The sequence below is a fragment of the Ornithodoros turicata genome, chromosome 5 (genome assembly GCF_037126465.1).
Source record: "Ornithodoros turicata isolate Travis chromosome 5, ASM3712646v1, whole genome shotgun sequence".
Classification (NCBI taxonomy): Eukaryota; Metazoa; Arthropoda; class Arachnida; order Ixodida; family Argasidae; genus Ornithodoros; species Ornithodoros turicata.
Genome location: NC_088205.1, coordinates 39,961,430 through 40,033,518, shown reverse-complemented (window position 1 = coordinate 40,033,518; position 72,089 = coordinate 39,961,430). Strand labels below are relative to the sequence as shown.

Below are 72,089 nucleotides of genomic sequence, written 5' to 3'. Positions count from 1 at the left end.
TGTCTTGTTACGGCCAAAGTCTCAATACGGCCGAAGGTGTTCTCATTACGGCCAAAAAGAAAAAGAAGCATCCACCATAGTAGCTCTGTATATGCTTGTTTTATGCTTCCCAAAATGTGTCCGAGGCGGTGTGCCCCCACGGCTTGTGTCACACACAATGGTTCATGCACACAATATTGCGACAGTGTTTCATGCATCCCTCGTGAAAAATGTTTTTATTGTCATATGTGTCACACGATATTTGTATGTGTTACGCCATTTTCTCTCAGTATTCAAGCAACATCCTACTCGTTGGTTCTGTGAGCAAACTGTGTGCGTGTGTTCTGAAAAGTACTCCACAAGGGAGCCCACTGGGAGCTCCAGGAGTCACATGACCTATGACCATGATCTTCTCCCCCACTAGCTGCCTTCTACAATTTACGTCCACCTGAAATTTACAAAAAAGTACATAAGCCACTGAACAAAATGACATATGCTCTTGTTTGATGATGACTATAAGACATATGCTGTCAAGCAGACTTTTTTTTCATATATTCGAAACATATTCAAGAATTATGGACAACAATGACAATTACGTCATAATAATGCAGCTGCATAGCCAGGAAAATATTTCAGGAGGTGTTTTATGAGGCTTGACATGGGGTGGAGGAGTCCCCCTCGTCAGTGCTTTATCCAGACCCCCCCTAACTTTTTTGCCTGTGCACCCCCTACAGGGGGTGCCCTTGCGATTTCAGCTTCAGATACGTCTGTAATGATATGTTAAGCTGTAATGACGTAACTATTCCAACAATTTTTTCCAACACCCTTCTCGTGCTTGGGATTCTGGATAAACCACTGCCCCTTGTTCATTTTCGTGGGGCACTACATTAGAGCTTATGCCACTGCACTGATGTCACAATGTTAAAAGTGTGTGTCACTCTGGGCATTCGGAATTCCTCTAAGCTACAATATGTAAATTCAGAATATCCGAAGGGTATACATCAGATGTTACCTGCAGGCTTCATGCTGAAACGCGTGTACGCAAAACACTTCCGCCGTGGTGGGCGACGCCGTTAGTGTAATCATACACGCAAGACAATTGCGGGCACATGGAGTAGTGGCAGCAACCTGAAAACGATACATTTTCTTGTTATATATGAGTAATCAAAAATATACATTCCCACATGTTTCGTTTTGTCGTTTGTAGGAAGCGCTAGTAAGGGAACAGCACTTGGTTGGTCACATGCAAGCCACAATGCGAGAGGTGCCGATATTTCGATTACGCGATCAAAAATTAAAAGTCTAGAACCATGCACATTTCCCCATGCAACTACTTCCCCAGCATCGTGAGACATGACACCCATGACATGACACCATGTATTCACGTATAGTGTAATGTGAAATGATATGCAGGAATGAAAAAGATGCCAACATACCTGTAATCCAGTGTCCCATAAGTTTGATTCGATTTTCTGGCAGCTACCATGAAGAGCAAATGCACGATTCACAAGTTTCGTTTCGCCATTTTCATTGTTGATTTCGCAAGCGTCAAGCAATCCCACGTGACCTCCTTTGGATCAGTGAAAAGTGAAAATTACTCGCGTCATGAACATATATGTTCATCTCAGCGCAAATCACGTTTTGCATGCTATAGAAGGAGGGGGGATCAATACTCTTCCTTTCGTGTTTTGATATCTTGTTGTTTTGCTACTCTCACTTCGGAGTTCGGATGGTGTCTAGCAACGTTGGGTACCTCGTTTCTTGTGTGTGTGAGCGAGTGGTTGCTGTCTACGATGTGTTCATATATCGCTTTGCAGTGCTGTAATGTGCAAATTAGCGGACTTTATAGCGGCTCTCTATTTTCCGTCGTTGTCTTTCGAGCAGCGCCTGTTGTTCCGGTAAAAATCGAGTTGAATGAATCGCCACAGCCCCAACGTATATCGCGCAGTGTTGACCAAGACCAAGTCAAGCAGGAATTCTGGTGAGTAATGCTTTCGTAGATTGTCTGTCTTAGTAGTGTGCTGTCCACACATAGTTGGATTCTCATAAGAGTAATTTAAATTAATCAAAACAGCTGAAGTGCCTGTAATAGATGTAACTCGGTATCCGTTCGTAGGTTTGCGCCGTTTCTAGTTGGTTGCGCGTTTAGGAACAACAAATTTATTCGAAGACGATAAGATACCGATAATGCATCACCGTACAGCAGCATTTACTCGTATCATTGTGAGCCATATTTAATTTGTTAAAATTTGTCGTCGTATTTCTTCAAAAATAAAAGCGCAAGTCGGCGTACTTGAATTGATCTCCAAGAACTGGTTACGTCGAACGTCTGCAAATGTTGTACTTACGTGCCTTCGCGCACCATACTAGGCACAAAGCATATCTGATTAGAATAAATACTTCAAGAGGAAGTCATTCAAATACATTGTTATTTATAGCTGGTTTTCCATTCCAGGCATGGTATGTGGCTGCACGAAGGTGCTCCCCAAATGCCACAGTCGAGGCCTCTGTTGGAGTCAGCGCGCAGACGAAATAGTGTTCTCACATATATTTCTTGTAAACTGCTCTAACTTTGCCCATCATCCAAATGAATTTGATTTCATTAGAAGGAGACAATGTAGTAATTTTAGACAAACACCCAGAATGGCTTAATTTAGAACTCGTGAAAATAGATGATTATCATCTATAACGGTCTCTCAAATTCAAAATAGTATGCAGATACACATAAATACCCTAAATACTGAAATTGAATCCGTTTTCTTTTACTTTTAGAGAATCAGCATTCAGAGGGTATAGTGTTCCTACACAAAACTATTGTCACATGTTAACATTGTCGTTAAGGCATTTTTCATCCTAGTAATCTAGTGTTGACATTAGAACATTCTCACTTTTTTGTGTGCGAAATCTTGCAACAATATGTAATCTGGATGTCTGAAAGCAACAACAATATAGCGGACGGAAAAAGTGATTTCATGGTCGACATCCAATCTCATTCATGACAATCATTTCAATATGGTGAGCATGTCAAAGGATGTGTAATCACAAAAGGCCTTTGCATCTCAATTGTCTCGCGACGTAAACCCCCAGTTATTATTATTAAAGGGCCTCAGGCCAAGTGTTCCAGGTTATGAATACATTTACGAAGAGTGCTATTTTAGCAATATACAAGCTTTAGTCATGTGACTGATACGTCGACGACAAGAGGACACGAAGATTGCGAAGGTCACACTGACATAGAATTTTGTCGATAACCGACGACATGAATAAGAAGAAGCTTGATTAAGAAGATATGATTAAACAGAAGCAAACTTGAAGAGGCAACTGCATTGGAATGATGTGCGTTCGTGAAGACGTTATCCGCTCCTTGCAGTAGAGTTTCTCCAGCAGCTGGAGCGCCCTCTACGGGCCACGTGTTAACATTTGAGTAGTAACTTCGGGGCGGGTCTCCTGCTTTCCTTCAGTTAGATTTGTCTCGCTAAATCGTGTCCACTAGAGCGAAGCTTATTACAATCGCTCAGTACAGCGCACCTTTATTTAGTGGGTCTAGGTTAGACAAAGTTACACTGCGCGTTCGTATTTTTTTGTGATGAAACATGTATGAGACGCCACGAGCTTGCTAGGCATGACTCTATAGCCAGGTAAACCTCGCCGAAATTAAAAAGGAGCCGAATACTCCAAATTTCTTCCGTGGGTTTGACATTTTTACGGTTGCTGGTTTTTACGGTTTTCTTTCTCTCCTTCTGTTTCTTTTTTGCGGTGGATTTTAGTTTTCCTGGTTTCTGACGGATGGGTTGGTGTTCTCTTTTGATACATTCCTTGTGGAATACGAGGGAGAGGTGAAATTGCGGTACTACACGATCATTCTTATAGGAAAAACAGGTAATAGATAATAGTGAGCTTTAGCATACCGTACGCTGTCGCTTTTGCGTATACGTAAGGGATAGCGTCTTGGTTTTGCGCAATGCGCTAAGCCCTGCTTATGTCTTGCGCGTGCGAACCATCAACGCTGTCCCTTACGTGCGCAAAGGCGACAAGGTACGTTATACTGAAATTCACTATTAAGTGTGCAACAAAATACGTAGAAATCCACCCCTCTCATTACAGGGCTTTCTAAACGGCAACCTAAAGACACCTTACGTAATTATTAAGCTAATTACGTATATTCTACGTCACGTCTACGTATATGTATTAAGCTAAAGGTGCAGTCATGTCTACTGTTCAATGAAATAATGTCTAAAAATTGCTGTGTAGTTCTGCGTTTTCGAAATTTCATTTTCGTTTCAAACGTTTCTGCAAGGTATACTATTAAAGTTCTGCAGTGAACTCTCAGAGACATAATTTCGTTGATGCCAGAGAGCTACCAGGCAAAGGAAACGCCAGCTCAGTATCCATGGCAATTGTAATATAAACTTATTATCACCTGTACTGTTTGTGAATACTTTATGCAAACTCAGTGACCAACGTAGCTGTGACCCACCTGTCCACGTGTTTTAACTCTACGTATCTACCCCCACCACCCAACCATAACAATACCATAACCGTTCGACCACAACATAACAATTGGGGAAACCGACAACTACTGAGATTACGTGCGTGCGGAAATAGAATTTTGCAAAAGTCAGTGATTTTGGCATGATTCCAAGCCAGCATACGTTGCGACAGTGCCCCGCGAAATCTTCAGCACTATAGCCGAATTATGTGCATTCACAGATCCTTGACCCTTTGACAGCGCTACTTTGTCCAAAAATTTGTCCAGGAAGTTCATGGGCCAGAAACCGTGTCATAACAACAATCAGCAACTTTAGCTATTCCTATATTTCTAAGGCCAAGTAGAGCAGAAATAGCCGCAACGCAGTCAAATCGTGTAGTCAAAGCAAGCGAGGATATGCACCCTTACTACCCAACATTTTGCACTGCGCCGGTAGGGGACATACGACGCTGGCTCCACCTGCGTGGTGCAAGGAGCGGATACCTCCGACGAAGGTGTTTCAAAGCAACACAGTCGGGATACCGCGTTGGACTTGCGATTGCGCGTTTCGGGGGGGGGGGGGGGGGGGGGGCTTGGATGCGTCGTGCGTTTGGTGCCCGGCATTGCGCATCGGGGATTCGGGCGCATCGCTGAAACCGTGAGTGTTGCTTTGAAAGCGCTTCCTTCATCGTCGGAGGTACAACGTCTTCACGAACGCACATCATTTCAATGCAGTTGCAAATGTTGGAAATGTTCGGCAAAATGCGTAAATGTGAGTCGGAATTGTATTTAATGTGTGTACATGTAATGATTCTGAATGCACAAGAAAGTGAGGGCTGTATCATCTTTCATACCAATGAAAATTGTCCTCCCTATATAGTTCACGTTCCTCGGCATTCGTCCTAGCTCAGGTCACATTGATGGCAAGCTTCGAAGTTAAAGATTCTTTAATTAAAAGTTGTGCTAATGATGTCCCTCTGACAACTATTGTTTGTTTAAGTAGTGCTTTCCTGGATGGTGCGGTGTGTCCCCCCTGTTGTGCTCTTCAATCGAAAAGACTCGTATTTAATAGCATTGAAATTATTTGAGCATGGAATAATGAATTATTTAGATGTATGATTTTTATGTTGATTTACAACATGAAGATGTAGGTCACATAGAAGAAGCTCAGACTTGTTATGGTAGAAATTTTAATTTTAATTATTATTGTATGAACTAAGAATCCCTTCCTTAATTAAAAGCTGTGTTCCTGAAGGTTATTTAATAAATATTATCTGCTCTGTGGAAGTGATTGTCTGCCCGCTCGAGTTATCAAATCTATCCATTTGATATTAAATTGGTTTAACTTCAGATATTACAATATCATAAAATTTGTAGTGTGTGTGTGTAGAATGTGAATGTTGCCTGCAGAAATTGTTCGTTTCAACTTTACACCTCTCAATGCTGATTGCTAGTACTTTAGATTAATAAAATATTTTCACTTGTACAAATGTGTATGTCTGTTGCTTGCATGTCTGGGCGCGAGAAAGAAAGTACGCTATGTTAAGGGGAAGCATGGGGAGATGAAACATTTTTCCATAGAGTGGACCTCCTCACTGAGGATGTATTGTATGTGGAACTGGGCCGGAGAGGGAATAAGATGGGCGGGCAATAAGATTTTGGTTGGTGGTTATGTACTTTGCATGTTCATGCATGCTCGAATGTGAGAAGGAAACCCCTCTCTACGCGACGCGCGGCCGCGAAACGCGAGGGGCGGTCTTGGTGCGCGCTCCTCCTTGGGACGGAAATTATCCTGCTCCAAATATCCTCCGATATCAGACGAGGAGGGTAGCGATGGTCAAATCTATCCTTGGTAGCCATAATCCTTGGGTCAGTACTACTGTTCCTCGTCGACATTCTCGGTCAGGTTTCATTGTAGGTCGTGGTTTTGACACTAGAGATGTGCGCCGAGGGCAAATTGTCTATTTTGCTTTCTAACCAAGGCGAGACCGTAGCCAGAGCGCATGCGCAGATTGACGGATTCTTTCCTCTCCGCAGACGCAACTACAGAAGTTATAGCGTCCTCGATAAACTACACCGGTGCGGCTTGCCATCCTCGATAAACTGCACTGGTGCGCACTGAACGTCCTCGATTAAAGGAATGCACCTGTTCAGTGCAGCACTGAGTTGCCCCGAACCCACACCGAGAAAACCGGGAGACTCTTTTCGGCTGTAGTTCGAGTCACACGGGCTCCGCCTTTCGGCGAACGTCATATGTCACGTGAGAAGGTCGCTTCTGCCCGCGCGCTGGTCGCTGGGGGTTCTTCTAGCTGCGGATGGGGAATGTGGACATGTGCTCGTATAGTATTATAAGGTAAATGTGTTTTACGCGTAGTACTGTATAGCCTTGCTGGATGGACACGAGATGAGTTTGTGTAAAACCGATAGAGGTTCGCTACACTGAGTGCATTCAGTTGGTTCTTCCTCTCGAGCGAAACTGGGAAGTGTCTGAAGTTTCACCGCTTCGCCCGGGTCAGAGCCGTAATACACTGCACTGGCATTGCCCCGGCCAAATTAGGGAAGCCGATCGGGGACAGCGCTGGGTATCTAGCACTCAAAATAATTCATATGGCAAGGAAAACTTTTGTTCGTTTGTTAAACCAAGCAGATCATTCCAGATTGCAAGTAAAAGAGTAACTCGTTCTCTAGTCCTTTCTTCGCAGGCAAGATGGGAGGGGGGATATATATTTATTAGACCACAGAAAAAAAGGGGGAGGAAATGTAATGTGGGGATTAGTGTTTGCCGAACTGCAACACAAGTGCCTGCTGCGCTGAACTTCGGAAAATTTTGCTAAAAATCGTTACAAAAAGTTACAAATCACAAGAGGACTGTTCTGACCTCCCTGAACTTTCGCTTTCTGTCACGTCACCTTAAGACCCGGGCAACTGCAGTATAATACAATTTAGACTAAGTGCGACAGGTGTGAGCAAGCAGTTGTGCCTGTGATATGTGATTCAAATGTGTGCTCAAATCGCTGGAAACATAAAATAAAATAAAATAGCAAAAGAATAGACTGAGAGGAACATACATATGATCAATGTATTTCATTTAATGAAATATAATATCTATTAATATCTATATCTCGAAATTCGGAAGCAGGTACAACAACAACAATAATGATAGAGAAGTTATTATCACATGGGATGTTTAACCCTGGTAGCCAAAGGACCCTCCCCTACTTCACAGAGCTTCATATGAGAGGAAACACGTACAAAAGTTCCACATAGCTATGATAATCTATACTATTTTGTGAAGTAAAATAAATGTGAAAATCGCCGTGCATTGAATACATAATGCTGAATTCGAGAAGCGGTAATGGGTAATACGCGTCGGACAGCGGTACACAGGCAACGGCGTAAATAATATTTCATGACGTGTTGGAAGTGCTGACTGTTTCAACGGAACATTTAACGGAATGTTTATCTTGTTCTCAGTCTGACGGGCTGCGTACATATAACCGCTCTTAAGGCTATGGTCTCACTCCCCTCTTAAAGGAGCAGTCTAAGACCGAGAAAAAAAAATTAGTTTTTGATCGTGATGGAATGTCCGATCACTAAATAACGTTTTCAGGCAAGAAATATGAGCGTAGCAGAAAAATATCGCGCGCAGCAGTCGATTGATTCTCACGAGTGCGGAGAGCTCTCTCCTACTCCCGTGGAAGACACGTGAGAAATGACGGGCACCTCCGTCACGACGTGACGTTGTACGTTGCGTCCACTCCTAGGGCTCGCAAGTGACCTCGGCTGCGATCAGACACCGACAATTGTCAAGGTGACGGCGGGCTCCTTTCGCGCGCGTTGTTCCGCCGAGGGACGCATGCGCATCAGAAACGGCTGCCTTTCTTTCTTCTTTTCTTTTTTTACAGAACTGGGCGTCGGAAACATTGGTCATCTGATCAGTCTGCCGCCAGTGAACTTTCTTCTATTCTTTTCGGTTGCACGGCGAAGACACGCAGTGCAACTAAATCGGGAACTCGCGTGTGGATTGAGGTCAGCACTCCTCCAAAAGGGAATAGGGACGTGCAGGTGCAGTGCGAGTGGAAGTTGCGATCGTTGAACTAGTTCAATAAGTTGAAAACAGTAAGAACGCACTTTGTTTGTCTTGTTTTCCAGGAGCGAATACGAGGTGAGCCGCGTCATGTTGCATCGCTTCGCGAACAGCACAAACCGCAACCCTGCGTATCGCCTCATGTGAGGCGCTGGCGCTTTTCGTTCGTTGGAGACATATATAATAAACAAAAACAATGACTATACGACACACGATCGCGTTACCATTATGAGCATAATGTTTTATTGTTCGTTTGCACCTCTGTTTTATGCCTCAAACCAACAGAACATAATGAACCGCTGTCAACAAGGAGCATGGCGTGTCCGAAGCAGACGAATTTTCCGTAGCGAATGAGAGCACGTTTAACGTTTGACGTCACAGTCAATGGGGAGTGGCTTATGACTGGAGCGCGCGAGCCTCTCGCCACGGAAGCGATTTTATAAATCGAATTGCGCTGTAACAAAACATTGTTCAGCCGAAACATTTTACGAGAATTATTTTTACACACTGCTTGACAAATTAAAAACGGTTTTCAGCCATTCAAATTTCCTTTCCATGCTCCTATAAAAAGAGGCAACTTTGTACCAGACCTGTAGCTCTCATTTTCGTCTGTTGGTGGTGAAACTGGTGCCATTCGGAAGCTATGATTCTTGACTCGGGGGGACCGTCTTCCGATTTTCGGCCAGGCATGCGGTTGCGGCGCCATAAGGCCTGGAACATGCCAATATCTCCGATTATGGGTGGTCTTTGTACGAAACTGGCGCAAAAGGGAGAGCAGATAGCGGCGCACAATTTGTTGCGTTGTGTTGTTCTGTGATACATGGAGGGTGAACCGTCTCGCTCTTATTGATATATGACGCCGATAATCCGGAAGCGCCTTCAGAAAAACATGAAAAAATGCCTTTCTTTGGCTTCCTGTTTCGAGGTGTTCTAATGTCACCACACCAGCCTAGAAGTGGCAGTGGATGGGCAATTATGCGCAAAACAATTGCTGAAAATTTCAGCATGATTGGAAGAGCACAGCGCAGGTTATTACGTTCCAAAACGTTCCGACCAAACCGAAACTATGCAGGATTTTCGGTGGCCACATCGTGGCGGAGCATGTAACTACCGTATGATCAGCTCTAGTATTCTGCGAAAGGTGGCGCTTGCGTCACTTGTGTTCGTTACGTCACGTTGGTTGCGTATTGCTCTGGCTGTGACGCCGCTGTGCTGCGGGACGCATTCATTCACGCCGTGTTGAGAGGTGCTGACTGTCGTGTTCTGATTTGAACTGTTGACACTGCGGTAGGCTGCGCGTTCATAGTATCGTTGCTGCTGCCGCTTCGCACAAACTGAAAACGCGCGGCAATGACACGGCCGTGCAAGAATCCTCGGAAACCGCGGAGTTGCGGTCGGAAATCAGTCCGCAAGCTGCGTCGGCGGCTGGCGGGAGAGAAACGGTAAGTTGTAACCAAGTGATTGTAACTTTGTACTGGTGCAGTGCGCTTGCTCTTATTTATTTGTTATTCCCCGTAGGCAATCCAAACTGTGGCCTTTGCCCCCCTTGTATGGTCTTAGGCATCAGTGGTCTTAGTCTAGTGTCATTGCCTTGACTCTGGGGGCAGGACTGAGAAGCACCTGTATTACGACTCTCCCCCGATTTCTTTTTTTGATAGTCTGAGGTACAGCACAGGAGTAAAAGGGTGAGGATGGACAGCGTTCTCTAGGTTTGGAACTGTCTTCTGCTGTGTATCTCACTTCGATATTTCATTTCTGCCCATGAGAGCATTGCAAAGTTTTTGTACATTTTGACTTTTTCAGATTACCACAGTGGTGCCAACTTTCACTTGCGGCTATCCAAGAGCGTACGATGTGATGTGGTTCAGGTCGACTCGGATGTTATCATAAACAATATATGCATTTACCAATTTCTAATGGCTGTGTTCCATCTCCTCTTTTTCTATGTTTGCTACAGTTGCCTCACTGCCTCATCCCGTTGTTTTACCCTCGCCAAGCGAATGGCCGCTTCCGCAGTACGATGAACTCAGCATGGGCATGTTCATAGCAATATCACAATGCCCGTACTAACATACCTGAAATTTGACCCGTACATTCCTCTAGTCTCACCATATGTTCTCGTCTTCTTTTTTCTTTTTCTTTTTTTACCTTCTCCAACGTCCTGCGGTCTCGTGAGAAGTTATCGTATAGTTTCGGATATATAGAAGGTGTTATAGGTTATAGGTGTTACAGGTTATAGAAACAACACCCGGTGGAGCCAGCGTCGTATGTCCCCTACCGGCGCTGCGCAAAATCTTGGGTAGCAAAAGGGTGCGTATCCTCGCTTGCTTTGACTACACGATTTGACTGCGTTGCGGCAGTTCCTGCTCTACTTGGCCTCAGAAATACTGTAGCTAAAGTTGTTGGTTGTTGTTATGACACTGTTTCTGACCCATGAACTGCCTGGATATTTTTTTGGACAGAGTAGCGCTGTCAAAGGGTCAAGGATCTGTGAATGCACATCATTCGGCTGAAGATTTCCCGGGGTATTGTCGTAACGTGTGCTGGCTTGGACTCATGCCAAAATCCCTGACTTTTGTGGAATTCTATTTCCGCACGCATGTAATCTCAGAAGTTGTCTATTTGCCCAATTGTTATGTTGCGGTTGAACGGTTACGGTATTATTACGGTTTTTGTTAGATATGTAGAGGTAAAACACGCGGAGAGGTAGGTCACGGCTACGTTGGTCCCTGAGTTTGCATAAACTATTCACAAACGGTACACGTTACAATGAATTTCAATTAAAATTACCGCGGAGACTGAGCTGGCGTTTCCTTGGCCTGGTGGCTCTCTGGTATCAACGACGCACACACACAAATAGAGATACGATTATGCCTATGAGAGCGCATTGCACAACTTAAATAGTATATTCTGCAGAAACGTTCGAAATGAAAATGAAATTTCGAAAATGCAGAACTACGCAGCAATTTTTAGACATTCTTTCGTTGTTGCCGTTTAGAAAGCCCTGTAATGGAAGGGGTGGATTTCCGCGTAATTTGCTGCACACTTAATAGTGTGTTCCAGTATAACCGTGGCATAACGTACGCTTGCCCTTGTGCACGTAAGGGAAAGCGTTGGTGATTCGCACGCGCAAGACACAAGCAGTGCATTGCGCAGAACCAAGAGGCTATTCCTTACGTATACGCAAAAGCGACAGCGTACGGTGTGCTAAAACTCACTATTATCTATTACGGGCCTTTCCTATCAGGATGATCGTGTAGTACCGCAATTTCACCTCTCCCTCGAATTCCACAAGGAATGTATCAAAAGAGAAACGTGAAGAAGTAAAACCCACCGCAAAAAAAAAAAGAAGTATCAGAAGAAAAAGAAACCCGTAAAAACCAGCAACCGTAAAAATGTCAAACCCACGGAAGAAAGTGGGAGTATTCGGCTCCTTTTTCATTTCGGCGAGATTTGCCTGGCTAGAGTCATGCATAGCAAGCTCGTCGCGTCTTATACACGTTTCATTACAAAGAATTACAAACGTGCAGTGTAACTTGTCTAACCTAGAGCCACTAAATAAAGGTGCGCTGTACTGAGCGATTGTAATAAGCTTCGCTTGAGTGGACACCATTTAGCGAGACAAGTCAAACCGAAGGAAAGCAGGAGACCCGCCCGAAGTTACTACTCAAATGTTAACACGTGGCTGGTAGAGGGCGCTCCAACTGCTGGAGAAACTCTACTGCAAGGAGCGGATGCGCTACTGCCAAGCTGCCTCGTAAGATATTTTTTTGTGACCAACACGTAACCATGATGAGTAGAGCCCACACAACGTTTAGGCAATAAAATATTGTTTTATGCAGGAATAATAAGCACGAAAAATGTCGATACCAGCTCTGAACTTTATTCTAGGCAGAATAAGAGCGTACAGAAATTAGAAAATATCACTTTGGTCATGCCGGATTGTGACACGGATACTGCCTTGTCGAAGTGAAATGGCGTGGAATACGAGTTACTTCTTTTGTCTTGCCCACTAAAGTAGCGGTAGCAGCATCGGACACGTTACCAAAATTTGTAGGGGGAATTATTTTTCCGCTATTGGTTAGAAATTTAGCGCGAGCGCTCCTCCGCTACTGAAAAAGTAGCGAAAAGAGCTGCTCTGTTAGTAGCGCCGCTACGTCGACAAGGAAACGTGTCCAGCCACACAAGCAAACACACAAAAGAAAAACCGTCCCCGAATCACGCACGTAGTGTAACGCGTATGACTGAATTCAGGTACCGTCTGCACCATGATAAACATTCGTTATGTAGGCAAGGGGATTTTGTCGGTCAAATCCTTTTTTTATGGCAAAAAGAAAAACAAAAGAAAGAGAGAGAACAAGAAACAGCAAATCGTGATAAAATTTACCTTTTTTTTGGGGGGGGGGATTCATAAAATTAGATTAGGCATATGGCTGTCCCAAGCAGCACAATGTCCTGAAAGTTGAGTGCAATAGGGGTGGACGAGTAGATGGAAGGCCTTGAACAGACGCGGGAAACTAAGGAACACTGATAAGACACATACCGAGGGGCGCGCGCCTGGAGTTTAGCGGAACGACGCCAGCGCCAATTTCTCCCCTGTCGACGGAAGGCGAAACTACCGTCCCGTGTATGCCGGAGTGTGCTGCTGGGCGATTCCACGCGTAATGATCCAGCTGACCTGCTCGGCCCCCACAAAACGATCCTGAATTTTTACGAAAATTTTTTTAGCAGTCGCTAATAGTGCAAAACGACACACCACGAAACATTTCTTCCCAAATCTCAATGTGGCGGGTGCTAGACACGAGCAAAGTTCGCAGCGCTGTCGAAAACCGTGCCTGGTGTGAACGGCAGGTGCGGCTCACAGAAAGCACCTAGAACTGTGTGGTTTTCTTTTGCGGATAGAGGAAACTATGCTCTACACAGCATCCAAATCCCGGTTGTCGTGCTGTAATCGGTGCAGGTATACAAAGGCCGGAAGTTTCGCAATTTTCCTCCTACTTCGCGATTTTTTTATGGACAATCAAACCATTAAATTTTAATGAATATTTTTTCCTGACAAGGCACCAAGGAATACTTCAACAGGAAAAATCGCCAGACACGTAACTTTCATAGTCATTGCAGGAAAAAAGAGGAAGTATGCGATTTTTCCAAAATTCGCTACAATCGAGCGTAAAACACGCAATGAAGAGGTCGGAAGATACGCCTGAAACCAACGCAGTTTTATAGAACGAGCCTTCCTCTACAACATATTAAAAAATCTCGAGGGTGTTTTTTCGTATACAGGAGAAAATATTTTTTTTTTATAGTAGGGGGTATTACGACCACAAAAAGAAAAGAAAAAGGCAAAAAAAAAAAAAAGCTGTCACCAAACTTCATCCACACGGGCGACTTCCTGTCTTTCGTTCTGACAGTGAAAACCCCGGAGCGGCATAGCTTTTGCAGCGAGGACAGGTCCTGAGCTTCCTATCATCAACTCGTCCACTCCAGTCCAATAAATGTATCCCAGTGCAGTGAATATGTCTCGAAACCCTATGGAACGTAATTTCAGTGGGGCTTTAAAACAACAGTGTTGGCACGAGACTGTCCTTTTAACCACTGAAGTCAGTAACACACCTTTGGCTTCCACTTGAGCATCATTTATTCAGTTGTTAGAACATTGCTACAGAATAAAGCAAATGTTGATATTCAGATAATATAAGCCACAAGTTTATTCGGTCTCACTGAGCTCATTGAGGAGACATGTAAAGTAAAAATACTCTAGCTTTGGGATTAATTCTGAAAGAAACGAGTCATCTCGAGTGACTACCACAGTCTGTGTCTCCTTCGGACTGTACACAAACAAAACACCCCTGGACAGGTTGAGAACGTATAGCTGGACTTGGATTTGAGTGTAGTAGCAATGTTTATTCCTTAGTGATACCTGTCCATCACACAGCTCTAGATATTCTACCAAACATCGTGCACCATCTTCAAAAATAACGCTCCTGTGAAGTATGCTTCCACGTTCTCCACCTTGCCGAATCCACAAAATAGACGCAACATTGCCATAGCTAGGAAAGCACGGCGGCACAACGCAGAAGTAGCCGTTCACTTGCTTTCGCTGGAAACAGCTGCGCCTATGGCCTGGCTGGCGCGAGACGGTAATTACTCCGCCACCGCGAGTGGCGCTGTACGCAGTGAACTCGCACGCCACCTGGCCGAGGCGTTTCACCCTAATGCTGCTTGGGGTGGGACTACTTCTGGGTTATGTATTCTTGTCTTTCGCATTGCACGACCTCGAAAACCTTCGGTATAACGTTCCTTCCATCTGCCGACGTTCTTGACTCTTGCAAGTGAACATGTACGCGTCCTTACATATGTGGCTTCCCAGCTAATAGTTCTTCTTATGAAGCCACAAAAACGTGGTAGTTAGTAGTTACTCAGTTAAATAACTTAGTAAAATAAAAATAAAAACATGGTATTTCTGTAAACATGTCAACTGTTTTACATGGCATATCGTATCACCAAAAATGCAACAATGCAATTCACCTTCCTGAAGTTGTACAGGTTGATGCATAACTTTCCCATCAAGACAAGAAGAAAAGAAAAAAAAAGGGTGCCGCGGAAAATGTGTGATCAACGGCATTTAGACACGACGGAGCTACGGCAGACGAGAACAATACGGAAAGGACGGAAAGGCACCACACCGCCCTTTTCCGTATTGTCCTTGTCTGCCGTAGCTCCGTCGCGTCTGAAATGTCATACCAACCCCACACTGCGTTGTTAGTCAACGACATTTGTTTGTGTGATATACACTAACACAACTACGTGGGGGCTTGAGTGTCTGCCCCACTGCCCCTCGGAACTTTATCATGCTGGGGCAAGGTCCCCTCCAAGCAGTCTATCCAGCTGACACTCAGGACGAACGTTTCGCGGGATATCCTAATGGTCGCGTGCTCAATGTGTAGACAACCTCTCGCTCGCCTAGATGCTCAAAACACACGACTGCTCTGGAGCATCTTTGCTTGGCGACTGCTGCTCCTCCTTCGAGGATGTACAAGATATTGGATATGTTCGGGTGCCTCTTCTGAGTCACGCGGCGAACTGGCTTTTCCTCCTCGGGCTAAAGCGCGCGAGTACAACGTTATGAGTACTTGGGTGTCATAATTAAAAGCTATCTAAAATTGGCTAGCAAACCTGTTCTAAAGCTATACTCGATGACCTTGGGTGTGGAAAGAGAATTTTCGATTTTGGGAGTGAACATGCAAAGGAAATAGCAGTAGAGTGTCATATGCGTCGCATGTTTCTCTCAGGGAAGTCACAGTGACAGTACGTCAATCAGCTACGAAACTTGCTTTTATTTCGTTGCATTTCTCCACATCGTGCTCATAGCATTTGCCATTACCTTCACGTTATTGTCATAATATCAGTATAGGCTCAGTATATAGTAAAGGGGATAAGCCCATGAACGGAGAACCTTTTTCATGACAGTAACTGATCGCAGTTGTCTCGCGACGTAAAGCCTCGAATTATGATTATTATGACAGTAGCTATCGTCGTTGCCTTCGCAAACAGCGAAGGATGGTTGTAGGAAACAATATCCCCGAAAAAAAAAAAAGTCCGTACACCGAAACTTCCACACCGAAATGTCCCGTTCCCGCCCCAAAAATGTCCCCGACTGACCGCGTTATTCAGGCTACCAGCGGTATTCCTGCGGCTAATTTCAGAGTTAGCTAATTCCTAAAGGGCGAATGTCACGAGGAACTCCTCGTATAGTGGCTCAAGTATAATTATTGCGGGACAGGGAAGAAAACATCTCCGTGCATTCGTTCTAACGAAACAAAATACAAGATTACAACAACACACGCACACGAAGACATGATGATGGCGTGGGGCTGATGCCGGCCAGCAGGCTGACAAGATCACAGACGTTTTTACCAGATGTACGTTTTCTTGTATTTGCGTTCACGGTTTTCTGCTTTTCATAACCGATTGTGCACCCCGATGCTTTGGAGAATTGTCTTTGCGTGACAGTAAAATCCCGAGACAAGGGACGACGAGAGGCAAGGGATGATAAATCGGCGTTCGATGAAACGGCGTTGGGTAAAATGTCCCAGTCGAAATGATGAAATGAAAAGCCCGTCACATTTCCCTGTCCCGTTTCCCTAATGTATCAATTTCGCGTGTGACGTTGTCCCGGTCTACGTTCCTCAGTACGCTGTATTCCAAAGAGAAAAATAATATAACTACTAAAATGCTACTGTATTCTCGTACTGTAGTGTCGACTGTATTTGCTTGGCTGGTTGGTTATGTGTATCAAGCGTAAAACTAAACTAATACTTAAGGTTTCCACAGAGTAACATATTGGCTTTGGATCGAAACAACTGTTGTGTACAGAACTAAAAATCGTAGCATCCTATTTTTGTCCCTAGTAAGCAATGCGTGCGTGTACAATGAACGCTTGCGGCATTTCGTACAACAGCTGTCTCGTTGCAATCTTTTCGCTACGCGACGGACAAGCAGCACTGCTGTCAAATGTCATAGAACTGTATTCGTTATTATTATAGTACTTATCACAATGAAACTGCAATTATCACAATAGGCTCGAATCATAACAATTGCGACCTTCGCTGCGCATGACGAATCAACTTCTGTCTCTCAGTGCCACTGACAACTTCTATGACAGGGAAGCCTGTTAGGGGCGGAAAGCAGGCTGTTACAAAACAATTGTCAGTGCTAGGAAAGAAGAAGAAATGTCCTCGAAAAAAAATTTGTCCCCGGAAGAAATGCCCCTGGAAAAATTCTCTCCCGAAGAAATGTTCCCTGGAAGAAACGTCCCCGGAAAAAATGTCCTCTGAGGAAAATTCACTTTTGGTACGCGTGGACTGGTTGACTTCGGACGTTGATTTTTTACAGGACGGTGTGAATGTTTGGATTTTTGAGCATCGAAGCGAGTAATCGTATATCCTATTCCATTTCCTAATCAAATATGGAATTCAGTGTTCGAATTCCAAATCTAATTGATGCTTCTACTGAACTGAATATATTTGGAGAGACCCGGCACATGGAGAACAAAAAAAAAAAAAAAAAAGAGTAAGAGCTATACTTACGCATACATATACGTACCGTACATGTTTGTATTCCAATATATGATGTATATGTATCCGATTACGGTTATTCAACGAGTAGCTTAATTTATTCGTATTCAATTCCATTTTAAAATGACTATTCACACATAGCATTTCTTTGCCTAGGTAGTCGCTGTGGGTCAGTTTTGGTGAATTTACTTCCTTGTGTCTTGCAACAATGCGGCCTGTACAGTCATGTGGCTCCCGAGATGTGATACCGCTAGACATATTGAAATATATTTTTGTCTGTCAATTTTGTTGCTTCCCCCCCCCCGCATTTTATTTCCCTCTTTACACATCACCGTGCACGTCGATCTGCGCACTTCTAAAAAAGAACTTGACATGCTCCCGGTCATTCCGAATGACGTCTTCTCTCCTGATTTGTTGAAACTGGACGTCGTACTACTTTCTGTGACACTTCACATTTGTGCTAATTAGCAGAGAAAAGGTTTTTCCGATGTTAGCGCTGCGAAGCAACTATTGCTGTACGCGGTGTACAGGCGTGGACAGAGGATTCAGGAGGGAGGGTGACAGGGGGCTAGTATGCGTCCTGGGTTGACTTCAGGGCTAAGTGAGCCGACATTCGTCAGGAATGTCCGACGGAAAACCCAAGGAAAACCTCAGAGAGCACGCCTGGTGACATGATTCGAACCCGTGTCACGTTGTATCAACGAACGTGAAATTGATTGCAGTGTATTCCCTACGAGAAATCGCAAGTGAAAGTAGGTGGAGCTTTCAAAGTAAAAACCCTTAGTAAGTGGTTAGGAATTTTAGTATTTATTTTGAGCCGAAGGACTTCAAGACCTGCAATATCGCAACCGGAGATTTCGCAAAAATTCCACGCGTACCAAAAGTGGATGTTTCTCGAGGGCACATTTTTTCCGGGGGACATTTCTTCCGAGAACATTTTTTCCGGGAACATTTTTTCCGGTTCCCCCAGAGCACGCGCGTCTTTGTCTCGTTTCGTTTTCTTTCCAACTAGTTTCTTTGTTTTCTACATGTGGGGGAACTGAACGAAGAACCGGAGCATGGAAGGAGGGGGCACCACGGTAAATGTTTATTATGTAGGCAAGGGGAAGGAGTGCTGTCGCATCCATTTGCTACGAGAAATTTTTGTCGCACGATAACTATCTTGCAATGCAAATGCAATTTCTTGGATTGAACTCTGAAATCTGTAGACGGATCCTCCGTTTACTCGCAAATACAACGATCGTCTCACGGCAAACTGTGGGCAATCAGCGCCGCGTAATGCGATGGAGACGACTGAAATAAACTAGTGAATGACCACATTTCGTGGTGAAAGATCACACCTCTCGTCATCTCACAAAGCGATAACACGAATCGCAGCCAAATAGAAAAAAAAAGTTATCTTCACCTACTAGTCACGGCCGCTACTATGCGGAATACGGACAGGTTACATAGCGTATAATTGTCGACTTCCCTATTTTACTTCGGTTATGCCATTCCTTTGATTACCGGCCTCGGTGGCTCAGTTGGTAGCGTGTTCGCCTTCTGATCCCGAGATCGCGGGTTCGAACCCGGCCGAGGACGCCTACAACTTGGTGGCAGGGTACAAGTTGCTTAGACACGCCGTCTTCCGCGAGGGACGTTAAATACGAGGTGCCGTGTGATGAGCTTTCATCGCACGTTAAAGAACCCTCAGGTGGGCAAAAGCAATCCACAGACCGACCGCTGTGGCGTCGCTCATGATCTCAGTTGTCTCGCGACGTAAACGCCCAATTATTATTATTATTATTATTATTATTATTATTATTATTATTATCATTCCTTTGATTCTTATCATTTTGTGTGCGTACTGTGAGTTGAACTTCTAGTTCAACAGAAGTGGTAATTTCATACTTCATTTCAAGAAATCCTGTTTCTGTAAGCTGTATTGAGATAAAACTGCTGCCGATCGGCACGTGAACAGACTCTTCACAGCTGACTGCAATTATTTAGTATTTGCGTCCATTTTTTTTTACGGTTGTTTGACCATTTTGCATTTGATATATATATTGTTATATATCTCAAATATATTATATTTTGCACAGTCTTCGTCACACGCTACGCGCGCGGCAGCTACCCCCGTGCTACTCAAACCACGAAAGCACGAAAATCAACTCGCCGTCTTGCACGACAGTTTCAGAAGACTTTTACGAGACAATCCTCCCTTCTACACACGTATAAACACCGGGTACAATGGCATACAGAAGAGACTCAAGGTCAAAGGGTCTAGTCGGGAGAATCGGGACAGCTGTCCCACGCGCGATTCTCCCTAACGGGGTCATCCACGGAAACCGCGACGGTGGCGCCCAGCCGTAGGAAGTCCGTAAGTAAATTCAAGATGGCTACCGTGAGACCGTAGCCTTAATACCTTTTTTGAAGTTAGAACTCCCAAAAAAAATCGCATAATTTGCCCTACTTGCAAGTTGCAAACAGTTCTGCCGCCGGGCACCTACCAATCTGACCTCCCCGTCTTTGGTCTTCCCGCCCCATCCCTTGCTCTCTCTTTCCCTCCTCACGTGACATATGATGCACGCCATGAGGCGGAGCCTGTGTGACACGAACTACAGCCGAAAAGAGTCTCCCGAGAAAATCGGCAGAGCGCCAGAGTGCAATCCCAAGAAGCATCGCGATTGCCGGAAGCACGGAGGAAGGCGGAAGCGGCAAGTAGCCAGGTGTAGCCGGGCAAGTAGCAGCAGACAGTCATCGTCAGCATGGCATTCGATCGATGCCGCTCGCCAGGTGCCTCTCGCTACGGGTCGCGCAGCCTACGAGCCACAACGAGCACATATCTCTAGGTAGCGCATGCTAGTATCCATCAGATCCACCAGTGCAGTTCAGTTTCATGTTCGATAATGCCTCCGCCCAGGGCACCGCCAGTGTAGAGCGCCACGCACCACTGTGGTTTCGGGGCAATTCCGGAGCAAGTTTATCGAGGACGCTATAGTATCCATCAGATCCACCAGTGCAGTGCAGTTTCATGTTCGATAATGCCTCCTCCCAGGGCACCGCCAGTGTAGGGCGCCACGCACCAGTGTGGTTTCGGGGCAATTCCGGAGCAAGTTTATCGAGGACGCTATTTGACGCACCCATCCCTCTGCATCGGCGGAGAGGCTTATGCACTCGGCGGCGGCGCGGCGGCGGCCTAGAGGTATGCGCCGTCACGCCGATCTGCTTCTATCGGCGTGACCCTTCTCCGCCCCCGTCCCGCTTCTGTAAGTGTTATGTAAAAGTGCAGCGTGAACACGATGCCGTCGTCTTATAGTCTTTCAAGCACTAAGTTTTGAAGCTTTTAAGTACAAATTATTGACAGCATGCTCTGAATGGACGACTGTTTGAAAAAGCAGAGTTATATTTCGGATTTAATCAATACAAAGAACGTGTACAGGCTCTTGTACGGCCGCTTGCCACGGCTAAACCTCCTCTAATTACTTGGAACCTCCATCGTACATCTCATCGAGATTGATCATCACAGGACAATTTAGCCCAACGGATGTATAGAGCTGATTTGTTCGGGACCTGAGTACGTGTTGTTTTATACATGTGTGCTTTTCAGTTTTCCTTTGCTGTACTTATTGCTTACTTTTATTTGTATGTATCCCCGTCACAGTAATGTCGTAAGGCGTTGTTGCGTAACAGCAGAAATAAATAAATATAGAAAAAACTATAATTCTGGATTTCTACATAATGATTTCGTTTGTTTCTCGAAAAAGAGTTGACTTGAATCCCATTTGTTTCATCAAATTCATATCACTGGCGTGAGGTGCCTCAGATGACCCATTAGAAACATAGCGGTGATGCACAGTACCCCTGACTACAAAGTGCTTCGCATGCTTCAGATACACTTTCAACGTTTCGAATATGAGCGGCTTCAACCGGTTTCAATGACTTCAACCTTCAACACACAAACCCAACAAACTACAAAGCAGGCAAAAAATTCCCAGTATTTCAACAACGCGAAAAAGATCGTCCGTGCAACATTCGTGTGAAAGAGCAGGCCTATTAATAAACAGTACAACAAAAATAGATGAAATTGAAATAATGGCTTCATTTTTCCCGCGGAGGCAACTAGTATGCAAGGCGTCCAACACAGCAGCCAATGAGAAGTAGGAGCTACATTTTTGCGCGGAAGCACCTGGAAGAGTGAGTGACGCGGCTAGCTCTTGCAGTATCGGCGGCGGCGCCGCGCCGATCCCTCTGCATCGGCGCGGCGACGCACACCTCCACTTGATACTTGGCTACAGTGCCCTAGAAGATTGTAGTGGAAAATGCGACGCTCCCTCTGTGAGGCTCTTGAGGCGGATGCCGCTGTGGGGCGCTGGCGTAGTTACCCCGAGCAGAAACTGGCGCCGGCGTATTGGGTTATCGCACTTCCTATGATTGTTATTTGTGTGTGCGTGTCTCTCTGTGAATTATTCCTTGTTACCTCTTTCAAAAACTTTTACTACACGACACAGTTCTACCGGCATATGCCACATAAAACAGGAAGCACACGCAATGAGGGAGACAGGTTTATGCTTTCAGTTATGGAATGATCGCAGGCTATGACGATGTAAAGTTGGCTGATAAGTACAAGACACAAGATTATAACGACCACAGAGTATGAATATATAAAAAAACAATGAAACTGCAATTAAATGCAACATTGGATGCACATAATGTAAAGAACAAAATTAATTACTGGCAGGTAAAAATGACAAGTTTTGTGCAGCGACTGAGCTTCGAATATTTTGCACAGTCGCGTTTCTGTGCTTTGGCTCTATTCAGCGACTTAACAAAAAAATGAAGCCTAGTGGTGACATAAAATACCATAACTTCAGCATTCAGTTGCTTGCTATGTTCAGTGCAACCAATGGCATCCTGTCGAGTTCTATGAAGAAGTGCAATGACGTCCATAATGCTTTCATGGTGAAGTTCCTGCGTACTGAAGCAGCTGATGGTAAACACGTTTTCCAAATTTTCCACGAACCTAAGCATAAAGCCTGATGGATACAACAGGCCCCCCTTATCTTTCAGCTGAGTCAGCTGAGCTGCCTGCAGGTTCTGTACATCATTCTTGTCACTAAGCAACAACTTTCTACACATGTCACACTTTGATTTAGACAGGAATTTTCTGGCAACATAGCCAGAGCTCTATATAAAAAATTAGTCTCTGGTCGCTTCTTGAGGATACATATGCGACATGGTCTGTTGACTTTTCAATTACAAGTTCGGCGCTGCTGAGGTCACCATCTCCAATGAACTTGTCTATCAGAGTCTGCTTTGCGCATTTGTATTCCTCTATGCCGTTTGTACTGAGCAGAGCATCTAACACACCAGGCTCCGCATTTCCATTTGCAACAGATTTTGCCATACTATAAAAGCTAAGGCAAGAAACAGTTATCAAAAACTGTTGTGGTGTTGGATGTGACAGCCTGAGGATTGCCTCACGATGCCAAAAACGTTGTCAAGCGGACCTTGACTTCGTGATGTCACGATGAACTTATACCCGACGTGCCTTGTTAAGTAGTCCATCAGGGATATCGTGCTAGCAATGGTGACCCTTAAGCCCACAGCTGTTTTAAGCTCGACAGAAAGCTATCCGGGTAGCCAGTCTTGCAATGGGGCGCGAAACAATGTGTCTCTAACTTCTTTTTCTTCTTCTCCATCGAGGACTAGCACACTCAAATACCAGCAAAATTTACAGGAAGCTTCACTATTTTGATGCGTCACACATCGCCTTCTTTCGGAGTCACCAAAGCATCACGCAAACCACGCAAAAATAGTAAAAACGCTGCAGCGGACATAGGCGCTTCACAGTTTCTCCTCGGGAATTCGACAGCAGCGCCAGGAGATCCAGCAGCGGCCGTCCGCTCGTCCTTCCTCAGCTATCGGGCTGAAACCGGTTCCGCTCTTTCCACTATACTCTTCTAGGGCACTGTAACTTGGCCTTCGGGAGAGGAAAATCAGTTGCACTGCGCATGCGCTAGAAGGGATGTCACGTGTCTCTCTTTGCTGCCGCCGTGCCGTCTGCTCGCTTCGCGTGCGCATGCGCTAGCACACAGCGGTTTGTTTGCTTGAGCAACGCCTCCTCTATAAATTTATAGAGGAGGCGTTGGCTTGAGGATGAGATTTGTGTTTGTGGTAGCGGTGAAGCAACTTTGCCAAATATTCCGTTCCAGTTCCTCGCTGGATGTCCCGCTCGTCCGTCGATGTTCAACAGGTGAGGAAACGTTTCAGCAACGCCTGCGAGTTTCATGCTCGCGGTTCAAAAGGTGAGGGCGTCTGCACAAAATTGTAAAATGGGCCGCTCTGTTACTACAGGTGCAACAAGTGCCAGTCCACTTTTTCTCAGCTGCACCCTCTCAGTTCAGGCAGCAGCAGTACCAGGTGTATGTACTTAACTTCCAAGACACACGAGTGCAATTCTGAAGCTGGTAAGTACGTCTCATGCTACACACCATTCGCGTTCAGCGCTCTTATTTTGCATGTGTTGTAGCAAGTAATTCAGTGGCATAAACCGGCAGACTGGTGCGTAATGTACACCCATAGTGCCAAGTTGCACGAATTCTGGTGACGTGTTCGTAAAATCTGTGTAATCGGACTGTCTAATTGTCACCTGGTCGCGGAATATGAGTACGAAATATCGTGGTTTCGGCAGTTATCAGTAATCTTTCGTTGTGCTTAATGGTTCCTATTACTTTGTATTTGTGTTTCTACTGAGAATTATCATACTGTATTCTTAACTGGAGCAACAAAATTACCAAACACATGAGGATTGTGTTGAAACTGAGGACATTGCTTATTTTTACTGATTTCAGATTTTCAGGCATGGAGAGAAGAAATGCAGGATGCAGCCAAGAGTCATTTTACTAAAGGCACAGGGGTAAAAAGATTGAAAGATGGAGGTTTAAAGTGTTGTTATATTTGTAACTGATCGGGTGCTTTTACAGAGAAGAACGTCAAAGGAAAAAGGTCCATAAAATCATAAGGTTCCGTCAGGCATGGGGCAACCTGCATTGATGATTCGTCTGCATTGTTCCAGACTGGCAAGGTTCCAGGACACAACGGGACATTCCTCAAGGGCCCCCTACCATCTCGCTCATGATCAGAGCTGACAATTAAGGCATAATGGTTTCAAATTTCCAAAGATTCTCTAAGAAGTGGCATGCATTTCAGAATTTGTATGAGTACAACACAACAGCGTGTACAGCCCGAGACAAAAGTTCATGGCACTACGCCTTTCTTCATCGGAGCGGCCCCCTGCAAGCTACCAGCAAAAGATCGAATAAGAAACGGGTCTATCTCTCAATATGTGCGTCCGCTCTTGTTTGATGCTAGGGTGTCACTCCAATGGAGAAATGTGACACCATGGTGGTCCGTAAAGATTTGTACCAACCTGCACATCGTACAACCCCGACAACTAACAAACACTGCTCGGTAAGGTCAGTGTTCCAATTTGAGATTTTGCTGCCTATTTCTTCCCAAAAGGCTGCTCTTGCTTGTGAACTCCGGTGTACCAAGACAAGTTCAGAACAAAGAATTTATAGTTAGACTTTGAAGGCAGTAGTCAACATAAATAAGTTTTACCTCTGAGATGATTGCCCATTCAAGGCAACAACAAACTCTTAGGTTCACCACATCATCTAAACTTCCTCGGCCTGTTACAGCTTGTTTCTGTCCACAAGGAGTGGTGACATGAACTATCATTCATCGAGCATTTGTCAGGAGGTTGTTAGAGGAATCAGTCAGACAGATGTGCTTCAGATGTTTTTTTTTTTCAGTTTTCAGGTTTTTATTGTTATTCCATGACAGTATACACTGATACTGATAGTGGGCAAGCCCTGTTGAACAGTCCAAGACACAGTCAGTGCAAATGTCTACACAATTTGAGGGGAACAGAAATACCAAGAACACATGACAAGTATTAGAAACAAAGAGAAATGCAAATCATCAAAAAGTAATTGCATGTCACCCTACGTATCAGCAGAAAAGTCCTGTTTGATGGTGTTTTTGAAGGATGCCAGATTATTGTTGGGACGAATGCGTACACCAGTGTTTCTCAAACTGTGGGTCATGAGCTGTTGAAAGATTCATTGTTTCATGCCCAACCAGAGGGTAAAGCTCAATTCATGTTCAAAGCATTAATGGACTGTCATGTGTTGTCAAATGACAGTGTTGCATTCATGAGTAAATGATGTAGATGTGAAGGTCCTTAAACATGAATTCAACAGAAATCCTCTGGCTGGGTGTATTTCCTGCTGCTTGGCACACTCTTGGAATCTGGTTGAAAACTGCCCTGCTACTATGGCTTTCTTCACACCATCTGTGCATCAATATTCGAACAGATTGGGACAAAAGTTTATGGAGGACCAGGGTGTTGCATTTCTTCATGGGAGTGACACTCTAGCAGCAAACAGGAGTGGCCACACACACTGAGAGGTGGACAGAACAGCCAGTCACCTGTTTCTTATTCGATATCTTCCTGCTAGCCAGCAGGGGGCCGCTCCGATGAGGTGCAAGGCAACAGGCTCATTGATATAGTGTCCAGCTGGAATTTGTGGTATTTTGGAACGATGTATTGCTAACGAGACCAGTAAAAATATCTAAAACTGGACCTGGACTGCGTGTTTGGCTCACTGAGGTTACCGAAGAGCTACGTTTCCTTGAGGTGTGAAACAAAGCTTGATAAAATGAATCAACCAAGTTGTGTGATCTAACTGGCCAATACTGAGTAGATTTACAATATAGATTTGCAATATCTTCAGGACTTTTGCTCTCTTGTAACAAATGCTAAATAAATGCAATCAAGCATACATTGGAACTCATTTGCTGAGGCAAGACACATGAACATACAAACATATGTGATTGTGCTAGTTATTTTCACGCACATAGTATGATCTTCTGAATTCCCAGTAGCTGTTCGAACACATAGCTGCACCCGTTTTAACTCCTTGCATCTTTGTTGAGACAAAGCGGAGTTGTTTGGCATTTTTGTTCCGCGGTATCACAGCAGGTTTAGGACTGCATAGCCAAGATCGTACCTTTATTAGTGCATCTGGGAGGTCCCCATAGAACCCCCCATAATATTTTTTGGCTACCGCACGGATAGCCAACACTAGCATGAGACAAAGTAGAAGCCAACTTGAATATACAAGGCGTAATGATGTGCATGAAGAATTTTAAAATGATTGAGCATTGTATGCGAATTACATTATCAAAATGTTGATGAGAGTCATGTACCCCGGCCACCATATTTTTGACGATAACGAAAGACGGCAATTGAGCTGGTGTGATGCCAATATATTTTTCCTTTAATCTAATGAAATAATTATGCATTATATATAGTCATGAAGAGTTTGCTGATGGATGTTGGAAGGGTGTACATTTCCTTAGATAAATCATTCACAAGAATACACACAGCGGCTTTGAGCTCACCAAGGTTTTATGCAATGCCAACTGATGTTAGTATTTTCATGGTAAAAAGCATCTGTTGCAGCTGAAGAAAACAATACCATCAGTCAGGGACAGTTGTCTCGTTATATTGCAAGAGAGTACTCAGTACTGGAGAGATATAAACACACGGAATAAAACAAACTGCCTAGTGCAGTGAGTGGAAAGTTTATTCCACTTCTTATTGGCAGAATATTAACACAATTTTTTCTACAAGATTTCTCAGGTCAGAGCACTTTATAGGATATACAAATTGCCAATTATGTGTGTTATGTGTATGTATATCACCACACTTAAATGTATTTACCTGCTGTAATATACCCCACACCAAGCTAAAAATGGGGCATATTGTCTTCAGTTGAAAAGTCAATGCAGGAGAGCATGCATGGCTGTAAAGTGTTTCACCTGAACCATTACCCAAAATGTATGAAGTGGCAGTACACAACTATCACATAGAATGACCCATCTGTGGTGCTATGTGTAGAATCTATGCGCACTTTTCTTTTGTTTAGTTTTAGTTTTGTTGAAAAGTTGTTTAGATGACTCCTATCACACAGCGGCGGCTAGCGTAGTCACCGGTAACTGGTCAATGCGGCAAGTCGCCGCTATGTGACATGAATCACCTAAACCCCGCGCACTGCGCTAGCCGATAGGGCATCGGCTAGCGTAGTGGGCGGGGTTTAGGTGATTCATGTCACATAGCGGCGACTTGCCGCATTGACCAGTCCGGTGACTTTTTGCGTTCAAGGATAAATAGTATCTTAATTGTATTTCAAATACTTTTCAAGTATTTTGTACTCTATCTTAATTACTTTCATTTTCATGTATTTATATTCTATCTTAATTACATTCTAACGTTAGTATTTATTGTCTTATCTTAAATACATGTTTGAGTATCTTGTAAATGTCTGGAGTTAAGTTATAAGTTACCAAAAAAAAAAGGAACTTAGTTACAGTAATCAGTTGCCTCGAACTCTGGTTGAAAGTGTGTATTTGCATGAAAGTCTAGCCTCTATGATGATTGGAATCAGTACTGCATGAAGGGCACCTTAAAGCTGCAACTAGCCCAATATATGAAAACACTCCTGAATTATGCATTCATATGCAGTTAAAAGCCACTCCATATTGGATAGGACAGTAATAAGATGGGCAAAAGCATATAAAGAAAAAAGTATTGCATGAAAATTTTGCCTAACGTACAAACTCGTATTAGTGGGACATACAAACACACCAGCCACATGTCTCTTTGGTGTGTTCCAGCATGTTTACTTTACTTAGAGACAATAAATAATTTTTCAACCACGAATGTCTACTCTTTATTCTCTCTACTTAAGTTTGCGACAAGATATGTTTGAATGCAGCCCAAATGAAAACAATGTGATCCGTCTGATCAAAGAAGTTTCTCAGTGCTACAGCAGTATCGGACTGTACCACCTTGCCAAGGAATATACAGAGAAGGTGACAGCCAGGCCTCATATGCGAATTAAAGAAATTGTCAAGGTTGATCATATTCAACAACCAGTAATGCACTCTGCCCACTTACCTGGTTGACTGCTTAAAACTTGCTGTTGCATCCTTACATTACATCCTGCCCCATTGTGCCTTGGGGTAGTGGGCCGCACCTTACGTGGCGAATTTCCCCATTCATTATCATTAACTTATTTGTTGTTGTTGCTGTTGCAACTGGACTTGTGATACTTAATGTTTGAGCTTTCACCACAAGACCTTGCTACATAGCCTTTTTATGATTTATTCACTCTACCTCTAGTCATTTTGAACTGTCCTTACCGCCATTTACTTCCCCAGTGCACATATTTCTAGTCGATATGTTTTTACCGTCATATAGCCTTTATGTCACATAATATCATTCTAGTCCTTTGGAAGTGCTATAGTGCAGTTCGGCATTTTGTGTCATAACTATTCATATCTAAACTTCCTCTGCAAAGCATAATGTTTTTACCCAAGCATATTAGGTCGTTACATAAACAAACGTGCAAAACATTGCTGAATGCAGAGAGTCAATTCTGAGAATACTGCTCCCTGGCATTCCACACCCCCGAGCAGAAAGGAAATGGGAGAAACACGAGAAGCAACACGCTGCTCACGCTGACAGACGACAAAGGAAACGTAACACAACAAATACAACACCACACAAAACCAGCAAATCACATAATCGAAGTTCAAAGTACAAAATTGGAACGACACGCGCACACACGAGTACAAAATAGACAGGAAATAACATGTATGTGACGCGATTTCACACAAAAAAACGTAAGGAATCCAATCACGAGGGATTTCTGCAGCGATCCGTGGCAAAATTTTAGCGAAGCAGCAAGGGAGGCGCTCGCAAACAGCAAAACTTGTCACAGCTTACACTGCATTCCAATGGGCTGCAAGGGCTCTTTTGAGCACCGCAATATGGCGGCCGGTTGGCGTACCCTTTCTCGCGATACCCTCACCCATCCGCTATCCAGCCTTTATACATAGTCGACTGCCTAGCGGTCTAACCGGAAGTGCCGCCATGTTAACTCTCGTTCCAAATCTCGCCAAGTCTGCTATTCAGTCGGCTACCGCCTAGTGCGCATCGATGCAGTCTAGTTCAGTGCCGTGTATGCCAAAGGGAGTCTGGCCATTAGGAGGAGCCTAAAAAAAGAGGCTCGACCTGTCGATCAAATTGAGCGTTTTTCATTGGCTGCTGTTTTCTACGCGGGCCGCCATGACATCAAAATTTTCCCGAAAATGGCGGCGTAGCTTGGAACGGCGAAGCGAGGATTTCATGACAATTTTTTTTCACAAATCACGTCAATTTTATTCCGTAAGTGTACATTGTTTTGCAATTATCTTGCAAATCACCTTTAAATTACGCTCCAGTGTCGATGTTTACCGGAAAATAATGTTTCGTCGTCCTTGTTAGGCCTAGTAACGACAGCGATCACAGGCAAATAGTAAGAAAAACGCTACGGATGGCCAAAAATTTGCATTTGATGACCTACTTTTATCCATATACACACATTAGCCCTTCTTGATTCAATCTTGTTATATTTCATAGTTAAAAAACTGTCGGGTCTATCCGGTCACGATATGCCGACAAGATAGAAATGTGCAACGGTGTCGACCCGTACGAGCTCGAGAAGGAGTGAACGTTAGAACAGACGTGAATCTATTGCTTGATGTGTCGTATGAGGACATTGTGAACTATTTAGTGTTCGCTACGAGCTCTGTCACGCTGGAACAAATGAAAGCCTACAAATCGCTGGAATCGCACAATTATTTCACAAGCGGATGGGTTAGTGGCCTGCCAACAACAAGACCTGCGTATGATAGATGCCTAATCCTCAGCAAAGTAAGTACATCACCAGAATGCTTGCAGTGCGTTTGCTTGTTCATATGTTCGTTCAGGTTTTATGTGATTGGATAGGCCGTATGATGAACAATGCTGTGCAGGTATGCTTTTTTTTATCACTTACATATCACTGTTCACTGCAGGTGAATCACTCCCAGAGACTTCGAGATGTCCCGCTGAAAGAATGTATTTTGTGTCGTGACAGCGGAGAAGTGCTGACTGCACACTGCACATGCATGGCTGGGGCCGGTGAGACATGTTCTCATGTGGGTGCTACTTTGTTTGCCACTGAAGCACATGTGCGAATCAGAAAGAATACAACCTGCACCGGAAAGGAAAATTCTTGGCTTCCCATCCATGAAGAGCGTCGAGTACAAGAAAATCCGAGACATTGATTTCAGTTCATCAAAAACAAAGAAGCGCAAAGTCGACCAAATATTTCAGGACCAATATGAAAGTCCTTCCAGCAAGAAATTCGAACTGCAACACGCGGAAAGGTCTGCTGTCCCGTCCCCAGCAGCCAGCGAACTGGACGCTTTTTACAATGCTCTACAGGCAGCAAATTGCACTCCTGCAATCTTTTCGGTACTCCCTGGATACAACAGTGCATTTCGCACAATACAGGCACGGGAGCCGGTTAATCTACGGACTCTGTATGACGAATCTGCTCTGTGTGCTTCATTAGCTGAGCTGAAACAGAAAGCAGAGGCATTCATGATTCCCGAGCAATTACTTTTACAGTAATTGCTCGGGACTGATTACTTTTACAGTGACTGAGCACATGGTGACACATGTGGAGTGCTTGACAAGAAGACAAGCTCAGTGCTCAAAATGGTTAACGTACAGGGCAGGGCGGATAACTGCGTCAATGGTAAAGCCTGTGGTCTCATCAAGTGTGTCGAACCCATCAGTAAGCCTACTAAAGCGTATCTGTTATCCTGAACAAAACCAGTTTCATGCAGCAAGTACACAGTGGGTTCAGGACCATGAGCATGATGCACGGAAGGCCTACGTGAACTGTCAGAGGGCTCATCATCGTAATTTTGCGTGTACTGTGTCCGGTCTGTTTCTAAACAAAGAACACCCCTTCATTGCAGCTACCCCTGATGCCCTTGTGAATTGCAACTGCTGTGGGAGAGGCACTGCTGAATTTAAATGTCCTTACTCAATAGGCCCTCATGATGCACAGTCATATGTCGAAAAGGAACAAGGTGTGCTCAAACTAAAACGCAATCACACCTACTTCTACCAAGTACAAACACAGATTTCAGTTTGCAATGTGTCATACTGTGACTTTGTGTTGTGGCTGCCCAGAAACAGACATCCAGGAGGGTTGGGTACGGAATCGATCCACATTGAGAGAATTTATCGTGTCGAGGATTTTTGGCTCACCATTATAGGCAGCACCAGGAAATTCTTTGTGCATGCCATTCTTCCTGAGCTGTTCGCCAAGTACTTTACACGCAAGGGAACTTCAAGTGGGGATAAGTACTGTACTGCCAGGGCCCCGAACTGGGGAATATGATAGCTTGCGATGAGCTTCAATGTAAGTACAAGTGGTTTCACTTCCGGTGCCTCGGACTTAAACGGGCTACAAAGAGCAAAGTTTGGCGCTGCCCAGATTGTGTGCAGAGCGTGACGGTGTAGTGCGCTTATTATGACATTCAACACGAGGAACAGAGATCCTCTGTCGACACAGAAGCCACTGTGTTGTGTGTCGTTTGCCTTTTGCATGAACTGGAAGAAATTACATTCAACCCAGAGCCATTGCACAGTTTCCTCATTTATTCGTGGGTCCACATGATTTCAACACACTTTAGTTACACACTTGGTTTGACGACAACTGAACCACAAAGATTAATCAAGGCACAACACACTGTAACAATTTTGTCTAAAAATGGAGCCACGTCTCCTGGCTTGCAAGTAACGTATGTGATCGCAATTATCTCCTTCAGGATAAGATATTTATTCCGGAGCAGACCTATGACCCGTTCTATGTGGATCCGCACATATTCTATTTTTCTAGTGCTTTCAACGTCCTGTCGAGACAACTGTTTTTTTTTTTTTTTTCCCCTTAGTGCTTGATGGCACATGCAGTTTTGCACAGTAGAGGCCCACACTGTCCGCTATGTTGAACCCCCTGTCAGCAAGCACCACATCTCCTGGCATTAAGTATAGTCTAGAAACCCACAGTTCTCCGTGATATGCTTGTCTGAGGTGTGTCCCCCCCATCCTTCAGAGATGGACGTGACCATCCCCTGTGGGCATATTCCAATTAAATAATTCACTGTATTATGGTTCTTGTACGTTGACCACGTTTCACACCGTGGAAACAGCGCTGACGGTCGCTCGATGTTTATTTCAAAGCAGTCAATAATGACTGCAAGGTTCTGCCCAAACGAGTTGATAAAGTCTTGTGGCATTGTTTCCTGCAACAGCCTTCTCTCCGGCCACACGAGTTGGGACCTGAGTCGCTGGTATGCTACATGCAGCCACTTGTCAAATACTCGACCGACGGTGGCTCGCGACACATCAAATCGAAATGCCAGATCCTGATAAGGAAAATTTCACTTCAGTTTCACTAGAAAAAGGACGAATTCCTGAAACTTTTCAAGCCTATATTGCCCAGAATGGGGCACATATCTTTCTAGGAGTCCATTCAAAGCAAGCAGGCAAGCAAAGTTTTGCATGCCTCTGTAAAAACTAACTTTCGTGTCCGAAGATTGAAAGCCTTCTTCAGTCACTTGAAGACGTTTGATTTCATTCTAAATTCTCATTTCGAGCTCTGCACTCATTACCGAGGGCTTCAGTGTCGTCACCCTTCAGATCTGTTTGGCAGTTGCTTTCTGTAAGGAAAAAACACTAAATGAAGTTGCTTGCATGTACAGTGCTGGCCAACAGTTTACGAAATACTGGGTTGGTGTAATTCTCTCTTTTATTAATTTTACTTGGCACTGAGATCAAGGGTGCCCTAAACTCAAAGTTTGTGCTCAATTTCTTTTTTAGAAACGATTTTTAATGAAAAAACAAAAAATTCTGATGATGTTAGCCAACGTCAATCAGCCAAAGTTTAGTCACAATTTCAAGTTGATGGGGCCCTTGTTCTCGGTTTAACTGTTAACGGCGTCTGTGAAACCAGCCCTTAGTAGCCCAGGTACCCGTTTAAAATTGCATCTGTTCCCATCCGCCACCAGGGTGTTGCTCAGAATAAATATACCAACCTGGCGCTTTACAAATTTTTGTCCAGCACCACACTCCACTCAAGAATGAGATGGGAACGGTCACAAATATTGACATACCTGCCTGCTGAGAGCTGTCCTGTTTTTTTATTGGTGGGGAGCTTGTTCCGGCTTCAGATGATTCATCTGTCACCACCTCTTCATCGCATGCTGCTGCAGTACTCTGTTCAGTTTGCTCCATTTTATCTTGGACACTTCCTTCATGTTCAGTCCTAGATGCACTTTGCACCACCACATCTTGGAGACACTCTTCATGTTCAGTTCTGGATGTTCTGTGAGCTTGATTGTTCACGGGCTCCAGCTGGAGTCTGTTTGCAGCAGTCCTTGCTAGCGCCCTTTCCCTGCGACTGATGGCGTTTTCGGTGGCTGGACGAGCATCGTACCCCAAATGTTGATTTGGAGCCCAGTCAACGCTTGTTTCATCCAGCTCGTAGGAGGGCTCTCCTGCAAATACGACCACAAGAGATTTTGTTAGCCGTGTTAAATTACGTGGATATTGGAGTGCATAACACATGCAAGATTGAGTGCTAGAAAACTAACATACATAATTAGCACAACAGTTATCGGAAGCTGCTTACCGTTTTTGAAGTGTTTGTTGCACACGTAGACATTCGTGAGGTCGCGTAGGTCAGCCCGATTTATCCGGGCAAGCCAGGTCCTTCGTCGCTGTTCCGTGACTTCTTTCGTTCGTTCGCAATGCGAATATTTTACGCTCGGCAACTTAAAAAATCTCACTTTAGTGGGCGTGCATTTCCTGTCTCTTCTTTTCGACCTCCGCGCGCAACCTGCTATTGCGCAGTTCGTCATTCCGCTCCGGTGAAACAAGCGTGCAATCACCCACTCCGGCGTGCAAGGTAGTCACATGGCCCAACAATATGGCGGACCTGCCCAGTTGCAGACGACGGTATCCCACCATGCACTGCGCCGTGACGTATGTGAAAGCCATGTATAATACCGGCAGTCTGTTCCAAGTAGCGGTTCTGCCGGCCAATCAGTTCTGCTAGCAAGCACTTCTGCTTCTGCTACTTCTGCCCTTCTGCGTCTTCCCGACATGCCCCTCTCCATCCAGATGGCGCCGTTAAAAGTGGACGCAAAATCCATTATGTTGCTAGGTCGTCAGGAAATATCCTATTCAATCTAATCCAGTGCCGTGTATGCCAAAGGGAGTCTGGCCATTAGGAGGAGCCTAAAAAAGGGACACGACCTGTCAATCAAATTGAGCGTTTTTCATTGGCTGCTGTTTTCTATGCGGGCCGCCATGACACCAAAATTTTCCCGAAAATGGCGGCGTAGCTTGGAAAGGCGAAGCGAGGATTTCATGACAAATTTTTTTCACAAATTACGTCAATTTTATTCCGTAAGTGTACATTCTGTTGCAATTATCTTGCAAATCACCTTTAAATTACGCTCTAGTGTCGATGTTTACCTCAAAATAATATGTTTCGTCGTCCTTGTTAGGCCTAGTAACGACAGCGATCACAGGCAAATAGCAAGAAAAACGCTACGGATGGCCAAAAATTTTAATTTTATGACATACTTTTATTCATATACACACCTTTGCCCGTTCTTGGTTCAATCTTGTTATGTTTCATAGTTAAAATACGTATAATACCGGCAGTCTGTTCCAACTAGCGGTTCTGCCGGCCAATCAGTTCTGCTAGCAAGCACTTCTGCTTCTGCTACTTCTGCCTTTCTGCTATTCTGCGTCTTCCCGGCGTGCCCCTCACCATCCAGAACCATCCAAAATATATTATGTTGCTAGGTCGTCAGGGAATATCCTATTCAATCTAATCCAATCCAGTTTCCCGAAAATGTCGGCACCCAGTTAATACAGGTAATATATAGCTTGGATAGCCTGGGGTTAATAGCGAACTGTATTTTGGCTCGTGATTGGCCAGAGAGCTCAAAACGTGGGTGGAGCTCCAGGTATAGGCAGGTCCCATTAATGGCCAGACTCCCTTTGGCATACACGGCACTGGTCTAACCCAATCCAGTTTCCTGAAAATGTCGGCACCCATTGAATACAGGTAATATATAGCTTGGATAGCCTGGGATTAATAGCGAACTGTATTTTGGCTCGTGATTGGCCAGAGAGCTCAAAAAGTGGGTGGAGCTCCAGGTATAGGCAGGTCCCATTAATGGCCAGACTCTCTTTGGCATACACGGCACTGGTCTAGTTATACGCCTGTCCATCTGACAGCCGGGATGGACTCGCGCGTTGACGGTACCAGCGTTCCCGCTGTTTCTGCTGGCTTTAAATGTAAAGTTGTTTTTTAAAACTGCGTAGAGAGTTGCAGCACATGTTTAGTTGTGAAGGTGACCGTTTATGCACGATGACCTACAAACTTAGCGCATTAGAGTCCTGCTGCGCTTGCGCCGTACACATTTCTTGCGTGAGCAACGAGATGGCGACACAGGCGCCTCGGCTAGGCAAGCCAGTTCCAAGAAGCTAAGGGGTCTACTCAGCTGCCTAGTCAGGCGGCTTCGCGGGCGCGAGGTATTGGAACGCAGCCTTGGGCTTCGGGAGAGGAAAATCAGTTGCGCTGCGCATGCTCTAGAAGTGATGTCACGTGTCTTCCTTTGCCGCCGCCGTGCCGTCTGCTCGCTTTGCGTGCGCATGCGCTAGTAGACGGCGGTTTGTTTGCTTGAGGTTGCGATTTGTAGTAGCCGTGAAGCAGCTTTGTCAAATATTCCGCTCAAGTTCCTCGCTGGATGTCCCGCTCGTCCGTCCATGTTCAACAGGTGAGGGGACGTTTCAGCAACGCCTGCGAGTTTCATGCTCGGTTCAAAAGATGAGGGCGTCTGTACAAAATTGTTCAATGGGCCGCAACAAGTGCCAGTCCACTTTTTCTCAGCTACACCCTCTCAGTCCAGGCAGCAGCAGCACCAGGTGTATGTACATAACTTCCAAGTGAATTGAGACGCACGAGTGCAATTCTGAAGCTGGTAAGTACGTCTCATGCTCTCTTACACTAGTGCACACATACCATTCGCGTTCAACGCACTTATTTTGCATGCGTTGTAGCAAATGATTCAGTGGCATAAACCGGCAGACTGGTGCGTAATGTACACCCATAGTGCCGGGTTGGACTAATTCTGGTGGCGTGTTCGTACAATCTGTGTAATCGGACTGTCTAATTGTCACCTGTTCTATAACACCGAAGTCGGTATATGAGTAGGAAATATCGTGGTTTCGGCAATTATCAGTAATCTTTCGTTGTGCTTCATGATTCCTGTTATTTTGTATTTGTTTTTACTCAGAATTATCATACTGTATTCTTAACTGGAGCAACAAAATTATGAAACACGTGAGGATTGTGTGAAAACCAGTGATGTCACGAACCTGGCAAAGTTCGAGTTCGCAAAAGTTCGAAACTTTCGAACTTTTCGCAGAAAAATTCGGGAAAGTTCGACTTCACTGCGCATGCGCTGGCGTAACCTGCCCGGAAATGTAAACAGTCCAACGTACGCCACTCAAGGCTTAATCACATCAGACAACATGTCCTCCTGTACGGTATGTACGATAAATCAGTTAGCTTTCCTTCGATTTGTACTTTTCTAGCAACAGAAACTTACCTGCGCCTACCACGGTACCACCAAGCATTCCTACATACACCTTCCCAGAGTAAACAGACAGTCGGTAAGAAAAACAAAGCACGCAAGGACAACGGCGCAAAACTGTTAGCAGTTATATCTTAAATGTACAAACTACGTTTACCACGAAGCCAGAACACTAGTGGGCTCTGGTCTGGGGCGGACTTTCGTCGCTTACCTGTCATCCAAGGCACCACGAAGTTTTATAGCCAGCTGGCAATTATACCACCCTCTTCTGAGTCTTCTTGAATAACAGCAATATGAGAAATATCTATTTCATTGGCAAAGGAAACCGTTTCCTGCTTTCTGTGTCGTAGCTCACAGCACAAATAAATGCAACTATACCATCAGTCGATCGCAGCCTTGCTCATGTGGGCAGAAATATGTACCTCGCACAGGAGGGCGCACGTGACCGTTCGTTATTGCTTGATTTTCTACTTTTCGTCCGTTTCGCTCAAAGTTAAAAAACAGCTAAAAAATCAGCTGCGAACCTTTGCGAAACTGACAAGAAATTCGAAGGTTCGTCGAACCCACTGATCTCTATGTATAAAGGCTGGATCGCGCATAGGAGAGGGGCTCGTGGGGCAGAGGTGCGGCAACCGGCCGCCATGTTGGAGGGCCCACTGGCGCCGGCTGCTCCCATTGGAAACAATGGGAAGCGATTTGATTTGGAGGATTTAGTGGGCTTAAAACGCTCCTCATTGCTGATTAGCACGCATCTTTCTTAGGAATCAGTGTGCTGATGTATTCCAAACGTGCTTCAGCCGTTTTCCCTCTAGTTTTTAATGGTAATTGCCTTCTTTTTCTTCTCCGCTGCATGTATTCCGAATAGGGGGTCGTAACTGTCGTGCACAGGGCGCGTACGCATGAAGGTGACTTTTGGTGAATGTCAACCTATAATTATTATTTTTACTCAGAAAGGTTTCACACTGTCTGTTATTGTAAGGTACCACCGTTTTTATATTTTTTGTTTGTTTTCGTTTGTTGTTCGGTTTTCGTGTGGTGTTCCGCGGTTCTCGTTCGTTATTATGTGATTTGGTATTGTACGGTTCTCGTTTGACTTTTTCCATTATCGTATTATGTTCTACGAGTGTCTGTGTGTGTGTGCTACAATAAGACCTCGATCCTTATTCTGAAGGGGCTCGTTATTTTATTCACCTACATATCACCACCAGCAATGGGGTGGAGTATAGACCCTGGCGATGAAACTCTCCATTCCTCATCTTAAAATAGCGTTATTGTCACGAGTGCTTTGCAGTTGTTCAGCTGTCAGCGTATTTCATTACAGAAATTCGAAGCACTGTGCACGATCACATGCATGACTTATCACACACGCTGTAGGAGAGACTGCACATACGAGGTTAACACAGCAGTTTATTTACTTCCACCGTACCTCACAAATTAAAAGAACAGTGGAACAAATCGGCATATTGGCGCAGGTTCTACATCCGCTTCTTCGGCACAGCTCAGCGACTGTGAGGGGAACCTGCAAGCACAAGCGCATTGTTTATAGAAAATACATGGTCTTGAGATCTGTAGGAGCAGTCACACATATTTTCTTAGTACGCAATGGCACCAGCGAAGAGCAAACAAGTCCGAGTTGTCAGATGCACGCGATACGAATAAACAGATTTTTCTTCAAAATAAAGAGCTTACCTGCGAAAAATTATCCCTCTTTCTCTTTCCGCGTGAAGTGTACTCAAAGCTGCAACAAACTGGCATGACATGCCCTTTAATTTAAAAGATATTTTAAAAAATACGGGCAGCACCGCTTGAACTAAATGCAGACGACAAGATGCGATGGGCCCACCAATATGGCGGCCAGTGACCACGCTGTGGAGCACCAAATGCGCGATCCAGCCTATGCTATAGAGATCAGTGGTCGAACCTTGCGAACCACCAGGTTCGCAAAAAGTTAGTGACATCACTAGTTAAAACTGACGACATTGCTTATTTTTACTGATTTCAGATTTTCAGGCATGGAGAGAAGAAATGCAGGATGAATGCAGGATGCAGCCAAGAGTCACTTTACTAAAGGCACAGGGGTAAAAAGATTGAAAAATGGAAGTTTAAAGTGTTATTGTATTTGTAACTGATCAGGTGCTTTTACAGAGAGGACACATAAAAGGAAAACGTCCATCAAGTCACAAGGTTCCGTCAGGCGTGGGGACACCTGCCTTGCTGATATGTCTGTAATGTTCCAAACTGGCAAGGTCTCGTTTGTCTGTAGCAGCCCGCATCGCCATCGTTAAGCCGCGGCCTGCACGCTGCACGTTTTTCCACTTTCGTTTGGTGGCAACCGCCACTGGAATAAACCCTCAGTTCTTTCCCGCAAATTGTGGTGTGAACACCTTGTTTACTTCGCTCCACATGTCTTCCAAACTTCCTATTATGCACATGATTTTGGGCTGTGCCACACCCCACTGACAAAAACAGAGGAAGATGCAATAGAGGCGGCCAGTGCGCAGGCACTTTTAAAACACTATGTTGTACTGGAATGTCTTTTTTTTTTTACCTTCAAGAAACTATTTGGTTATGTTAGGGAAACTACGTGACGGCATTGCACTCAGCGTACTATGGAGCTCAGAATTCGGGGTGTGCTGGATGGCACGTTTCAAAGGATCCAATTCACCTCACTACAAGGCAGTACTTGTACATCACCATGAGGGACTATAATATATGTTACGGTGAGAGGAAACACGACGACAATCAAAGCAGTGTTGCCCTGTTGGTCAGTTTTATCATAGTCCAAACAAACAGTTCAGTGCTTTCCCTCACACAAAAAGGCAAGAAGGATGATCCTACTGTCTTTCAACAAGGAAATACTGACTTCTTGCAAGATGAGGATTTCTTGCTAGTTCTCATGACAGGCATGCAAAAACAGCTGTTAAGGCATTTGGGTGCCAACAGAAGTGTGATGAATATAGGAGGAGCAGGCAAGCTAGCTGGTGTTGACTTGATGTTAATGCCAAAGTGTACATTCTCTTTTTACCCTGTCTCTCCTTCACTTTGTGTATTAAAGCTTCATTGCTGGTTCGTGTGTCTATGTCTTCGTCTCGTCCCGTGTTCGTCCTGTGTTTTCTCTCAAACTCAAGGCAATGTTAACATCAAAAGAGAAGTGTGCATAGATTCTACACATAGCACCACAGATGGGTCATTCTATGTGATAGTTGTGTACTGCCACTTCATACATTTTGGGTATTGGTTCAGGTGAAACACTTCACAGCAATGCATGCTCTCCTGCATTATGACTTTTCAACTGAAGACCATATGCCACATTTTGAGCTTGGTCTGGGGTATATTACAGCAGGTAAATATGACATACATACACATAACACACACAAGTGGCAATCTGTATATCTTATAAAGTGCTCTGACCTGAGAAATCTTGTAGAAAAAAGAATGGTGTTAATATTCTGCCAATAAGAAGTGGAATGAACTTTCCACTCACTGCACCAGGCAGTTTGTTTTATTCTGTGTGTTTATATCTCTCCAGTACTGAGTACTCTCTTGCAATATAACGAGACACCTGCCCCTGTGATGGCGCCCATGATGATTTTTACCATGAAAATACTAACATCAGTTGGCATTGCACGCATAAAGCCTTGGTGAGCTCAAAGCCGCTGTGTGTATTTTTGTGAATGATTTATCTGAGAAAATGTACACACTTCCAACAGCCATCAGCAAACTCTTTATGGCTATATATAATACCAACCCAATTGCAGTCTTTCGTTATCAAAAACATGGTGGGCGGGGTACACGACTCTCAAGATTCTGATAATATAATTCACATACAATGCTCAGTCATTTTAATTTTTTTCGTGCACATCAGTACGCCTTGTATATTCAAGTTGGCTTCTATCTTGTCTCATGCTAGTGTTGGCTATCCGTGCGGTAGCCAGAAAATATTATGGGGGTTCTATGGGGACTTTACATGAGTAAGGAGGATTTTGCCCTCGTTTCCCTCTCCCAAATGCACTGCCAAAGGTACAATTTTGGGAGGTTTGAACCCCCCCCCCCCTGGCTACGCCCCTGTTGGCTATGCTATGCTAAACCTGCTGTGACAATACTGAACAAAAAAGCCAAACAACTCCGCTTTGAAAGATGAAAGTCACTGAAAAGGTTAGCCAGCTGTAGGAGTCGAACCCACATCTTCTGGATTGCCGGTCTTGTCTCAACTCCGCTTTGTCTCAACAAAGATGCAAGGAGTTAAAACGGGTGCAGCTATGTGAAAGCCAACCACTGCAGAAATGCAAATAAGAACAACAGTTCTGGAACCTGATGTTCGAACAGCTACTGGAAATTCAGAAGATCATACTATGTGTGAAAATAACTAGCACACAATCACAAATGTTTGGATGTTCATGCGTCTTGCCTCAGCAACTGAGGTCCAATGTATGCTTCATTGCATTTATTTAGCGTTTGTGACAGGAGAGGCAAGAGTCTTCCAGATCTACTCAGTCTACTTAGTATAGGCCAGTTAGATCACACAACTTGGTCGATTCATTTTATAAAGCTTTGTTTCACACCTCAAGGAAACGTAGCTCTTCGGTAACCTCAGTGAGCCAAACACGCAGTTTAGGTCCAGTTTTGGATATTTTTACTGGTCTCGTTTGCTTGTTAGCAATACATCGTTCCAAAATACCACAAATTCCAGCTGGACACCATATCAATGAACCTGTTGCCTTGCACTTCATTGGAGCGGCCCCCTGCTGGCTGGCAGGAAAATATCGAGAAAGAAACAGGTGACTGGCTGTTCTTTGCACCTCTCAGTGTGTGTGGCCGCTTCTGTTTGCTGCTAGGGAGTCGCTCCCATGAAGACATGCGACACCCCGATGCTCCGTAAACTTTTGTCCCAATCTGTACGAATATTGATGCACAGGTAGGGTTGCCACCGTTCGTAGTGAAAAATACCGGCTGAGGGAGAGGAGGTGGTATGGAGGGAAAGGAGGAAAAGCTCGCGGGAAAGGGAAGTGGGTGAGGGGTGGAAGGGCACACACAGAAAACGAGAGAGAGAGAGAGCTCAAGATAATACCAGGAAACATATGTTCCTGTGTGTCATAATAATAATAATGAATAACTAAGGAAAGAACTGGTGACTGCGGAGTTGGGTCTATGTTTATTCAAGCTGTAGTGGAATGTTGAAGGGAAAACCCCGCAAAAGCCTATATGAAAGGTCTTGAGCCACAAATACCGTTGCCGGTATCACCTTCCTACCGGCAACCGGCAGAGCGAGCAAATAACCGGCCGTGCCGGTATAATACCGGCCTGGTGGCAACCCTATGCACAGGTGGTGTGAAGAAAGCAATGTGTCAAGCAGCAGGAAATACACCCAACCAGAGGATTTCTGTTGAATTCGTGCTTAACGACCTTCACATCTACATCGTTTACTCATGAATGCAGTATTGTCATGTGACAACACATGACAGTCCATTAATGCTTTGAACATGGATTGAGATTTACGCCTCTGGTTGTGCGTGAAACAATGAATCTTTCAACGGCTCATGACACGTTTGGGGGTCATGACGCACAGTTTGAGAAACACTGCTCTATGCATTCGTTCCAACAATAATCTGGCATCCTTCAAAAACACCATCAAACAGGACTTTTCTGCTGATACGTAGGGTGACATGCAATTACTTTTTGATTACTTACATTTCTCTGCTGTGCAATACCTTTGCTATTTGTTTCTTATACTTGTCATGTGTTCTTGGTATTTCTGTTCCCCTCAAATTGTGTAGACATTTGCATTGACTGTGTCTTGGACTGTTCAACAGGGCTTGCCCTCTCAGTCCTGTTATCAGTGTATACTGTCATGGAATAACAATAAAAACCTAAAAACTGGAAAAAAATCGTCTGAAACACATGTCTGACTGATTCCTCTAACAATCTCCTCACAAATGCTCGATGAATATCCACTGTTCATGTAACCACTCAGGCCGAGGAAGTGTAGATGATGTGGCGAACCTATGAGTTTGTCGTTGCCTTGAATGGGCAATCATCGCTTAGAGGTAAAACTTATTTATGTTGACTACTGCCTTCAAAGTCGAACTATAAATTTTTTCATGTTCTGCACTTGTCTTGGTATACCAGAGTTCACCCAAATGAGTTTCTTAAGCATTTTTGCAAGACCAGCCTTTGGGGAAGAAATAGGCAGCAAAATCTCAAATTGGAACACTGACCTTACCGAGCAGTGTTTGTTCGTTGTCGGGGTTGTACAATGTACAACTTGGTACAAAAGTTTACGGACCACCATGGTGTCACATTTCTCCATTGGAGTGACACCCTAGCATCAAACAAGAGCAGACACACATACTGAGAGATAGATAGTCACCCGTTTCTTATTCGATCTTTTGCTGGCAGCTGGCAGGGGACTGCTCCGATGAAGAAAAGTGCAGTGCCGTGAACTTTTGTCTCAGGCTGTACACGCTGTTGTGTTGTACTCGTACAAATTCTGAACTGCATGCCACTTCTTAGAGAATCTTTGGAAATTTGAAACCATAATGCCTTAATTGTCGGCTGTGATCATGAGCGAGATGGTGGGGGCCCCGGAGCATACATCCCGTTATGTCCTGGAACCTTGCCAGTCTGGAACGTTGCAGATGAATCATCAATGCAGGTTACCCCACGCCTGATGGAACCTTGTGATTTTATGGACCTTTCTTCTTTGATGTTCTTCTCTGTAAAAGCACCCGATCAGTTGCAAATATAATAACACTTTAAACCTCCATCTTTCAATCTTTTTACCCCTGTGCCTTTAGTGATTCTTGGCTGCCTTCTGCGCATTTCTTCTCTCCATGTCTGAAAATCTGAAATCAGTAAAAATAAGCAATGTCCTCAGTTTTAACACAATCCTCACGTGCTTCGTAATTTTGCTCCAGTTAAGAATACAGTATGAGAATTCTGAGTAAAAACACAAGTACAAAATAATAGGAATCATTAAGCACAACGAAAGATTACTGATAATTGTCTAAACCACGATATTTCTTACTCATATACCGACTTTGGTGTTAAGATAGAACAGGTGATAATTAGACAGGCCGATTGCACAGATTGTACGAACACGCCACCCGAGTTAGTCCAACTCGGCACTATGGGTGTACATTACGCACCAGTCTGCCGTTTTATACCACTGAATCATTTGCTACAGCACATGAAAAATAAGTGAATTGAACGCGAATGGTATGTGTATACCGTCTCAACTCGTTATTATGACACCCGTTAGTACGAAACCCTCACTTTGTGACCGGTTTTCTAGGGAACCGTTTTTTCCCCATAGAAACACCATGTAACTCACCCTTGTTATTATGACAACTCGTTAATCCGACTGTGACAGAAATTTTGAGGACGGACCAAGGAGAACATGTGTATTCTGACCGCCGACTGTTGACCTCGTCGATCACGAACAAAGTTTCGAGAACGAACGGCGGAAAACCCCGGTGTTCTGTGCTGTCCCAATTGTTGACCCTGCGGCTTTTGTGATCCACCAAGAATATCAGTGGCCCCGTGTGACGCATGTGTGGACAATGTCGTACAAAGCACACCCCCGTCTTCAGTAGGGACGTTCAGCTAGAGTTTGGCCCGGCGATACTAGCGCCGCGTCTCTGCCCTGGTGGCACGCGATGGAAAAGTCCTCGAGTAGATACGTCCGTTGCTCCTTCACGCGTGCATGAAGCGATAACGCGTTCCATGTGATTCAACTGCTTTTGTCCTGCCTGAGCATGTCCGAAACTGTGCAGCTTACGAAACCGGCTAAACAAAAGTCGGGACCGCAGTACTGTTGTGTTGTAAAGTGTACAAACAGCACAAAAAACACAGCTGGCCACAGTCCTCCAGTCCAGTTACGTTCCATTCGTTTCCGGGTAAGTGGTACGAAAAGGACAGAAGAAAAGCATGGATTGTTGCTGTTCGTCGTGTAAAGTAAGTGTATTTTGTCAGTGTTTCATTCTGTTGAAGGGGCGCAATAAACGGAATTGTAATCATGGTTGTTTGCTTCACAGTCTGGACGGGACGCCGTGGCAGCCGACGAAGTATACGGTGATATGTAGCCGTCACTTTGTGGACGGCCACGTGAGCAACGTTCAGTCTAGTCCATCATACGTACCAACGATCTTTCCTGATATCTACAAGCGGAAAGCTCCTGACGGTTCAAGAAACAAAAGGTGGATAGGAAATTCGCAATGTATTTGTCGGGATGCGCGACTGTGTCGCACTCAGCTGTACTGTAGAACATAATTCTCATTCATAAGAACAATGTACACTTGTAACACAGATCATACGTTGCTTCACTTATATTCAGAGACATTTATTAGGGCCTTTGTCATTAGGATTAGATGTCGACTGATTACTGTTACATATGCTAAAAACTTTTGTTCAAATGAACGAATTTTGAACTCCAGGTGGACAAAACGGCAGGCTACGAAAGCAAGCAATGTGACCGTAGAGGAAGATATGCCGGCATTAAGGAACGAAAGCTCTGAGAATGTGCCTTCCGTGGACAACTCTTTTCTTTCGGAGATGGCAGAAGACAACATAAGTCTGGTTCTGCTTGCCAACTTGGCAGCAGAGACTGAAAAAGTACCTACACATGTACATATGGTGTGTAAACTGAGAAGGTACTTTTTGTATCTGAGTATACAGATTACAGTGGTACTCTTTACCGCAAGAAACACAAACGGATGCGTTAGGAGGCACAGGAGTGCTGAAGCTGTTTCTGTGTGTCACAGACTCTGAACATGGAGCAACCCAGGTTGATCATACTGATGAGCATGACCCCACCAGCACCCATCCCCAAGAAGTTGAGAAACACAGTGCCCCAGAAGCTGTTCAGGTTGGTAGACACAGTACAGCCAGTCAACTCTTTTATTGCTTGATTAAAACTAGAGACGAGAGTATATAAATTCTGCATGTGTGCACCTTTTATTTATTTCCCCTGGTCTCTGGTTTTCATCATGGATAGCCAGCATGATCTCTTATGACTTACCTGCACTGTTGATACCACAAATTCATAGGTTAAAACCGTAAATGATATTGCACAAATGTGGTGTGGCCCAGTGAAACATAGTAAACAACATTGCTATTTTTTATGTACATTTCTCAAAATCTGTCATAACTAAGCAGTTGTGTATGTCCTTTCAGGTGACGTCTCCAGAGTCATGGAAAAGAAAGTGCGGCTTTGAAGGTTTTAGAACCCTGACCAATTCAGAAAAAGCCCTGCAAGATCTCTGTGGAGTGACAATGACTGTATTTTCTATTCTTTTGAACCTTCTCCCACAACAGCGTCAGAAGCAATCAGATGTTTCTCGAGAGGACAAGCTTGCTATGTTCGTTATGAAGCTGAAGCCAGGAGTGAGCCTAACAGCTGTCGGCACACTTTTTGACAAAAGCAACAGCGTTACGCGTGTTCCACATCACTTTAGATCAATTGAGTGCCCGGATGAAAGAATGGATTTTTGTGCCACCCCGAAGGTGCATCAAAGAGAACTTGCCAGCCTGCTTCAAAGAAAATTATCCCGACTGTGCATTTATAATTGATTGTACAGAGGTAAAAGCAGAGACGCCTTCGGACCCAGAGCAGCAGCACTACCTGTACTCCCGCTATAAAGGAGGGTACACGTTGAAGTGGCTTATAGGGATCATACCGAACGGCATGATTTCATTCTTGTCAAAGTCTTACGGAGGAAGGCACACTGACTCCTTCATTACACGTGATTCAGGATTCCTCGAACATGTCTTGCCAGGGGATCTTGTGCTTAGTGACAAGGGGTTCCCCCAAATCAGAACGACAATTGCAGAGAAAGGAGCTGTGCTTGTCATGGGGGGGTGGGGGGGGGGGGGCACCATTCAACACAGGAGGGGGTCAGCTTTCTGTGAAAGACATGGAGAGCACTTTTGTTATTGCTCGGTAACATCTCATTACGGCCCGAGTCTCATTACGGCCGAAGTCTCATTACAGCCGAAAGTCTCATTACGGCCGAAAATCCTTTAATCCCCAAGTGTCTCGTTACGGCCGAAGTCTCAATACGGCCGAAGATGTCTCATAACGGCCAAAAAGGAAAAAAGAAGCATCCACCATAGTAGCTCTGTATATACTGTGTTTTATGCTTCCCAAAATGTGTCCGAGGCGGTGTGCCCCCACGGCTTGTGTCACACACAATGGTTCATGCACACAATATTGCGACAGTGTTTCATGCATCCCTCGTGAAAAATGTTTTTATTGTCATATGTGTCACACGATATTTGTATGTGTTACGCCATTTTCTCTCAGTATTCAAGCAACATCCTACTCGTTGGTTCTGTGAGCAAACTGTGTGTGTGTGTGTGTGTTCTGAAAAGTACTCCACAAGGGAGCCCACTGGGAGCTCCAGGAGTCACATGACCTATGACCATGATCTTCTCCCCCACTAGCTGCCTTCTACAATTTACGTCCACCTGAAATTTACAAAAAAGTACATAAGCCACTGAACAAAATGACATATGCTCTTGTTTGATGATGACTATAAGACATATGCTGTCAAGCAGACTTTTTTTTTTCATATATTCGAAACATATTCAAGAATTATGGACAACAATGACAATTACGTCATAATAATGCAGCTGCATAGCCAGGAAACTATTTCAGGAGGTGTTTTATGAGGCTTGACATGGGGTGGAGGAGTCCCCCTCGTCAGTGCTTTATCCAGACCCCCCTAACTTTTTTGCCTGTGCACCCCCTACAGGGGGTGCCCTTGCGATTTCAGCTTCAGATATGTCTGTAATGATATGTTAAGCTGTAATGACGTAACTATTCCAACAATTTTTTCCAACACCCTTCTCGTGCTTGGGATTCTGGATAAACCACTACCCCTTGTTCATTTTCGTGGGGCACTACATTAGAGCTTATGCCATTGCACTGATGTCACAATGTTAAAAGTGTGTGTCACTCTGGGCATTCGGAATTCTTCTAAGCTACAATATGTAAATTCAGAATATCCGAAGGGTAAACATCAGATGTTACCTGCAGGCTTCATGCTGAAACGCGTGTACGCAAAACACTTCCGCCGTGGTGGGCGACGCCGTTAGTGTAATCATACACGCAAGACAATTGCGGGCACATGGAGTAGTGGCAGCAACCTGAAAACGATACATTTTCTTGTTACATATGAGTAATCAAAAATATACATTCCCACATGTTTCGTTTTGTCGTTTGTAGGAAGCGCTAGTAAGGGAACAGCACTTGGTTGGTCACATGCAAGCCACAATGCGAGAGGTGCCGATATTTCGATTACGCGATCAAAAATTAAAAGTCTAGAACCATGCACACTTCCCCTTGCAACTACTTCCCCAGCATCGTGAGACATGACACCCATGACATGACACCATGTATTCACGCATAGTGTAATGATATGCAGGAATGAAAAAGATGCCAACATACCTGTAATCCAGTGTCCCATAAGTTTGATTCGATTTTTTGGCAGCTACCATGAAGAGCAAATGCACGATTCACAAGTTTCGTTTCGCCATTTTCATTGTTGATTTCGCAAGCGTCGAGCAATCCCACGTGACCTCCTTTGGATCAGTGAAAAGTGAAAATTACTCGCGTCATGAACATATATGTTCATCTCAGCGCAAATCACGTTTTGCATTCTATAGAAGGAGGGGGGATCAATACTCTTCCTTTCGTGTTTTGATATCTTGTTGTTTTGCTACTCTCACTTCGGAGTTCGGATGGTGTCTAGCAACGTTGGGCAAGGGCCCGAAACTCGCCAGTTCCTTTGCGGGATAAAGTGAGGCGCTTCATGCGTTTCACGTCATCGGACGTCAGAAAACGTCATAAATTTAACGTCATGGAGACATCCGGTGGCTAGTGATTACTGATTGGTTCCCATGAGGATGAATTCGTTTTCTGAGCGATGATTGGCCGTTTTCAAATTTGTTCGCGAGCGCTCGAATAGGCGACAGCACGGCGGCTGTGCCGGTTGGAACCGGAACCGGTGTCCACGGAGTCACCGGCGTCCGTTTCGGACGGTTCGTGCTGTGTAGCGGTTGTGTTGGACTATGAGTTCTGATTATTCCTGTTTAAAAACGCAAGCTGTATCATGTGAGTGTCCTCGAACAGTCACAGCTGCCAGGGAAGATGCCTGCGCAACATTTGTGCTCTGCTTCTTGGTGTAGAAACTGTTCGAGAGCCCGAACGCCTCGTACCCGATACCTGGTCAACAACTGCCGAGAGGTAAGTCATTTGTCGTTGCTTGTTGCCTTACAACACCGCATTCACTTCGTGTATTGTGAATAAGTTGCTTAACAGTTACCGGAATACGCGGTGACCGAGACAGACAGCGTAGCTTTGCAGATACGATGGTAGACTATATTTCTTTTCGTGAAACAATATCATCTAAATGTTATGATTAAATACCCGTTCACGTCGTACTGTATAAAGGTATGACGCTACTGTAAGTCTGATTCTTGGTGATTTCGCTCGACAAGTTTCGTCAGACGCGTTGACTTAGTAGCTGTTCTGTACCTAGCGCCAAAGCCAAGATTGTCAGGCTAATCGGTCTGAATATATCACTGTGAAGTAGCGCAATAAAACGTATTTTTTGTACTAAGGTCGCTCATCACACCCCATGGCTCCGAGCTTCTCACAACCCTACCACAGTTCTTATTTTTCGCGTTCAATAGCACCTTTGTTCTTTCTATTTACATTGTAACTATCACATGCCTAACCGTATATCTGATACCAATTTTTTTCATCTTGCAGTCACTGAGCTCCAGTTCCCAGTAGCAGTCCTTGCCAGAGGCAGTCCGACATTGTCAGGCTTCTTCAAGCAAATTCTGGAGCAATATTAATGTCATCCTCTGTACGTCTTGCTTGCGTAACCGTATGTCGCACAATAAAATACTGCATGTGACAAAAACAACCAAGGCTCCGTCGTATTCCTGTAACTGCCACTGCATTCCGACAAACGCGAACCAAAAAAACAGTGCACGGAAGAAAAAAAAGGAACAACAAAAGAAGACGGGAAGCAGAGCAGAGAGGGGGAAAGTAGTAAGAGAGAAACGGATGACACGTCATTTACGTCATTCGCGACATAATCAAAAAAGAAAACAAAATAGGGTGGCTAGTCCTCAGTCATTGGTCGAGCTCCGGAGGTCACGTGAGTTTTCAGCTACAATAGATTTCTACTACAGCTTCGCGCCCCTGCGTTGGGTACCTCGTTTCTTGTGTGTGTGAGCGAGTGGTTGCTGTTTACGATGTGTTCATATATCGCTTTGTAGTGCTGTAATGTGCAAATTAGCGGACTTTATAGCGGCTCTCTATTTTCCGTCGTTGTCTTTCGAGCAGCGCCTGTTGTTCCGGTAAAAATCGAGTTGAATGAATCGCCACAGCCCCAACGTATATCGCGCAGTGTTGACCAAGACCAAGTCAAGCAGGAATTCTGGTGAGTAATGCTTTCGTAGATTGCCTGTCTTATGGCGAATTCGGGTGGTCATTTCGGAGCAACTTTTTTTGCGAGATCTCGAGCAGTCATGTTCGCTTGGTCAAAAGGAAGCAAATCTTCCATGTTCGCGTGGCGCTTTCCGAGCGCTCGGAATTTGCTAGCTAGCACTTTTTTTGCCCGGTCTCAAAACGATCGAGCAGCAGATTGCTCAACTGTATCCGGTGTCGTCACATCCGCACTGCAACGGTGGCGAGTGCCCTCATTGGCCCGCATGTTGAAATCACGTGGTTTAGCAGACGACAGAACGCGAAGACTTGCGACCGCGACGCCCCTAGCGTGATCCAAGTACCTAAAACCGCTAGATTCCTAGCAATCATGTTCGGGTGGCAACGGTCACGTGATCCAGCTCGGTCGCCGACCTAGCAATTTCCGAGCGCTCGGCCGTTTTGCTACGAAATGACCACCCGAATTCGCTATTAGTAGTGTGCTGTCCACTCATAGTTGGATTCTCATAAGAGTAATTTAAATTAATCAAAACAGCTGAAGTGCCTGTAATAGATGTAACTCGGTATCCGTTCGTAGGTTTGCGCCGTTTCTAGTTGGTTGCGCGTTTAGGAACAACAAATTTATTCGAAGACGATAAGATACCGATAATGCATCACCGTACAGCAGCATTTACTCGTATCATTGTGAGCCATATTTCATTTGTTAAAATTTGTCGTCGTATTTCTTCAAAAATAAAAGCGCAAGTCGGCGTACTTGAATTGATCTCCAAGAACTGCTTACGTCGAACGTCTGCAAATGTTGTACTTATGTGCCTTCGCGCACCATAGTAGGCACAAAGCATATCTGATTAGAATAAATACTTCAAGAGGAAGTCATTCAAATACACTGTTATTTATAGCTGGTTTTCCATTCCAGGCATGGTATGTGGCTGCACGAAAGATTCCGAAAAAGAAAAACAACAACATGGCTAATAGGATGTTGCTGCCCAGGGAGTCCTGGCGAAGAGGTGAGCTGTTAAGATCATCATAAGGTTCTGTTGTGAAGTGAGAAATTTTGTAGTAGTGCACGAATGTTAATTCGTGCACTACCTTTATAAAAAAGAAACCAGAAATGGAAAGTTATGCATGCATCATTTCATGAATTGTAATGTATCACTATTTGATATTCACATGCTTCCATTAAAGGAATGAACTACTGAACCTATATTCATATCATGGTCATGCTCTGTGTTTACCTGGAAGTCACATTTTTAAGGCTTGTCATTCTTTTGTCTACATGAATATTTATGTTCACCTTGTATGAAATAGCAGACACGTATCAACACGTGTGCAGCTTGTGCACATTAAAACGAGCCATGTAGAGACAAATGCTTGTTGTTGTTTTTTTTTTAATATTCTAGCCTATTCATGGTTGCTCATCGCTTCTTGCAGGTTTACTCATTCCAGAAGCAAGAATTGTATCATTGTAAGGCGAATGGAAATAAACTGACATCGACTGAGATAGGTGCTCTGTCATGGCCAATGACTGTAGGATGGCTCCAAAAGCGTCACAACAAAGCCAATATTCATCTAGCTCTCTACAAGTAGCTAACTCCACATAGTAGCCTGCTTCACAGCCTACACTACCTTGTGGGAGTACACATTACACAATATGTTGCATTGTGCTGTGGTATGATAACATACCGTTTGTCTCGCAATATGTGTATATAAATATGATAAGGGCCCTAAGGGCACAGTGCATGGCTTATACCCTGCTGAATATATATCCATACCTGGCTGCGACATTGCATATCAATGCAGGTTACAATACACATTTTGACATTTGGCCGTTATGAGACATCTTCGGCCGTAATGAGACTGCCTTCGGCCGTATTGAGACTTTGGCCGTAATGAGACACTTGGGGATCAAAGGATTATCGGCCGTATTGAGACTTTCGGCCGTATTGAGACATCGGCCGTAATGAGACTTCGGCCGTAATGAGACTTCGGCCGTAATGAGACTTCGGCCGTAATGAGATACAATCGTAGGCACAAGCAGTGAAGAGGAATTATGTGCACCTGCTCTCGTCAACGTAAGGGATGCCACCCAAGCGCTCAAGATGGCTTTGCAATTCTTCGAGCAGCAGAAGGACATTCAAAATGTGCGGATCCAGGACAATTGCTCACCGGACAATTGCTCACCAAAAAACTGCTGAGGCCGGACAATTGCTCACCACAGAACCGCTGAAGCCGGATAATTGCTCACCGCTCTTTCATCGCACTTATATGCAATTTTATTTCGCGTTTTTATGTGATGTGATTTTATTTCTTGTTTATGGCGCTCATATACTTGACTTTCTTATGTTAGCTGAACTTGGGTTACCTCGAAATAAAGTGATCGAAATCCCCATTGCAAAATAAACTACTGTAAATAAATGTTATCTGACTATAAATTGCACAGTCGCGCGCGGGAAACTGTCAACAGCGAACTTAGACTAACCTGGACATAACAATGCAAACACTGAACTTGGACTAACCTAATACGTGCTGTTCAGTCGTGTCCGCCCTGCTAAGCCAATCGGGCGCTAAAATGTGGCTTGCGTTCGCTAAACCGACTTCGACAGACATAGAAAATTCGTGAATTTGAGTGGTTAAATGGAGACGTGCTCTTAAATCTTCACCGGCTTGTGTCTTGGAAGATCCTGGTGACGCAGGCATGGGCGTACCGAGAGGGGAGCAAGGTCACTTGTGAAAATTTTGCACCCTTTATTCATAGGTCATGATTTTTTTCTAATAATATGAACCTGTGAACACCCGCACAGTCCGCAGCGTCCGCCCCAGGGAAGGAGGTGAGGTGGATGCACGCTTTGCCCCCTGGAAGCACTTTGCTGTCCACCCCTTGGAAAAAATCCTATAGGAACGCCCCATGGACGCAGGTCCTGACAAAGACGCTTCAGGCGTACCTGCAAGTGGATGACCTCTCGCCTTAGCCTCTTCACTGGTGGATTTCCTAGATCTATTTGAAGCAACTTAGACAGCTAAAAAAGAAGTTCAGCTAACATAAAAAAGTCAAGCGCCATAAACGCGAAATAAAATCACAATATAAGTGTGGTGAGAGAGGCGGTGAGTAATTGTCCGGCTTCAACGGTTCTGTGGTGAGGGTGGTGAGCAATTGTCCGGCCTCAGCAGTTTTTTTGGTGAGCAATTGTCCGGTGAGCAGTTGTCCGGTGAGTAACTGTCCGGTGAGCAACTGTCCGGTGAACAATTGTCCAGTGAGCAATTGTCCGCGCCCCAAAATGTGCATGCTATTTGCAATGCAATGGAGACAGTGGAGAGCTTGCAAATTGAAAGTGCTACGAAACAGACAATTCTGACGGATTTCTTTCGCAAATAAATTGTAAATCAGCAACTGAATCGTCTTCATTTTCTCGTTAATATGACAATTTCGCTTTATGACCAAAATCGGCGGGAACGGACTTGGTCATATTAACGAGTTTAGACTGTTACCAGGGGAGCTATTCTCGTCAAAGTAAGCTACCTGCTTACTTTACACGTCACAAACTGTCGGGCTGAGCCAACGCGACAAGCTCCGCCTGAACGCTCCGCCCATTTCTAGGGACATTTATCCCCAGCGCATACACAGTTTGTAGAGCATCACAGCTTAGATCTACAGTGGCGCTGTGTACCGGATTTAAATAGGTTGTATCGGAAAAAAGGAGAAACAAAAGTACATAGGTTTAAACGTGCAGGAATAATTATGACGTCCTAATATTATAGCTGCTATAGAATATCTGTCATGAACGGAAGCTCTGGCAATTTTTGCTTGGCGGCGGGCTGCCGCCGCTGCTGTCTTTTTTTACGGTCAAAAAGTGGCGCCACACTCAATAACGTTCTTCTGTGAAGATCATTGCTCTTTGAAGTTGTCCCCTCAGTGTCCCTATATTTTCCCTAGCTCACGGGATCATGTTAAAAAGTACGTCATTTTGGCGTTTGGCGTGGCAAAAGTGACGTAGTATCTTACTTTTTGCGCTGAAAAGTAAGCACCGAAAAGAGGGTGATTACTTTGAACGGGGACGGCGGTAACGATGAGAATGGCGTACATGCCTCGGACTATGACTTGTTTTTGAATCCAAATACGTTTTCACGATGGCGCAAATGGCGCATAGTGCATAAATATTTGCATTTCGTTGGAACAATGATCGGACGATATGCTCATTGCCGTGGTTCGTGCTTCACCACAATGCACCACTATCCGATGCAGAGTCGTTCGTCATATCGGCGATTGAAGCGATGACATATCTATCATTAAACTAGTAAGAGTCAGTCCCTTACACGGACAGAATTAAGAATAATGTAGTGGTCGTTCCATGCTCCTGTCTCACACGACTCATTACATTGGGGTCGGGGGGGGGGGGGGGCTTATCGGGGTTGAGGACAGTGAAAAATATGGATGCAAGGCGAAGACAACGAAATCAGTTTCACTTCATAACAAATTGCGTCGCGCTTAAACAAGAAATGACATAAGAAACTGTACGGGAAATAGTAATCTTTTCGCGCCACTCCGCGCCTGTTCAAAATCTTGGGCACGTACGAGCGCCACCCCACTCTCAACTGGTTCGCTATCTCGCTCACAACCCAATCGCTACACAAGATTGTTTTCCTATTTGAACCCCGTGGAAGTTTTTTAGATATTACTATCAAGCAAGTGAACTTGTCATGACCACTTTTCTCCGCAGTCCTCGAACATTCTCTTATAAGTTGTAGTCTTCCGTTTCCGGCGAGACAATCTAGGGGCGAGAAGGGCGTTATCGTGATGATCGTGTCGTGAAATCGCCGACACAGCAACAAGGCTGGACGATCAAATGCTCGACTATTGGCTCACGGCGCGTGAAAACCATTCCCAATGACATTCCCATCGTTCACGCCTTCTTTATTTGGCGACCAATAACCTCCTTGCAAAGAAGGTAAGCAGGTAGCTTACTTTGACGAGAATAGCTCCCCAGCTTTAGAATTGTACTCGTGCGTCTTAATTCACTTGGAAGTTGTGTACATTCACCTGGTGCTGCCGCTGCCTGCACTGAGAAGGTGCAACTGAGAAAAAGTGGACTGGCACTTGTTGCATCTGCAGTAACAGAGCCGCCCATTTTACAATTTTGTACAGACGCCCTCACCTTTTGAACCGCGAGCATGAAACTCGCAGGCGTTGCTGAAAAGTTCCCTCACCTGTTGAACATCGACGGACGAGCGGGACATCCAGCGAGGAACTTGAACGGAATATTTGGCAAAGCTGCTTTACCGCTACCACAAACACAAATCTCATCCTCAAGCAAACCAAGCAAACAAACCGCTGTGTGCTAGCGCATGCGCACGCGAAGCGAGCGGACTGCAACTGCAAGGCGGTGGCGGCAAAGAATGACACGTGACATCACTTCTAGCGCATGCGCAGCGCAACTCATTTTCCTCTCTCGATGGCCAAGTCGAACGTCGAACTGCAGCCGAAAAGAGACTTGGCGACACTTGGCCTTCGGGAGAGGAAAATCAGTTGCGCTGCGCATGCGCTAGAAGGGATGTCACGTGTGTCTCTTTGCTGCCGCCGTGCCGTCTGCTCGCTTCGCGTGCGCATGCGCTAGCACACAGCGGTTTGTTTGCTTGGTTTGCTTGAGGATGAGATTTGTGTTTGTGGTAGCGGTAAAGCAACTTTGCCAAATATTCCGTTCAAGTTCCTCGCTGGATGTCCCGCTCGTCCGTCGATGTTCAACAAGTGAGGGAACGTTTCAGCAACGCCTGCGAGTTTCATGCTCCCGGTTCAAAAGGTGAGGGCGTCTGTACAAAGTTCTAAAGAACAATGGGCCGCTCTATTACTACAGATGCAGCAAGTGCCAGTCCACTTTTTCTCAGCTGCACCTTCTCAGTCCAGGCAGCAGCAGCACCAGGTGAATGTAGGTACACAACTTCCAAGTGAAAGACGCAGGAGTGCAATTCTGAAGCTGGTAAGTACGTCTCATGCTACACACCATTCGCGTTCAGCGCTCTTATTTTGCATGTGTTGTAGCAAGTAATTCAGTGGCATAAACCGGCAGACTGGTGCGTAATGTACACCCATAGTGCCAAGTTGCACTAATTCTGGTGACGTGTTCGTAAAATCTGTGTAATCGGACTGTCTAATTGTCACCTGGTCGCGGTATATGAGTACGAAATATCGTGGTTTCGGCAGTTATCAGTAATCTTTCGTTGTGCTTAATGGTTCCTATTACTTTGTATTTGTGTTTCTATTGAGAATTATCATACTGTATTCCTAACTGGAGCAACAAAATTACCAAACACATGAGGATTGTGTTGAAACTGAGGACATTGCTTATTTTTACTGATTTCAGATTTTCAGGCATGGAGAGAAGAAATGCAGGATGCAGCCAAGAGTCATTTTACTAAAGGCACAGGGGTAAAAAGATTGAAAGATGGAGGTTTAAAGTGTTGTTATATTTGTAACTGATCGGGTGCTTTTACAGAGAAGAACGTCAAAGGAAAAAGGTCCATAAAATCATAAGGTTCCGTCAGGCATGGGGCCGTCCTGCATTGATGATTCGTCTGCATTGTTCCAGACTGGCAAGGTTCCAGGACACAACGGGACATTCCTAAGGGGCCCCCTACCATCTCGCTCATGATCAGAGCTGACAATTAAGGCATAATGGTTTCAAATTTCCAAAGATTCTCTAAGAAGTGGCATGCATTTCAGAATTTGTATGAGTACAACACAACAGCGTGTACAGCCCGAGACAAAAGTTCACGGCTCTACGCCTTTCTTCATCGGAGCGGCCCCCTGCAAGCTACCAGCAAAAGATCGAATAAGAAACGGGTCTATCTCTCAATATGTGCGTCCGCTCTTGTTTGATGCTAGGGTGTCACTCCAATGGAGAAATGTGACACCATGGTGGTCCGTAAAGATTTGTACCAACCTGCACATCGTACAACCCCGACAACTAACAAACACTGCTCGGTAAGGTCAGTGTTCCAATTTGAGATTTTGCTGCCTATTTCTTCCCAAAAGGCTGCTCTTGCTTGTGAACTCCGGTGTACCAAGACAAGTTCAGAACAAAGAATTTATAGTTAGACTTTGAAGGCAGTAGTCAACATAAATAAGTTTTACCTCTGAGATGATTGCCCATTCAAGGCAACAACAAACTCGTAGGTTCACCACACCATCTAAACTTCCTCGGCCTGTTACAGCTTGTTTCTGTCCACAAGGAGTGGTGACATGAACTATCATTCATCGAGCATTTGTCAGGAGGTTGTTAGAGGAATCAGTCAGACAGATGTGCTTCAGATGTTTTTTTCTTTTTTTCAGTTTTCAGGTTTTTATTGTTATTCCATGACAGTATACACTGATACTGATAGTGGGCAAGCCCTGTTGAACAGTCCAAGACACAGTCAGTGCAAATGTCTACACAATTTGAGGGGAACAGAAGTACCAAGAACACATGACAAGTATTAGAAACAAATAGCAAATGAACAAAGAGAAATGCAAATCATCAAAAAGTAATTGCATGTCACCCTACGTATCAGCAGAAAAGTCCTGTTTGATGGTGTTTTTGAAGGATGCCAGATTATTGTTGGGACGAATGCGTACACCAGTGTTTCTCAAACTGTGGGTCATGAGCTGTTGAAAGATTCATTGTTTCATGCCCAACCAGAGGGTAAAGCTCAATTCATGTTCAAAGCATTAATGGACTGTCATGTGTTGTCAAATGACAGTGTTGCATTCATGAGTAAATGATGTAGATGTGAAGGTCCTTAAACATGAATTCAACAGAAATCTTCTGGCTGGGTGTATTTCCTGCTGCTTGGCACACTCTTGGAATCTGGTTGAAAACTGCCCTGCTACTATGGCTTTCTTCACACCATCTGTGCATCAATATTCGAACAGATTGGGACAAAAGTTTATGGAGGACCAGGGTGTTGCATTTCTTCATGGGAGTGACACTCTAGCAGCAAACAGGAGTGGCCACACACATTGAGAGGTGGACAGAACAGCCAGTCACCTGTTTCTTATTCGATATCTTCCTGCTAGCCAGCAGGGGGCCGCTCCGATGAGGTGCAAGGCAACAGGCTCATTGATATAGTGTCCAGCTGGAATTTGTGGTATTTTGGAACGATGTATTGCTAACGAGACCAGTAAAAATATCCAAAACTGGACCTGGACTGCGTGTTTGGCTCACTGAGGTTACCGAAGAGCTACGTTTCCTTGAGGTGTGAAACAAAGCTTGATAAAATGAATCAACCAAGTTGTGTGATCTAACTGGCCAATACTGAGTAGATTTACAATATAGATTTGCAATATCTTGAGGACTTTTTCTCTCTTGTAACAAATGCTAAATAAATGCAATCAAGCATACATTGGAACTCATTTGCTGAGGCAAGACACATGAACATACAAACATATGTGATTGTGCTAGTTATTTTCACGCACATAGTATGATCTTCTGAATTCCCAGTAGCTGTTCGAACACATAGCTGCTTTCACATAGCTGCACCCGTTTTAGCTCCTTGCATCTTTGTTGAGACAAAGCGGAGTTGTTTGGCATTTTTGTTCCGCAGTATCACAGCAGGTTTAGCACTGCATAGCCAAGATCGTACCTTTACTAGTGCATCTGGGAGGTCCCCATAGAACCTCCCATAATATTTTCTGGCTACCGCACGGATAGCCAACACTAGCATGAGACAAAGTAGAAGCCAACTTGAATATACAAGGCGTAATGATGTGCATGAAGAATTTTAAAATGATTTAGCATTGTATGCGAATTACATTATCAAAATGTTGATGAGAGTCATGTACCCCGGCCACAATATTTTTGATGATAACGAAAGACGGCAATTGAGCTGGTGTGATGCCAATATATTTTTCTTTTAATCTAATGAAATAATTATGCATTATATATAGTCATGAAGAGTTTGCTGATGGATGTTGGAAGGGTGTACATTTCCTTAGATAAATCATTCACAAGAATACACACAGCGGCTTTGAGCTCATCAAGGTTTTATGCAATGCCAACTGATGTTAGTATTTTCATGGTAAAAAGCATCTGTTGCAGCTGAAGAAAACAATACCATCAGTCAGGGGCAGTTGTCTCGTTATATTGCAAGAGAGTACTCAGTACTGGAGAGGTATAAACACACGGAATAAAACAAACTGCCTAGTGCAGTGAGTGGAAAGTTTATTCCACTTCTTATTGGCAGAATATTAACACAATTTTTTCTACAAGATTTCTCAGGTCAGAGCACTTTATAGGATATACAAATTGCCAATTATGTGTGTTATGTGTATGTATATCACCACACTTAAATGTATTTACCTGCTGTAATATACCCCACACCAAGCTAAAAATGGGGCATATTGTCTTCAGTTGAAAAGTCAATGCAGGAGAGCATGCATGGCTGTAAAGTGTTTCACCTGAACCATTACCCAAAATGTATGAAGTGGCAGTACACAACTATCACATAGAATGACCCATCTGTGGTGCTATGTGTAGAATCTATGCACACTTTTCTTTTGATGTTAACATTGATGTTAACATTGCCTTGAGTTTGAGGGAAAGCACAGGACGAACACGGGACGAGACGAACACAAACACACGAACCAGCAAAGAAGCTTTAATACACGAAGTGAAGGAGAGACGGGCGAAAAGAAAGTGTACACTTCGGCATTAACATCAAGTCAACACCAGCTAGCTTTCCTGCTCCTCCTGTGTTCATCACACTTTTGTTGGTGCCCAAATGCCTTAACAGCTGTTTTTGCATGCCTGTCATGAGAACTAGCAAGAAATCCTCATCTTGCAACAAGTCAGTATTTCCTCGTTGAAAGACAGTAGGATCATCCTTCTTGCCTTTGTGTGTGAGGGAAAGCACTGGACTGTTTGTTTGGGCTCTGATAGAACTGACCAACAAGGCAACACTGGTTTGGTTGTCGTCGTGTTTCCTCTCACTGTAACATATATTATAGTCCCTCATGGTTATGTACAGGTACTGCCTTGTAGTGAGGTGAATTGGATCCTTTGAAACGTGCCATCCAGCACACCCCGAATTCTGAGCTGCATAGTACGCTGAGTGTAATGCCGTCACGTAGTTGCCCTAACATAAACAAATAGTTTCTGGAAGGTAAAAAAGGACATTCCAGTACAACATAGTGTTTTACAAGTGCCTGTACACCCGCAGCACATCGTTGCCATCGCGGCTTCTCCCGTACCTGTTTTTTTTTCTTTTTTTAAGGAGTAGCAAGCTGGCACTTGCCTGGCTGACATCTCCTTTTGTGTGAATATACATATACCCCCCCCCCCCCCTGCACGGGCTGCCTCTATTACATCTTCCTCTGTTTTTGTAAGTGGGGTGTAGGACAGCCCCAAAATCATGTGCATAATAGGAAGCTTGGAAGACAAACGAGACCTTGCCAGTTTGGAACATTGCAGACATATCAGCAACGCAGGTGTCCTCACGCCTGACGGAACATTGTGATTTGATGGACCTTTTCCTTTGATGTGTCCTCTCTATAAAAGCATCCAATCAGTTACAAATATAATAACACTTTAAACCTCCATCTTTCAATCGTTTTACCCCTGTGCCTTTAGTAAAATGACTCTTGGCTGCATCCTGCATTTCTTCTCTCCATGGCTGAAAATCTGAAATCAGTAAAAATAAGCAATGTCCTCAGTTTCAACACAATCCTCATGTGTTTGGTAATTTTGTTGCTCCAGTTAAGAATAGAATGATAATTCTGAGTAAAAACACAACTACAAAATAATAGGAATCATTAAGCACAACGGAAGATTACTGATAATTGCCGAAACCACGATATTTCTTACTCATATACCGACTTCGGTGTTAAGATGGAACAGGTGACAATTAGACAGTCCGATTACACAGATTTTACGAACACGTCACCAGAATTAGTCCAACTTGGCACTATGGGTGTACATTACGCACCAGTCTACCGGTTTATGCCACTGAATCATTTGCTACAACACATGCAAAACAAGAGCGTTGAACGCAAATGGTGTGTAGCATGAGACGTACTTACCAGCTTCAGAATTGCACTCGTGTGTCTTGGAAGTTATGTACATACACCTGGTACTGCTGCTGCCTGAACTGAGAGGGTGCAGCTGAGAAAAAGTGGACTGGCACTTGTTGCATCTGTAGTAACAGAGCGGCCCATTTTACAATTTTACAATACAAAGTTGCTTCACCGCTACCACAGACCACAAATCTCATCCTCAAGCAAACAAACCGCTGTGTGCTAGCGCATGCGCAGGCGAAGCGAGCAGACGGCACGGCGGCGGCAAAGAGAGACACGTGACATCACTTCTAGCGCATGCGCAACGCAACTGATTTTCCTCTCCCGAAGGCCAAGTGCAGTTCGACAGAGCCGTTCGAGCCTGCAGTTCGAGTCACACGGGCTCCGCCTGTCGGCGAACGTCGTATGTCACATGAGAACCTCGCTTCTGCCCACGCGCTGGCCGCTGGATTGCTGGATGGACACGAGATGAATTTGTGTAAAACCGACAGAGGTTCGCTACACTGAGTGCATTCAGGTGGTTCTTCCTCTCGAGCGAAACTGGGAAGTGTCTGAAGTTTCACCGCTTTCCCGGGCCCACAGCCGTAATACACGGCACATGGCACTGCCCCGGCCAAAATAGGGAAGCCGATCGGCGACAGCGCTGGGTATCTGGCACTCAAAATAATTTATACGGCAAGGAAAGCTTTTGATTGCAAGAAGAAGAGTAACTCGTTCACTAGTCCTTTCTTCGCAGGCAAGATGTGGGAGGGGATATATTTATTAGACCAAAGAAAAAAGGGGGAGGAAATGCAAGATGGGGATCAGTGTTGTTTGCCGAACGGCAACACAAGTGCCTGCTGCTGGACTTCGAAAAATTTTGCGATCAGCAACTACAAATCGCAAGAGGACTGTTCTGAACTCCCTGAACTTTCGTCTTCTGTCACCTTTCTCTTTGCAGTATGTGCGTCAGCTTACCTAGGTGTAATTCACTTCCATCAAAATGTATTATGCACACAAAATATTATACCTGCTGATCCACTTTCTGTGGAATTTCTTCCATATGCTCACTCTTCATTTGTGTGGCAGCAACAGCATGAATGTGCTTGCATAAATTGAGTCTCACAGTGTTGTCCGTGCAGGTGCACGTGAAGTTGTGGATACAAATAGCACATGTTTGACACCTGAAACTGCACGGGGATGTGACGCAGGCAGTGTGTGGCTGCTGTGTGATGACGTAGGATACATCTTCGCAAGTCTGCGACCTAACAGACCACTGGTGTGTTTCCATACAACAGATATGGTCTTGCGGAATGCCGGTGCCAGCCTGGTGTCGTTTTGAAATTTCCTTTGCCTGCGCTCCAGGGGCATTCTTCGAAATTTTTATGAGCCTATCAAAGAGTTTGTCTTTTGTAAGCCTTAGCAGGGCCGCGATGAGTCTGTCAACTCTCTTATTCTGTTTCCCCTCCAGGTAACGGTACTTGATTACCCTGTGCAGAGCCTCAAGGCGCATATTTGTATTAAGTCCAGCTCCAATACGATGGCACATTGTCCACACATTTGTGCGCCCACTATATAATACCACAGGAAGTAGCTCAGGAATGATTGCATGCCCTCCTGTGCCTTGCATTCTTGAATGAATGACCTCCAGAAGCTTCCCAAACCTCTCTTCATTTGGCTCGTCCATCAGTGTGCGCAAGGCCTGTAATTTATCCAAAATAGGTTTCGAATTTTAAGAATGATTTACATTCACTGATCACACATGCAACTGTCAACATAGTGAATAGACTTACTGAACTCTGTAGTTACATATGCTTTTATGCTTACCTTATATGTGAATTCCTGTGCCTCTTTGCCTTTTACATGTTTCCTGATGTTTTCCCTCCAGTTTTTGTCGACATGCCACGTACAAAGCAGCTGTCTCTCGGCATTTCCCATAGTTCCCCTCCATGCATTATAAAATGCAGGTGCATCGTCGCTCATGAAGACTTTGCGTGTAGGTCTCCTGGCCTTTCCTTTATCGCAGCGAAGAAAATCTTCATGGCCACAGTGTCTGTACGGGTTGTATAATGCAGAAGGCACAAGGAAATCCGCAGCCAAACTCGTCAACACACAGGAGTGTCATAAGCTCAAAGTCAAAACCTGTGGAGACAAGGCACACCCACGGTCAGGACCTAAATTCACTACCAACAACAGCTAATTAAGCTGCTCATGTATATGTACATCAGAAATGAGTTCAGTTATCAAATTACAGTTGCAATTCTGTAATGTTGAATATATGTAGATCTGAAACTTACTAATTACAAAGAATACAAATATGGCCAGCTTCTGCTTATCTATCCATTATCTGGGTGAGTAAAATACAAGCGCATTTGTGTAAATACACTATATTTGTGTATGGATATGTCAGTGTGCTGTGCAGAGAACCCACGGTCGAATATCCTATGAGCCGATCGAGGCCACAGGCTACGTAAGTAGCCAGTAGCATATGATGAATATAAAAGTGAAGAACCCGTAAACAATAGAGGCCATGTTATGCTTGCGACCTATCAATACCTGTAGTGCCGTGAGTCCCATCAATGCATATTCTGTCTGTGCCCAGGATCTTGAGGAGTTCTTCTTGAGGTGATGTCATAATGATGAGCAGACAATCTTTCTGGTCAAGAAGCTCACTATCCATCCGATTGAGGACTGCAGGGTCATCTGGTTGATTCTAGTGCTTGAAGAAAGGAACTGGGTTGTGCTGCTCCTGCTTCATTTTCTCAACCCACAGACTCACACTGACATAGTCATTCATATGAAGCATTTCATTATAAGTGATTTTGAAATTTCGCATTATGTTATGTAGATCTTGTCGTGTTGCCAGGTGTATCCGATCAAGGCTTCCGTGAAGGTTGCTGCGTATGCTGTCCAGGACAGCATCCATAGTGACACCTTCTTGCAGTTTTGCTGAAAACAAGAGGAGCTGTTTGCTGCAGTATGCATAACAAATAGCTAGAACCATGTATTTCTGTTTGTTTTTAGGAAGAGAAGGTGAGTGCGCATCATTTTTCAAATGCAGTCAATCTAAGGCTGCATTCACATGCGCCAACTTTTTCCACCAACTATGACCAACTTTGGGAGTTGGTCCGAGTCAGTCGATATGACCAACCACAACCGACTCGAGCTGCTCCGAATCGGTCGCTGACGGAAAACTTAAGAGAGTTGATGGTGCTCCAGCCATAGGCGCCGACTACGGGGGGGGGGGGGGGCGGAGGCCCTTGCCCCCCCCCCCCCCGGAACATGAACTGGGGGGGGGGGGGCGCCGCCTCCTCCGGGAAGTCCCGCTAAGAGACTGACACCAACCTTTGGGGCTCGGCGCGCCCGGATCAAAAGAGCGAAGAGGCACCAACCCCAAAAATGCACCTTCAATTTGTAAAATATGTATCCGCCCACCATACTCATTATCACAGTGAGGCGAAGAAACACAGAGGATGACACAACACATAGCCTGAATTTCGCCCAAAGCAATTAGATCAATGAACCGAAGCAGTCGAAAAGGCACCAGCAGCTGCCAGTCTTCGGAACGCATATCCGTTGGGAGTGGGTTCAACTCCCGCTGCTCCATTTCATTGACCATATTCACCATATTGCGCGCATTTCGGGTCAAACACCGAGGATTCAATGCATTTTGTTCCTTTTGCACTCAGTTTTCAAAGGCGTAATGCTTTCAGTTGTGCACATGTTCACTGTTTACGTTCTCTCTGTTTTTTCTTTTTTTCTGTTCATCCTTCCTCTTATTTCTATACCAGTTCTGCATACATCATAGGATCCCGCCAGAGTGTGTGATTCTTCAGCTCTAGTTTTGTGTTCTTCATTTTTCATTTCCTTTTCTTTCCTTCTTTTTGTTTTCTTTTGCGTTCTTCTTTTCTTTGCCTTGTTTGTCTTCCCCCTTTCACTTTTTTTTTAATAACAAGCCGACATCCATCTGGCTTACCTTTTCTTTCTTTTTTTCTTAATAAACATATCCCCCCCACCAGAGTACTTACTTCGTGGTGCGCGCTTGCCCCCCCCCCCCCCCCCCCCGGGAAAATGAAAACTCTCCGCCTCTGGCTCCAGCCAATCAACAAGAGGAGCATTGCCACGTGACTCCCGATGGTATGATACGATTTCGTTCGTGTCATACTGCACTCAAAGAAAAAAAGCAGTAAAACGGGGAGTAATTGCAGCTTCTACTCCCCTAGTCTGCAATTACTCCCCATTTTAGTCCCCTAACCCAACATTTCGTCCCGACATTTACTCCCCAGGACCGCAAATTGTCACTAAACTTCACGAATGGTCTCCTGAATGCAACAGTCTACGTAAATATGTGCCCCTGGTCAATTTGAACGACATAAGGCTGTATAACTCAGATAACGTAGCAATTTTCAACCACGCAGAGTAACAAACAGCGCATCTTTCTTCGCAAATTGTGCCCTAGTATGGCGCGAGATTTTATATCATTCGATATATCACGGTTGACGGTTTGCTTCAAAGTATTTTCATTCATGCGCACCAATTATGTACCTGGAACTCTTACAACAGCGCGTGAAATGCGGTCTTCACTCTGTGACATTCATTTACTCCCGAAAGGGACTATTTTTTGTGGCAATGCAATTACTCCCCAAAAGGAGTAAAAGTACTCCTTTTTTTCTTAGAGTGTGCCTGCCATGGGTTTAAGAGGCCATATCAGTCGGGGAGCAACTCCGATTCACGATTTTCCCGATTCTAGATGGCGCCACGCTCGCCGTCCTGATCACGCCGTTCGCCTCCGACTCCCGAAATAATCCCCATTGTGCATGGTTGACCTCGCGAGTTTAAGGCGGCCCGCGCCCTCTGCGTTGTTTGTCGAGTGGTAAAGTGTCGGACTTTGCCACGAAAGGTCCGCAGTTCGATTCGAGACATTCACGTCTTTAAGAGTTTGTAACTCAAGCGTCGCCATGCCAGTCCTGGACAGCTGTTTCGGCCTTGTTGGGCCTCATCAACAGGACGCAGGCAAGCAGCGTTTGAGTGGATGGCGTCAGAAGGTCACGTAACACGTGATTCCTCCCGTCATGGTGAGACACTGATCTCTATGTATAAAGGCTGGATGGCGCATGGGAGAGGGGCTCGCGGGGGAGAGGCGTGCATTCGGGCCGCCATGTTGGGAGGCCCTAAAGCGCAGTGTGCGCCCATAGAAAACAATGGGAGGCAACGGAGATTGTGAGTATTTATAGCGCTGCAGGCGTTGATCGTTGCTTGTCATCACACAATTTTGTAAGGTGCCAGTATACTGATGTATCCTAACAGTGTTTCACAGGTGTCCTGCCGTTCGATTCTTAATTACGTTATGTTTTGCATTCCGAAACTAGACCGTCACAGCAGTGCAGCGCTGGGGATTGTATACTACAGTATTTCCCAGCCAATATTTCAACAAGAAACGATGTGAGGTTAACAACCACCATGTATGTAATATCCCGTGCTGCGTTCTGGACAAAAATTGTTCCATAAAGAACGGTCCGGAAAAGGATATACTCGCATGGCAGAAAGAGATCGTTCTGTAGAATCACAGCCGTTGTTTTAGCCGTGTATCGGTTTCGTATGATTTATATCAAGCACCGCCGCAGAAAGTGTCTTTTAGTGAACGACTGCGGTGCTTTGCCTCGCAAATATGGACACACCGAAGCAGCCCAAATACGTTGTGAGCGTGATTTAATTGCTTCACGCAATTAGAACACGCTCGTTAGGACAGTTAATCAGGTAGTGATGTAAGCTTAATCAATTAAGTTACTTAAAAGTGGTAACACCTCCTTGAGACACAAGATTTACCTCTTCTTGAAGTACAGCCCTTCTATGTTTGTTTGTTTCTTCCTTCATTTGTTCTGATTATTTGCAGGCGCGGTTGTGCCAAACTGAATGTCCTTCTCGAGTACTCACATGCTTTTGCTGAATACAACTGCAGCGTGAGCAAAGCTGCTTAGGAACGGGGGCCTGCTATCCAGTGCTGACTTTGTCATGCTTGTTATGTGGAGCATGTTCGAAAAATGCAGCTGCACCTCTGAAACTCCAATGAGTATCATCGTCATCTAAAAGAGAGCGTCGTAGCACCGTTGTGAGACCAGACACGCTTCCTGAATATCTTCTATGGCACCTTCCGCAGTTGGCACAATTTTGTTCAACATCGAAGTCTCTCATAGGAACCACTTTGCATTAACTGTGACTCCCATCTTACATTTTGATGTGCAAGGGCCTTCTTGCACTACACACGTATGGTCTGCAACAGGATAATTGCAGCAGGACGATTTGGAGCTTGAAACAGTTGTGATTTTGTCATTTTGGCCCTTGTGTACCCCGTCTGTGAAACGTAAACAAAAAAAATCTAACACAATATGCTTTTGTAAAGAAGGTCACTGATGGTGAGTAAGAGAATATACAAGTTCAAGTTTATTCAACATTTTATATCATACATTATATTATTCAACATTTTATATCAAGTTTATACAACATCAAGTTTATTCAAGTTATTTCTTGCACTTATGCGTTTCAGGATACAATGAACGTGCAGGGAGGTCACAAAAGACTACATTTATTGTTTTATGACCTTGCTACAATGACAATATATATTTTAGGAACGACAATGGACAGGTACTCTCTCTAAATGTGTAGCACTCAATTTTAGGTTAGAATGAGCAATGAATAGCAACTTCCCTCCTGGTATTTTCTTATATATGATGAATTTTGAATTTAATGTGATCAAATATGTGTTAATTAATAATACATATAAGAATATAATATGTGATAAATGAATGTGATCAACAGTAGATGTAAACAACACTAGTAGCCAGAGAAGTGCATTCTCAATAAATAATTGTCTTCTTATAGCGTATATGTGCATGCCTATTAACTGAAACAATTATCCCGGTACTCACGGTTTTAATTTCTGAGAGTGTACTGTAGAGACGGCTTAGATCTACAACAGTTAATACAAGGTATTATATACTGTGAATACATTTAAAAATCCCATGTGACACATACTTTCTGGAGGTGCTGTGGTAATCAAAGTTTGTGGGCATTACGCAGGTTCTGCACCCATTTCTTGAGTATGTCGAGGCAGCTGTGAAGTAACCTGCATTGATGATGATTATTCCAAGTTTTATGGTGCATCGACAACAAAGGAAATAATACATCAGAACATTGGTTTGGGTGCAACCAGTTAAAAATGAATATGTTGTTTAATAAATGCATTGGACAAATGTTAAAACATCAGTTTAAAACATGGTTTACAATCCCTGTATCTTCTAAAAATTAAAAAGATGAAAACCTATTCTAAAAAGAATATGGGGAACTCTTCTAAAAATAATTATAATCTCTAATTATTATATTGCTGGGTGAAGGAGCCTAAAGTGTAAGGTGTGTTTCTGATGTGAACAAGTAAGAAAATATGCAAAACTGAGAGAGGCTAACCACAGTGCGTGCACTGAGGTTGTTCCTTCCTGTAAAGTAGAAACCAGTGGATGAGGAACGTGATACTTACCTGTACACCCAGCCGTATCACACTACACAGATTATTCACTGGGTAGCCCTCATGACGAAACCTGTATTGAGAGACCACTTTTGCCTTAAAAACTGCTTCAAATAGCATGACACGCTACAAATTATTACTATCGTAACAAGCTGATGATACAGCTCAGACAAAGGCGTTATTCAAGTCGCGCCACACCACCGTTACGTAGGATTCTTTGTCACAAATCAAACCGAGGCACAAAACAATACCAATACATGCAAAAAGGTGACAATCGTGGTCTCATTATGACGTAATACCGAACTTGTGCGCGAAGGTAATTCAAAGAAATGAATGTGGCACTTGCTTCCGCAGAGAACACCGTGTACCATGCTAGCAATACATGCAGAAAAGCGCTCGAGTGCTCGCACATATATTGATGACAACACTACCTGTGTAGTGTAACGTGTTCTTTCAAGCATATTATGCACTCAAACTGTATTCGCCGCCGGGTAAAATGCAAGTGTGCTCGATTGAACGTCGGAAGAGCGATCAAGCAACCTGCATACAGTGCTCGTTTTGGGCAAAAAAACACTTCATAATGGTCAACTAAATATACAGAATGAACGCCTGTTTATTCCTCGATAAAGAGTGACTCACCTGTATAAATTTAGGTCCTGTAACCTTGCCAGTACGGTTGGTACGACCGTAATTGCAAGAAGTTGTCATGATCGCTGCGGCGACTGTTGTGGGCACCGTAAGATGGCGGCCGGTTTCTTCACGCTCGCGCTCCCTATCCGCGATCCAGCCTTTTACAATCGAGATCAGTGGGGTGAGATAACTCACTCACTGAAAGCCCAGTGCAAAGCCAGTGAAGTATAAAATGAAAAAAATAGCCGGAGCCCTTTGGCTGCACGTATAGCATATGTTTGTAACTCAAGCGTCGCCATGCCAGTCCTGGACAGCTGTTTCGGCCTTGTTGGGCCTCATCAACAGGACGCAGGCAGGCAACGTTTGAGTGGATGGCGTCAGAAGGTCACGTGATTCCTCCCGTCAGGGTGAGATAACTCACTCACTGAAAGCCCAGTGCAAAGCCAGTGAAGTATAAAATGAAAAAAAAAAATAGCCGGAGCCCTTTGGCTGCACGTATAGCATATGTTTGTAACTCAAGCGTCGCCATGCCAGTCCTGGACAGCTGTTTCGGCCTTGTTGGGCCTCATCAACAGGACGCAGGCAGGCAACGTTTGAGTGGATGGCGTCAGAAGGTCACGTAACACGTGCGTAACCTGCGTCCTGTTGATGAGGCCCACGTAACCTGCGTTACGTGGGCCAGTTATGGGACATATATGGGTTATATGGGACAGTTTGCTATACGTGCAGCCAAAGGGCTCCGGCTATTTTTTTTCATTTTTTACGTCTTTAAGAGGGTTTTCGTAAGTCAGCGCCATCTAGTTTAAGGCGAGCCAACTACTCTCTGGCAGCGCGCGTCCGCCATATTTTGGGCAAGGATGGAAGCATTGCCCGCGCGCGGACAGTACGGCTGTTTGAACCGCGCGTCTGGGGTGATCTTTTGTCGTCCGCCGCCAGGGACTTGGTCTGCTTTCTCATCGAAGCATCGCTCTTTTTATGAGTTGTTCGTCCATCTGCATTTGTAATATCAGTCTCTTGTTGCGTGCCCTTCTGCAGCCAGCGTGGCATGAGAGACGCCGAAGGAAACAAGGCATATGCACAGACTGTTTGGCGGCTAAAGTTCACATGATACATGGCTTTCCAAATAACGATCGTCAGAAGCGTGCTGTTGCCATTCTAAATGGGCGAACTATAAATACCTCGCAGGCGAAAGCATAGAACATATAGTAGAATAGTAGGAAGCATCGGCGAAAGCATGCAACACAGTAAGGTCCCACATTCAAAATACACGACTGGTCTTAAAATGTGCATAAAAAACACAATACAGCATGCAAAAATATGGTGTACCGTATCTGAAAGTCGACAAAGCAACGTGGATGGAAGTTGAATCCGTATATGACACGCATACTGTTCTCGCTAACGCGGCCAGACGTGCCAGATGAACTCATATGTGCACAAAAAGGGTACACACGTCTTTGGGAAAACCCATCTGGTATGATCGTCAAGTTTCTCGACCACGGACTTCTCGTTCGCCATCGCGCGCTCGCTTACCATACACGGCACCACATGTACGGCGTGCCCAAGATATGGCCGAGTTTCGTCTGCTAGAAGGTGGCCAGGCTGACTTTTGAAAAGGGCACTACAGTACTACATGAAAACTTTAAAAGTACTACATGAGTACTTTATTTTTTTTTGTTCTGATATATTTATGCTACAATTATTGTTTTCACAAGTCACTACCGCCTGTAGTGACTGATTATGGAATGTTTAGTTGCTCTTCGTATTGTTTTACTAGTGCATACTTACTGTATGCCGAGTTGCCGACGTACAAGTGTGATCGGATAGTACGGATGCCGGTATCTCGGAGGCTCTCAATTGGATCTACCAGCGGCTATAAATTAGGCTATAAACATTGCCTACACACGGCACTTACAATGCCAGTCTGAAGAATCTAGTATGCTCGAAACGGTATTCCTTTTTTTGTTTTTTGCACTCGGTTACATAATAATAATAATAATAATAATAATAATAACAATCATAATTTAACAACCATAAAAGTTAAATAATAATTTTACTCACCAAAGCAAACTACAAATATAATAAAACAGGCCCGTCTAAGCCGAAAGGCTTGTGGCGCTCGCCCTGAAGCAGCCAGCGGTATACAGTTTGACAGTATATGAATATATAAAGGTACTACATCCTATGATAAAGTTGCCATAGCGCTTTATTTAGTTTGTACTTCGGTTCCAAAAAAAAAAAAACTGTC

The 72,089-nt window shown here is 44.5% G+C and overlaps 5 long non-coding RNA genes across 7 annotated transcripts; 2 read left to right on the top strand and 3 right to left on the bottom strand.

Annotated features, from left to right (window-relative positions):
• Nucleotides 1-36,957: 36,957 nt before the first annotated feature.
• On the bottom strand, nt 36,958-37,615 carry LOC135395567 (uncharacterized). Its single transcript, XR_010423175.1, has 3 exons — nt 37,431-37,615; nt 37,235-37,274; nt 36,958-37,165 (listed from the first exon to the last, which is right to left on the bottom strand). It is a non-coding gene; the product is annotated as an uncharacterized LOC135395567 (long non-coding RNA).
• A 4,220-nt stretch (nt 37,616-41,835) lies between these two features.
• Nucleotides 41,836-56,061, bottom strand: LOC135394394 (uncharacterized). The gene is made up of 3 exons (XR_010422877.1): nt 55,881-56,061; nt 44,000-44,061; nt 41,836-43,932 (listed from the first exon to the last, which is right to left on the bottom strand). It is a non-coding gene; the product is annotated as an uncharacterized LOC135394394 (long non-coding RNA).
• Nucleotides 47,054-51,162, bottom strand: LOC135395565 (uncharacterized). The gene is made up of 3 exons (XR_010423173.1): nt 48,666-51,162; nt 48,249-48,364; nt 47,054-47,683 (listed from the first exon to the last, which is right to left on the bottom strand). It is a non-coding gene; the product is annotated as an uncharacterized LOC135395565 (long non-coding RNA).
• LOC135395566 (uncharacterized) lies at nt 50,446-52,177 on the top strand. The gene is made up of 3 exons (XR_010423174.1): nt 50,446-50,673; nt 51,595-51,685; nt 52,110-52,177. It is a non-coding gene; the product is annotated as an uncharacterized LOC135395566 (long non-coding RNA).
• LOC135394395 (uncharacterized) lies at nt 55,394-58,853 on the top strand. Of its 3 annotated transcripts, none has more exons than XR_010422880.1 (3): nt 55,394-55,621; nt 57,032-57,096; nt 57,164-58,853. It is a non-coding gene; the product is annotated as an uncharacterized LOC135394395 (long non-coding RNA). The 3 variants fall into 3 exon arrangements; XR_010422879.1 differs by lacking the exon at nt 55,394-55,621 and adding an exon at nt 56,631-56,647; XR_010422878.1 differs by lacking the exon at nt 55,394-55,621 and having other exon boundaries at nt 56,987-57,096.
• The last annotated feature ends 13,236 nt before the right edge of the window (nt 58,854-72,089 follow it).